The following is a 72089-nucleotide window of genomic DNA, read 5'->3' as shown; positions in this document are numbered from 1 at the left end:
TTAAAATGTAGTGTTCGGGTGATGGCCAGAAAAATTGAAACAGCATGACCACAGTGTGACCCACCTTTGGCGCAAAAGCAGCTTATGGACACCGTAACAATGATTTCACAAGATTCTGTGGCATAGTGATGTTAAAGCAAATTAGTGGTATTAAAAGAAAAATGGCAAATGGCAGCCAGTTTCTATTCAGTTCATACCCTTTGTTCCAGGTTTTCTTCCTGCAGTTCTTTCCAGAACTTATCCACTTACCTACTTCCTCATATTACATAATAAACATGCTCTCAATCACCACACACATTCTTATCTCACAGTCCAAAGATACCCTGTCAGCACATCCATGTTTTTTTTATGTTGGCTGGAGCAGGCATAGTTTTGTCTATGCAAATATGTATTTGATAAATTAAATTTTTGCTTGTATTGCCGAGGGCTGCAGGAGGCACCGTACAGCCATAACTTTGACCAGCATTTAGGTACTGAGAGCCTATGCTTCAGCTATCTGCTGGACATTTAATTTTTTCCTCCACATGTGTTTTTAACAGCCAGCCATAGAAACAGCATATTGCACAACTGCCCAAAGTTGATAGGCAGATGTTGCCTTCTTTGGATGCCTTTTCTAGGCCCAAAGGCAATAGGCCAAAAAGCAATACTCTGTGTGACACTGCAGCTGCAACTAAGATTAATAAGAGTAGTTGATACTTCTCCAGTTACTACAAATTCACTACTGATGCTTCTTAAGTCACTTCTGGTGCTTTACATCAGATAGAAGATGTAACCTGCACATTTGTGCCATGCAGCTAACAACAACAACATACATTGGTTGCAGTTCCTTTTAGTGTTATTGTTACAGTGGAGCTGTGCCTTATTACCCTCTGTCTCCTACATTCAGACTGTGAGGGCCACACATCAATGTTGTTCTTCTTTCATTTGAGATTGCACTCAAATATAGCAATAGCCTACCTATGTATATGTATATCCAATCACCATTACCTATATATCTAGACTACTGGTAATATTTAAAGATAACAGATTGCATTTCTCTGCAGAGAACATGAATGAACAATGACGGCAAATATTTCATTATTTATACGTTAACAACATATGACTTGAATATGATCATTCAACTAATAATAGTTTGTTGGTGCAGCCAAGTATCCACATCTCTTGATATCTGTTCTGGAAGAAACATGTAAGGATGCCTTGGAAGTGGGACCAGTTCTTCAGTTTGGCTCCGTTGGAGTAGGCATGGTGTCTGAGAAAAGTGTTGAAATCTGCAACCCGTCCGTGGTATGTAATTATGCCATTCTTGTTCTGTCTGTTTTGAAACTGAACCTCCCAAATAAATTAATATTGTCTAAATATCATGAGCCATGTGAACCAAGAGCCATGTGTATTTTTACTTGAGTCTTGGTGTGCTTTGTGTATTTCTTTCAGATCTATTCAGTAATCCAGAAACAAGAGCTTTTTTTTTAATAGGGACCAGTCACTGCTGCTCTCTTTCTCCTTGTACATGGTGATGAGTCATGTACCTGCCTCTCCTGTAGTTTTCTTAACACAGCCTGAAGTGGGTTGACCTACTGGATCTCTCCCACAACTCATATCTATGCACAGGTTATGTAATGCAGATTGATGATATCAATGCAGCTTTAACCGAAGAATAGGCATTGCCTTTACATAAAGTAGATTTATATCTATTTGTGGCTACTGAAAAATATAACTTAATGACATTTTTTGTGCCTGGATTTTAGCTTTGAAGTAAATCTTTTCCAAAACTGATCAACTGATAATGGCATGACGATTAAAAAAACACATGAGCAGAGCTTAACCTTGGCCATATGCACGTCATGACTTTTCCTGTGAACAGCAAGTTTAGTCCTACCCTGAGCCTCTCCATTGGTCACTGAGATTTCTAGTAGCTTTTAAGGGCCAGTAGAGATGTTTAGAAGCCTGGTAAAGTAAAGCTTAGTTTTTTACATATATGCTTTACTTTAATTATTCAAGCCCAAATGTTGGCACTTTTTTAAAATCTGTAATTGACTCCAAGCGGGTATTAAAATTAGAAAGGCTGCAATATTCACTTTCAATCCAGAGTTGTTCAATGCTGTAGTGGTTGTCATCACAAGATGTTCTCAGTCTTCTAGTTTAAAGAATATTCAATGTCAATAAACCAGAGAAACTGGAAGTGCAAGCATCAAGGGAACCTAATCTGCTGAGATGTCAACATGACTGTCTTCAGTACCAGGATGATGGTACTACTATGATGTTATTCTATTTCACACAGGTGGATGCACCTTTCCGTATTGAGCGGGAGAAAAGGCCAGCCCAAGTGGACTATAATTTTTCCTGTGGGATTTCAAGTGGTGTGGTACCAGCCCAGGGCAAGCTGAGGGTTCCTCTGCAGTTTAGTCCACGCATTGTTGGCATGGAGAGTGTGGACTACTTCCATGTTGTCCCAGCTGGGAATCTCACCAAGTCTGTGCTAAAAGTTTCGGGGACTTGTAAAGGTATGAATTTTCCTTAAAACACTTTAATTCTCACTTCTTAGCGACATGTTTAGTAACAACCACAGGTCCCATACAGGATTCCCAGAAAAGTTGGCGTGTGCTTTGCACATGAGCACTGAAGGGAATATCCCCACCTAGAAATAAAGGTTGAAAATAATTGTCATCTACTGGTTCCTATAGTGTAAATAGCTTGGTGTAAATTTAAATTTATTTACAATTCCTCTAAACATTAGTTCTGGTACAAAACATTAAAAAAAAGGTTTTCCTAAATTAAAAAAAACATTAAATTGCACATTCTTGACGTGACACTGAAAATCCAAAACAAAATTATTGAAAGCAAAAAATAATGAAAATATTACTGGCTAAAAAAATAAGGGGAGAAGGGGAAAAAAGAAGTAAATTATGGCAATTTTGGGTAAAAAATATTTTGGGTTAATAAGAGGGTTAAATAGTAGCAAGTTTTAATTAAAAAACATATTACTATTATATTACACATGTCCTATGTAGACCATACCTTTTGATATCTGGTAATTGCTGATTAGTAGCAGAGGGATTGGCGTCATCAGGAAAGGAGATTTTTTTTTTACAATACAATAAAATTCCTTGGAACTAAACTTGTGTTACTCACCAGTCCTTTTTCCTTTGTTGCGTGCCACTATCTTCCCTCTTTTCTTCCAATTGACGATCTTTGGTCACTTTGACTAGCTGTGTGGAAGTTCATTAATTCAGAGGAAGCTGGGATTGCTGGGTATCCTGACAATCAAAGCTGACACTGTGCATGATTTTTGCCAGAAACCTTGAGTGATAGGCACTTATTGCAGTAAGGTCAATGCCTGTCCCCTTCTGCAATAAGAACCAGCTTAATCATGGATTCCTAAAAGTGGAACTTTAGTTCCACTGTAGGTGGTTACACTACTTGGGTAAAAAAAATAATCAGATAAAACTGTAGCCAACTGTGGTGAAATTTATTGGGATTGTTATAAATTGTAAAAATTCAGACTTCCAAAAACCCTCGTTATTCTTTTCCAGGACCCAAAGTGTCTCTCCAGACATCTGTTCTAAATTTTGGTTTGGTGAATTTGGGGGAGAAGATCCTGCGCACCCTGGAAATGACAAATTCCTCAGATGTTCCAGCGCTCTTTCAGTTTGATATTAATATCAGTGAAAGTGTTTTTTACATTGATCGGCCATATGGAACTTTGAGCCCCGGAGAAACTCTAAGTGTGAATGTCACCTTCTCACCAATTCACCCAATTCCTCATTATAGGAGAGTCACCTGCCTTCTTCACCACCAGGTCAGACATTTTTAATTTTTTGCTTACTGGAAGCAGATCTGTGCTGGCTTAGTCAGTTTGCTTACATGAACTTGCAGATTGAAGCTCCATGTTGCCATACTGACTCTCCGTGTGCCTGCCAATCCTGCTATGATAGTCTTGATTAACATAATTTTTCCTTGCTGTTCCTAATGTCATTCTGCAGTCTGCACAGGGCCACTGGCCAGCCCTGCTTTACAACTGATTTTCCCACTTTCTTTTTTACCATTCTGCAGTCAATGTAAACACACTGTTGGCACTTGAAAACAAGAATAGGACAGGGGCAGTGGAGTAAAAGTGTTATAGAAACTGTCTTTGAATAGTATATTATCCTTAGCTTTCACTTACTTCACAAATACCATAATACATAACAAATGATTTCCTGAGAATTTTGGGATTGCTAAGGAGACAGCAGACCAGATGATGCCTGCTTTCATGATATATTTTTCTGATTGAAACTTCTGAGTTTCAGTTTAAAGTAAACCTGTTCTAAGGAAAGTGTGAAGGTTACCAATTTTTATCTAACATGTTCTTGTTTTCCAGGATCCTTTGTTTGTGGACTTGATTGGTACATGTCACTCGGACACGGATAAGCCAGCCATTGTGCTTCCTAAGCACCTGTCCTTTTACAGAACAAACATGACACAAGGGCTGACTATCTACCCTCCAGATATCCTGGATGCCATGATAGAGGAAAAAAAGCTGAATACGGACATTGAGGGGGCTCTAATTCTTCAGGAACAGGTTGTGATACTTTTGAAATTGCAGTTCAGTTTATGATTTCCCTTCTTTCCTGTCCTGTACATATACATTTTTAAAAGAACAAGACAAACTGCTCCATAAATATTTGGTCATTCCAGATATTAGGGAGCTTGTTACTTTTCATGTGGTGACACTGGCTGTCCAGTCATCCAGTGCTGTCACATGGAGATGGGCTGTGTAAGCTTCAAGTTATAAAGCTTACAATGGACTTTCATTTCTGACTGTCAGTGATAATATTATTATTAATAATAATAATATTAATTTATTAATATTAAACAGTATTTATATAGTGCCGACATATTACACAGTGCTTTATAAAGTCCATCGTCATGTCACTGGCTGTCCCTCAAAGGGGCTCACAAAAAAATGTCCCTACCTCAGTCATATGTTATGGTCTTAATAGATCAGGGAAAAGAAATATGTGATTATATGCAGCTTGGGATGCAAAGAAAACAAATCTTAACCCCAAAATAAAATATATTATATCGCATCTTATCATCACTAAGATGTAAAGCCTGCATTAGTTTTTTTTTTTCAGGCATCCAATTCTTTAATTTTACCTAGTGATCCTGCCAGTAATGCACTGTTCTAGGCTGACAAATCTCATTTGCTGTACTATATCTATGGAGGAGATGTATTGTCACTCTAGGACAGGAAGTGTGTTATAATTGCAGAACATTCCCTCCTTCACATAATGAGGAGGGGGAAGTGTTTTTGTAGTTCAGAGGTAGGCAGGGCAAGGCTGATAATACTGTGGAGTTTACACCACTGGATGTCTGGCAGGATCAAAGGGTATTTTTTGCATCTTATTGTCCAGATTTACCACAACATTTTCAGCTGTACATTTACCAGGCCAAAGGAAGCAAATAAGATTGTTTTAGTTGGAGCTTGCATACACTTCAAATAAGCCTGTTTCCTCCTAATGCAATAGAGGAAACAGGCTTATTTGAAGCGTATGCAAACTCCAACAAAGCAAAGCACAGGTTCACTTTAAAACAACATTTTAACGCAACTGATAAAAAAAAATTGATTGGTTATTTGCAGATTGGAGGCACTGCTTCAGAGAAAGGGCCACATCTGAATTCTGCATGTGAATACTTCAACGGTGACTTCAGTCATGAGGACTCTACATTGTTATCACACATTACAGCCAGCAGCAGGGACTTTGATTTTGGTCGGTGTGTAGGACGTACACAGGAAATGCTACCAGAACCTCTCCCTCTGTCCCTGACCAATCACACAAAGGGCAAAGTGACTGTCATATGGACCTACAAACCTCACAGCTCATTCCGGGTCACCCCAGAAGTTACTGACATCCCACCGCTGAAATCCACCACATTCCGAGTGGTCTTCCAACCCTCACAGATAAATACCTTGTATGAGGCAGAACTGGAAGGTTTTATCTTCTACAAGGTGAGCTGATAGACCTGAAGTATAATAACCCCACCCAATTCATATATATAGAACTGATAACAAGTGGAAAAATATTTACCTTTAAATTTGAATTATTCTTTACAATATAGGGGCACTTTGTGCTAATATATGTAATTTGTAATTTTTGAAATATATGTAATTGAAAATGCTTATTTATTCACAGGTTCTGCGGGATTATCGTAATGTGAAAGATGCCACTGTCTGTCCCCCATGGTGCATTACACTGCGCGCACGCGGCCATACATTTGAGTCAGGACAGGAGCACTTTGTACCCAACTGTGTTCTGGATTCACCTCGCATTGTAAGAGCTGTTATAACATCTATACAGTATGTTACTACTTAATACACCGGTATACATGTTATTTATACTCCACTACAGTATGTTTTATATGTTGTATGCATCTACACATGATGTTTCCTGTGCCAAACTTGGTGATAAATGGTGAGTATATATTCAGAGCTTTGCCAAGTATTACTAGGCAACCAAGGATGCAGATGTTCTATTGCAGTGCATGCCCATACAGTGGCCTTGTAAAAAGTTAAACCCTAGGTGGGAGTGGACAATAGGCATGCCTAATGTTTCTGCTGCCCTGCAATCTGGAGTCCACTGCTAGATTGCTCTGTAAGCTATTAAACAGCTGTATCTGCATTTAAGGGGAATACCTAATTTTAAAGATTCTTCAATTTTGTGATATGTGATATCAGTGGTTATGGTATTAGGTGACAGTATTATATTTAATACCTTTAAGTGAGTCTCCTATGTGGAAATACAACATCATTATGATGTCATGGGGCAAAAACTCTATGGCAGCTAAGGCATTTTAGTTAAATATTTTTTCCTTATAGCATGGTATACTAGGTTACTTTTGTTACAAATGTTGTGTAATTTGACCTTCCAGTTTTTGGAAGATGTAAAACCTGGACCCTTTATGAAAAAAGGTTGGGAAAGCCTAATACATTCATCAATACAGTAATTTTATGTGTTGTAGGTTTTTCCACCAGTGAGACAGGATGTGCACACATGTCGCAGTTTGCTGCTACAGAACAATGGCTCTACAATAATGACTTATGTCATAGACCAAAAGACCTGCACGAATGTTCAGGTGAAACCAGCCTCTGGTCACCTGGAACCTGGGTCCCATCAAATATTACTGGTGAGGACCAGCTCACAGGAAACTGGACTGATAAAGAATACTCTGCAACTGCAGCTAAATTACAGTGCTGACTTCACTCAGGTAAACATTGTTTTCTGTCCAATGGATGATCTTGTCTTTGCCTTGTCAAATATGTACGTGCATTGTACATGGATTGTTTTCCAGTTCAGCACTTGCTACTTGATGAGTGCGCTTTTAAGTTCCTATCTGCGAGAAAGTCTGTCTCATTGTTTGCTTTAGACTCCCATTTATTGATCCTATCTAGCTTACTGTACACCTATACTATACTTAGTATTTATGGAAAGTATAATTTATGGAGATAAAATAATTATTTATGTAAATAATATTTTTACTTCAAACAGTGAGCTTTTTACAGTGTACATTAGATGCTGCACAAGTCCGAACCCACCACATTTTCTGGCTGGAGGATGTCCAACATCATCTAGCCCTTTCCTCCCCAAATATTATTGCAATCACTGAGGCTCAGCATCACATGTGGGAGTTACCTAGGTCAGTCTACATTCTATTGCAGCCTGCCTAGGAACACGTATGCAACTTTGCACTGTTGATGCAAGTATTAAATATTATGTGTAATGAAAAAGAAAACGTTTTATATAAAAATTGAATTAGCATGTCAATGATAGGCTGGGTAGGTGGGTAAGTTAATTGGTAAAATATAGGTAGATTAAACTTCAGTTTGAACATTCACAATAGCAACAACAAACCACAGCCGGTGACAAAGTAATGCTACCTGTATGAGATGGTGTTGTCTGTATTAGTGCATATGGATGATTGATTTGTGATTGTATTCTTTCTGTTTGGCAGGACATTGTCCTATTTTGTAGAGCTGAAACCCCCCAACTCCACCTAGAAAATGAGGGAAGACTTTACTTTAAACCGACCTATGTAGGGACCCAGTCAGAGTGCTCCTACACCCTGAAGAACTGCTGCAGAGTCCCGCTGCACTTTGAGTGGAAGATTCAGCAGGATGACCTATCCCATATCTCGGTCAGTCCCTGCAAAGGAATTATAAGACCGAATGAGACTTTGGTAAGGAATTAAATTAAGCCTTAAATACTGTTGTACATTGGTTTAGATACTAAATATTACCTATTCATTTTTCAATGGTGTTTTCCTATTTAAATGCATCTTTGTGTCTTTGTCAGCAAGTGTCTGTAGAGATTCTTCTATAAGCTAGTTTTGGGGGATTGATGAGCTCTATGAAGTAATGTGAAACAGTTTGGTACTTGTAAAGAATAGTTGAAGTTTTAGAATGGAGATATTTGCATTATATCTGAAATAAGACAAGAAATATTTTGTCCTCGACAGTCACAGACTTGGTCATTTGTTCCACAAGATGAAAGAAATTACTTTATCAAAGCTACAGTTCTGTCTTGGCCAGCTGAGGGAGCTTCCAAGGCTATGCCAAAAAGCCGCTACACGCTGCGTATAACTGGAGAAGGCTGCAGGGGGACTTTGTCGGTAAGTAACCCCATAATGGAGTATGTGATAATTAGATCTGGATTTTATTGGTGCAAAAACCAAATAAAGAATTCATACCACAAACGGTATTCAGTGTTTTGATTTTAAGGAGCAATCTCAAATCTTAAACTAAAAATTGGAGCTACTAATTTTATATTTACCATCTCCATCTATACCAGGGGTCAGCAACCTTTTTTACACTAAAGGGTCACATTACAATCATCAGACCACAGACGTGGCAGCAAACAATAGTGTGCCATTGACCTCAGACCAGCTATCATTTTTGCACTTTCAAGAGGTGCATCATCATCTCTCAATTACTGTACGCTCAGACCAGCCCCAATTCCTGCACCTTTCCGAGCTCATATCAGCTCCACTTCTTCTGGGTGGGACCTAAAATGATATTTCATGTCACATGAACAAAGTAGCACATATCAAATTTAATTCTTCTCAATTTTATTAAAGGAAAAAGTGGAAACACTCCTCTTGCTGTCATCTCTAGTTTTCATCTTTTAAAAAAAAAACACTTTTTTTCTCTTTTTTTTTTCAGACTCCTCTGGAGCTACTGGATTTAGGCAATATTTTAGTTGGCAGTTTCCAATCACATGACCTGCTTCTGTCAAATGACGGCGACTGCACCCTGGAATATATACTGAGTGCTAAGCAGGAGATCACTGGGCCATGTGACCCAGACGAAGTTATTAATGACTCAATAGGTGAATACCTTCTTTTTAGGTGTGATTTGATTTGGTCATGCATATAACAGTCTATTTGACTTATGATGTTAGCGATTTTTAATTTAGGCATTGTAAAAAAAGTACATTTTTTACCAGTTTTCTTAAATATCTTACCATCTGATTTTGCATTTTTACTGGGGTATCTGAATTGCAATAATGACTGAACAAAATTACTGAAAATGTTTAAGTTAAAGGATATTTTTATTAAGCAGTGATTCTGAAAAACACTACAAGTAAGTCATCCTTGTGCATGTATTTTAAATGACAGTAATTAATTTACTGCTAGTGAATGTCTGGAAAATCACATTCACTGCTTAGAATAGTGGTGGTCTTCATTAATTTTCTTTGATAACAGGGACCTTTAAAGCATTAGCAAGGGGCCTCACATAATATTTAGTAAATGTATTGTAATGGAAAACAGACTGCAGACATGCAACAGCAGATGCTTCAAGACTGTGAGCATGCTTCCAGAGGTGCTTAGAGACTGCAAATATGCTATAGAAGTTTTTAGAAACTAAGGACATGTTATAGGAGACAGTTGTATAGCAGAAACAAAGTACATAAGGCTGATTACAGTCATTTTTATTACAGCCTCCTTTCAAATCAGTAACAATACATATACAGTCTCTGCTTTTTGCTCACAAGTGCTACATGATGTATTGATTCCTTCATCTACTTACAAATCTGCTGCTGAATTCATCAGATTTAAAACTCCTTCCAGAGTTTGACACGGAACACCCACACTGCTAATGAAAGACAGAAACCATGTAATTGTTTGTCCAAATGTGGGGGCATAAGAGATTTGGTAGTGTTGTCATGTGTTTTTTTTGGTTCAAGTAAAACATGAATTTTAACTATAGAGCCATTTTCATTTTTTCTCTTTTTATGTTTTAAGTTTTGGAGTTTGATCACAACAGGGGAACACTACCAGCACGTACCAGGCTGAAGGTGAGAATAACAGCCTGTCCAGCCCGCAGACTTACTTATACCTGGAAAATCGCATATAGCATTCTGTCCCCAAAAGGTAGGTTCACTAATATATCTCAGGTCTAGCCAGTCACATGAGTAGGAACTTTACACTTTATGACCTAGTAATTATTTTTTTTCCTGCTTGCTTACCTTCTCAGTACTAAATAAATGTGATGTTTTTTTGGGTTTTTTTTATAATATATATATATAAAATGTCCTATTTGTTTAGCACCATCATCTTCCATCACATTGTAAAATGTTAGAACAGTAAAAAAAAAAAACAATGCCAAATATACTAATTTGTAAAAAAAAAATGTAGGGCAATTAGGTGTCTGATGGCTCATGGAGAAACATTTTGGAGAAGATGGGTAATACAAGTGATGTCCTGGAAGCAAACTGTATCATGCAGTCAAAAGGGATCCAAGACAGTAAACAGTCAAACTCAAGGAGGGGAGATGTGTGAGCTAGTGAGAGTAGATTTTGTTCTTTAATAAATTACAGAAAAGAAGGATATTAGAAAACAGCTATGGCAAGCAAAGCAAATGAAAATGTAGTAACTAGCATATTGATTGTATAATGTATAACAGATATGAGAGATCTTCCTTAGCTGATGATAACATGAATGTGTGAAGAGACTTGGATAGAAAAGTCAACATTATTTTTTTTGTGCTCCTTTAGCTCTGGATTCTGCAAACAAAGTCTCAGAGGAGCAGTTTTTGTGCAGTGTGACAGCACAGGGAGTCTATCCTACGTTTGCTGTGGTGGATGCATGTCCAGCGGGCAGTGCCAGCGCTCTTACCAAGAGTCAACTCTGGAGACTCTTTTCACTGGAGAGACTTAATTCCTGTCTTCAAAGTGACCCCACAGCTCAAGAGCTGATATACAGAGTCCCTACTCGACACAGGTATGGATGGAAGTCTGCTACAAAGAGTAGTATTCTATAGGTGTAAAATAATAATCATCATGCATTCTGAAATTTTTTGTCATTCTGCCAATCAGCACTCACAGATGTCCCCCTGTGAACACCCCAGTTTTGTTGGACTTCAACTTTGGTGCTGCCCCTGTGGGTTCGGAGCCCTTTGTGGCCCTTCTTTTGCTGGAGAATAATGGCGTATTACCTGTGAATTGGTGAGTTCACTGGGATGATTTCCATTTTATTGTGAGCTTACAATAATAACACACTGGTGGATGTGATCGAGGAGCTTATGGGCCCTTACCTAAGTGTGAGACCCAGGGCAGACAAAATCTAAGATTCTTTTGTAGAACATGGCATACATCTGCTTGTTCAACCATATAAGTAGTAAACATGTTTCTTGTTTTAAAAGGGACTTTTTATACCCTGTGGACCAGCAGATTGAGCTGGAGTTCTGGGCTGAGACTTGGGAGTTTGACCCCAGTGAGATTCACCAGATGAGAATACAAGACAACAAGCTGTTTATAGTCAACCCAAAATCAGGAGTTCTAAGACCTGGCCAGCAACAGATGGTCCAGCTATCCTACAGGTAACTCTTACCGGCCTAATGTTTTTTTCAATATTTTAGATAATGACTGCATTTTGTGCCATAAATAGATCTTTAAAGAGCTTGCAGAAGGCCCATTCAGATGGAAGTATAGATGGCTTTGGCCTGTGCTGTAAGGAACTGCTTTTGAAATTGTATTTGCTTAGTAAGTTTTTTATTCCTACTCATTTGTAACTGGCAATTTCTTTTTTATTTATTCAATAGACATGACTTTGTTGGAACTGATCGATTGCCTGTCCTGCTAAAGGTATCACATGGGCGAGAGATACTAGTAAGTACATGAACAATGTCCTTTTTATAGTATAAGTGATGCAATTATTTATTTTGCAGTACAATTTCTTTTTATTGTCATTTTTGCAACCATAGTTAAATTTCATTGGAGTGACAGTAGAAAAGGAACAACGTTATGTGCACTTCACATCTACTAAACATCAATTCACACCAGTGGCTATCGGCAGCTCCAGTCCACCAAAACAGGTAACATGCACTAAAGGTTTGTGGTGATATACACTAGACATGGAAAGACCCTCACTGCACTTCCTAGGCAATCCTTTTACTAATAAGCTGTGTACACACTGTAAATTTTCACTGTTGTGTATGTATGTGTGTGTGTGTGTGTGTGTGTGTGTGTGTGTGTGTATATACAAGTGTTCCCAAGGTCATGCAGGCAGTTATTAGTGATCTTGCCATGTTGGATCACTAACTACCATTGGCACTATAAATTTTGTTGTCCCCACAGTGGAGCACTCCCCAAAAAGCCTATTTGTGCAGAAATTGTAAACCCAGATGATCCATACCATCATTAATAATTGATAGTGTGCACTTATGTTTAAAATGGGCCCATACTTAAATATGAACTGAAAGCTATGCTAACAGTCTTGTTGGGCTGGTTATATAAAGAATAACTGAAGCTTAAGATAAATCAAATGCTTGAAAGCTGTGCCGCAAAAAACGGCAGAAAAAAAGAAGAAAAGAGGGTGCATGCAGGACACAGGAGAGAGTCTGTATGAGCCAGTAAAAGTATAGGGGGTATATGCTTTTTAAAAATGTAGAATATGCACATGCACATGTTTAAAGATAAGGCAAAAAAGATGTCAAGAAAGTCAAAACAAACAATACCTTAATACTTAATAAAACATAATTGCACTTATAAAAGATATGGAGTATTGCCACTTTTAAAAAGCCACGATCTGAATATCAAATCCAGAAGTGGTATGTGGCAAGTGGAGATGTAAAATTTATCAGTGTCCATTCTCCTGCCTGAGGACCTGCCGAAAGACATTCGCAACATCCATGTAAGGCAGCTGAGAAATTGTTTTACATTTTTTCTCCCACCTGCCTGGTTTTGTAGTAGTAATTTTATAGCTGTTAAGCCTATCCAAATACTGTACTTCTACATGCTCAGGAATGTGTCCCCAGAACAAAGCATAGTAAGTCAGTAATAAGAAAAATATCAGCTATAGGTAGATCACAGGCAATACTGATTACTAGTTCTGTTTTACCTATGTAGCTTTACAAATATTACAACCACCATATATATTCATTTGTTTTATACATATAGTTCATAAATGTACTTTTCAATTGATTTTGCAGAGTTATGAATTGTACAATGGGGGTTCTGTAGCAGTTATCTATGAAATCCAGCTGGAGCCCTTGAGAACAGTTCAAGAGCAGAATTATCATCACCCTGTCTTCCAGTGCTTAAATCCAAGAGGGGAGATATTACCGGGTGCAACTGCCTACGTGGAATGGATCTTCTCACCACTGGAGGCCAAAACCTATTCAGTAAGCACACTCCATTTTTTATTCTCTGCCTATTGCTGTCCATATCTGCTCTCCTTACTAAGCACTGTACTTTATTCTTTCATACAGGTAACTGTCCCTGTACATATCTTAGGAGGAGACTCTGCCCTCATTACCTTTGAAGGTATTGGCTATGAGCGAAACATATTGGGGGACACAGCCATTTTTGAGGATATTTCTCCCATAGCCACCACCCCCAGACTCTTACTACCCAGACAGGTGAGAATGTTGAGTGTGTATAGAAGTAATCTAGAATATTTTTTATCTTTAACTATGTTGGGGAATATGATGAGCTGAAACTGCACAGAAATAGATATGCCAATGATATGTAAAAGGTATACAAATGACCATCATAGCTGTATGAACTAGGTTTTTCTTACTGTTATTTATGTTATCTCTAATATAATATATTGCTCTGTTATGTTTGCTATAGGCAAAATACATTGCTTCTATCATCAATAATTATACTTGCTGTTATTGGAATTCCCTACAGGTCCCTCGATTGACTCAGCAGAAATTGGCTTTTGGAGATATTCCTGTTTTGTCCAAATCCAGCCAGTTGCTTTTTTTGAATAACACCTCTGAGAATGAGGCCTTGCTTTTCACATGGTTTGCCGGTTCTCCAAATGTGGGTGAGGTGAGCATATACATTTGTTTATTATTGATGATCGTTATTGAGCTGTTCCATGTAAAAAAAAATAATGTAAATACAATTTATCTGGTGCCCTTCTAGTAAATGCTATTTGGTTGAATAAACCCTTAATGTCTGCTTGAAAGCCTTCCTCCTCCATTTTGCTTAGTGGTTTCTCCTGGAAGCCATTGTTACCAGGATCCTGCAGGTAAGGCAGCATTTCCTTTTTTATGCTGGCAGATTAAGAGTAAAAGTTATTATCTGCCATTGCATATTGTTCATTGTTTATATGGTTTTCTTAAAAATACAGTGCAATTTGTTTGCGTTACTCAAAGCAACCCATCATGTTTCAGCAGTCTGTGTAATCCAGATTTTAAAAATTGGTCTCTAATTAGTTGTTGTTGTCTGCTGAACATTTTTTACACAAAGCCTTGTTCGCTTCAGTAATTGAGGTAAATGAAGAACTGTCTGTAGTGCTCATTATTTTGTCACAAATGTCACTTTATGTAAAAGACAGACTTCCTGAAATCCAGTATGTGCAGACAGTCAGACAACTTGCTGACTTGACCGGGTCCACAGGCAGAGGCAACATAAAGTTTATTCCTGCTTGGCACATTTAAAGACAATTTGTTTTCCTGTTAAAAAGACATTCTTCTCTCAAATCTTCTATTCTCAGCAGTGGTAAAACAAAAACTGTAAGGAACTCTAATCAGCTTAAAAAAGCCACATAAGAATTTAAGGGTAATAGTGTAAATAGCGTCTAATAAGTGGTTGTGTTACCTCGGGCCACCCCACACCTCCTTCCATCCTAACAAACACAGCCTCCTGCAGCCCAGAAACATCTCCATTCCTGCCATCAATTTCATTTCACAGATTGTTCTGGTTCTGGATCTAGGAAGCAGTTGACATACCAACACAGCACACCCACAAAGCATTCAAAAAGACGGTGGGGGACATTCTCTTCTTCTGACCAATCACAGCATCCCTTCTGGAGAGGGGAAATCAAACCTGCTCACTTTTTCTATCCAATTTCAGCCCACCTCTCTGGCTGCTATCTAAACTACATGCCATCACGTCATCTGGCAGCAAGATTGTACAGACAGTAAAACCCAGTCCCAAAATACCCTATCATAAATAATGTTCAATTTGTAAACCAACATAAAACTGTAGGAAATAATGTTTAACATACCAAACATTATAAATAACAATAAATTAAACATGCTGGTGTATTATTACAGTCATTCTGCCTCTCATTGGTGCAGTGCAGGTTAACAGATTAACGGATACTTTACATCTCTCTGGATATTACATGCAGCTTTGTCTTTCTATGCTTATACATTAAACACTAACCATATCAGTGTTTGCTTTTAGGTTCTTCAGGTATCCCCCCTTTCAGGCACTGTGAAACCAGGTCAGAGCATTAGTGTAGTGGTCACCCTTCTTTCTGGAGAACAGGCATCGTTCTATGCTTTGGAGCTGGTGTGCGAGGTGAGGACTAAAGCAGTTTTGCTTATTCAGTAATGAGGTGCAATGATAATGTATACAGTGCTCTAAGCTGAAGCAATCAATCAGATTCAGCCTACTGTTCCAAGATCACTAAATAGATTAATTCTGATTGGTTGCTGTTTACTTATTATGCCTGTGAGCATAATGTTCAATTACCAAGTGAATACAAAGCTTTACCTTTATGAACTAGATCTTTATGGAGAAGGCCCTTGCGGAGTATGAACGGGCTGTCAGAGACTGGGAGGAAGAAGAGGAGCGTCAGACGGTAGAATTTACAATTAACGAACCTGCTTCTGTAAAGAGGTTTCAGACGGTAGGTTTACTTATTGTTAAGGAAGAGCAATATTGAATGTTTGTATTTTCCGAATTATTTGCACCCCCAGAGCAATATTGGTGAAATATGTTGGAATTACCATAAAGGTGAATTAACATGGTTTTTGGTGTCTTTAATTGTGCAGCAAGCTTTAAATGATCCCTAATTAATTGCAACAGCAGTATGTATACAGTTGATTATTAAAGCTGTTGGAAAAAGTACTTTTGCAGCCATAAAATAGATGATTGCAAAATGAGTTGATACTGTGGCCAGGCAGTGTGGAGGTGAGTAGAGTTCCGGGATCCATCACTAGAGGGAACAATAGAAGGAGGTCTTATTCACCCTATAGAGATTGAATAATGGGGTGTATCAATAGAAGGGATCACCAGCAGGGAGGAAGGAGGTCCTCGTTGCATTTTATAGAAAGAACTCTGGATCTCATCAGCAGGAGGAAATAGATGTTGATTCCCCTATATAGACATAAATGTGGGGTCTATCACTGGAGTGAGCACCAGCATAGGGCCCTAATTCTTCTATATGGATCAAATTATTTGATGTTCTACTGGATGAATTGCCAGTAAGCCAAAGAAAGGCCTGAGTATCTATATAGATAGAATTCTGGTGTGCATTACTAGAGGGATCATCAGCAGGAGTAAGGAGGTCCTGATTCTCCTATTACCAGTAGGAAGAATGAGATAGTAACTTCAGTATATAGATCTTTAGGTACACCTAACTTGAAATACTGTGTCCAGTTCGGGAGACCTTATTGTGTCAACATTTTGTTGTGTCCTTAGAGCTGCCTGAGTTCTGGCGGTTCTAGAAGAAACCAAGATAAACACCAGCTGACTGACATCAGAAGATACAAGGTGAGCGAGGTATTACGAGCCCAACTCGTAATCTGCACAACATCTATAACAGACATTTAATTACAAATGTTATTTATTGTTCATTTCTTATTGGCTCATTGTGAGACTTTCTTAACCGGTGGCAGTCACATGGTGAAAAACACCATGCATTTCTATTTTTATGGTTACCAACTTCAGCCTCTTCCCAGGTTATCAGTGACTGTGTACATTACATCTAGTGTGCCTGTCACAGCTTACACTCATATGTGCTTGTCAGCTTTGCTTTCCGTTTATTGGTATGTCTGCCCATGAAATCAGCACAAGGAGCCAAAAATATTGTATTGTAAGGAACATATTTAAAGGAGAAGAGAGCAGAGAGACAGAGGGATAAGCTTATCATTCAGCTGCATTTACTACACTCCAGTCACAAGCAGAGGCAGGGACAGTTTAAAGCTTTTATTCCTCCTTTAAACTTGGTTCCTCCTGCTTCCCTATTAAAAATAATAATAATATATATAAACAGAATTTATAAAGCACCAACATATTACACAGCACTGTACGTTAAATAGTGGTAGCAAATACAAACACCGACAAAGGAGGAGAAGAGAACCCTGCCCAGAAGAACTTACAATCTAAGAGAAGGGGGAAGTAGCAAACAATAGGAAGGAGAATATGGACTGGAGGCCTCCTCATCAGTATGCCCAAGAAATTAGCAAACCCTTTTTACTACAGTCTTCATTTGACACCCATTGGCCTAATCACTAGTTCTCAGTACCTGTCTATGCATTGCAGGAAAGTCATGGCCAATGGGAAGGGTTACCTGTAGCTTCCTGAATGTGATGCTTAGCCCCCATGATTGAAAAAATGAAAGTCGAAGCCAGAAAACAAAGTGTACTCTATTTGACATGTTGCAGCTTCTAATGCACATTATGAGAAGCTCACAGCATGCACTGAAGTCATAATAAACCATTTCAGTATAGAAAAGGAGCCTGCACAACTGTGTAAGACTGAAGGTAAAACTTGGAGATCACCTTTTCATGAGTATTCCCAAGTCCAGTAACATATAGCAACCAGTCAGAAATATTGTACTGAATTCAGCAAAGTCAAAGTAATGAAAAAAGATGAAAGTTGGTATTGTATACTGAAATATGTAACACTTTTTTGTCATCAGACCCTACCACCTATTAGGAATGGTGATTATGCCCGAGCACCGGTCAGCCGAGATAGGGAGAGCCGCCGGGCACAAAAGGAGGATCAAAATTTGCGGGTTCGTCCTGAGCCACCTCTACCCATCCAGCTACACCTGTCAGTGACGGGCAGATCCCACCACACACTGGATTTTCTGAACCAGTTTGAGAACGACTTTCAACGTCATTTCCAGCAGCGGTGAGTTAATTTAGTCAAACTTAATAGATAATTGTTATTTTTGCTGTGACTGGTCCTACAAAGACTTTCTGTTCCCGTCTCCAATTGGTCTTACAACTCCTATCAGACATCATCAAGCACAAGAAAAGACCAATGGCTAGCAATGATTCTGTGCTGTAAATAATGAAATTTGAGGGCCTAGAATGTGTGTGGAAACCATTTGCTGGACAAAATAAACATTATATCTCCATAGTCTTGGGGAGGGCTTTATCCTTAAAAAAAATATAAGGGGGTATTTATAAACTATTCCCCCAGTGAATTCCTCTGAAATTTGCTGACAGATGGTCCTATCTCTCTCGCAGTTCCTATTAAAACAATGAATCATTCTGCCATCTAGTGGCCAATCCTGAAATGTCCAAAGCTGTCACAGTAGGAAATTAATAGGAAATAAACAAATATAATGACAGTGACAGTGTCTTGAGCTTTAAAGCAGAACTCCGGAGTAAATATAAATATACAGATAAAATACATATATATGAGAGGTGTGTTACTTGCCACACAATTTGAACTTCTATCGATCCATTTCTGAAATTTACACAGCCTTGTGTGGCAGAGGAGAAGCCTGATTGTTTTCTTCTTCAGTTAAGGAACTAGTTTTGTCCATTCTTCCCTCCCTTTCCTAACCTGTCTTTTCTCCTTGCCGTTTCCATATATTAGCATGCTCATCTGTAATTATGGCTCTTTAAGCTGTTTATCCCTTCCCTAGCCTGAGTTCTGCTGTGCAGGGACTGCAAACAAATTGCAAAAAATTCAGGTACTGCTTACAATAAAAAAAATAAAATCCTGTACATGTAGGAATATATTAATAAATACAGAGCTGCATTGATTAGCATTGTTTTATATCTGCAAGTTGCTTAACCTTACATTTACTTATTGTAGTATTGTAAAAATTACTTTTTATTGTAGTAATTGTGCAAATTCTAGAACTTCTAGAACATTCTCCTCCTTTCCTACTATTTCCCATACATAATAATATAGTAATAACCTATTTCTCTGCAGTCTGCATTATGCAGAATAATATCAGTAATTAAACTAGCTGTTGCAGCTCCATTGTTAAACCTGAATAGGGCAATACTTAAATAAATGCTTTTATACCACTAATTGTAGTGTTTGTCAGAGTTCTGGTTACCAGCAATGTCTATGGGAAATATATTTTTCACAAGGAACTGACTAGAGTCAGACAAGCAATGCTAATAGGTCATTTCCTCCTATATCACCCGGTTTTGTTTCTCTGATGGCTATCAGTGTATTGAAGAGCTTATGATATTATGAATTTCTGTTTTGCTTGGTTACTGATGGTAATCCTTAAATACAGGTGACATGCTCAAAACTCTAATATTCTGGAGAATAGGTTTTCTTGTAAATGTATTCCTAAAGTGAACCTGTGCTTTATCCACACAGGGCACAACAAAAGGTTAATTCCTAGTTTCCCATCTCCACAGATTCTCCTTCAGTTTGCTTCCCTGCTGTTTAGCTTCAGTTTGCTTCCAATGTTTAGCTGCATGGAACTACAGCAAAACCTACATAGTCACCAAACAGACTCAAAACATTACTTTAAATGTTAACAAAATTATATTTTGTATATTTCAAATGCAGTTAATTATAGGAGCCCTTAAATGAAACTGTCAAATTCATGTTCGAAAAGGTATATAAAAACAGTCCTTTCTTTTAACCTTAATCCAATAAATTCCATAAAAAAAGCTTCATTTGCCGATATATTACTATTAATAAACAATATTTATATAGCGCCAATATATTACACTGTGCTGTACATTAAATAGGGGCTGCAAATGACAGACAGATACAAGCAATGACACAGGAGAGGACCCTACCCCAAAGAACGTACAACTTAATAGGTGGGAAAGCAGCACACAACAGTGCAGCAGAATTTAAACTTGTGGAGTACAAAAGAGCTGAGCAGATCAACTGTGTGAAAAATTATCAACTATTCGAGAAAATATAAAGCCAAAACCTAATGTTAACTACAAGGTGGCACTGCAAGGCCCCTTTTGAAATGAAAGCCCCACTGGGGTGATTTACCCTAAAGCGCCTGATTATTAAAACTCTCCAAGACTGGAGAAAATAGACTTTCATGGGTGAATCTAGATGAGCCAGCAATGGAATGGATTTCTTAAAAGTAATTTGCTATTTGTTGAAAAATTGTTTTAATCATTCATCAGACCCATTCCAGGTTTGCTGGATCACCCAGGTCCACCTATGATAGTCTTGCTTCTCCAGTCTTGGACAGCTTTAAAAAATTATGCCTTTCTTCCAGTTTACAGTTAAGTTTATAAATGCTTTTTTTAATGTATATAATGGGCGTGATTTATTAAAGCTCTCCAAGGCTGGAGAGAATACACTTTCATCAGTGAACCTGGGTGATCCACCAAACCTGGAATGTATTTCCTAAAAGCTATTTCCTATTCATCAGAAAATGTTTTTAATCCTGGACCAGATCCATTCCAGGTTTTCTGGATCACCCAGGTTCACTGATGAAAGTGTATCCTCTCCAGCCTTGGAGAGCCTTAATGAATTAGACCCAATGTCTTAAAATGTACGATGAGGGCTGGGTTGTGGTGGAAAAATGGTAACATATTTAACTGGCAAAGAGTGGGAATAGTAAAGAATTGTATAGGGACAGAATCCTAAGTGAAGAAAAAATTAAAGTAATGGGGTAAGAGTGAATAGGGACATGATTATATCCTTGTGCACACCTAAACTAGTAAACTAATGCAAGCATTTTATGCAGGTAATCTGCATCCTTGTGTTTTTGTAAATGTATAAAAATACTGATCTTGGTTTGGTTTAACTGTCTTCTAGGTTTTCACTGCTTCCTCTGTATTTTACATATGCCAAGCCTGTGACATGTAAACCAGAATGCTGTGTTTTTCTTTTATGAATTGTATAGGTTACCCAAGAAAAAAATAGAAAAGGCAATCCCTGTGGCCCTTCAACCTGAGACGGGAGAACCAGACACACACCCAGGAAAACCTACCAAGCCAATGCAAGAAATGGCTACAGACATCATGGCTGCTGTTATTAGGTGAAATGACAAAACCATTGTCCCGGTTTGGTATTAGCGGAAAATACAGCCATGGCAATTTGATTCTGGGTGCAGCCGTAGACAAAAGCTGAAATATCATCTTTCATACTTAAACTTACACAATTATGAAATGTCAAGGCTGAATTTCAAGAAAACGGCTAAATAGGGAATTTCTGTAAAACCAGTCCTGATGTTTACAAAATTCTTCTAGACAGCAGAGTAGGGCTGGTGATTAGATATTTCTATACGGTAGTCAAGCAATATGACCTGATCATTTCACAATCTAAAGCCGGTCAAAAGCAGCCCCAAAACTGTCATCTACACTACACCATTTAGATGAATGTACATTTAAAATGCAGGAAAACAACTTTTTATACAAGCCCTGAATCTGGTAGAATATCACTCCTGAAAGAAAGCTGAACTCCAGCCTCCTCTTCAGTCTTGCACAGTTCTACAATGTCCATCCTGGATTGAAATTGCTTTCTCTGATTTCACTGCACAATGTAAGCGTCTCACAATGTGCATTAGAAAATGCAGGAAGGCTGGCTTATTACCTGGCTGGGGGACATCCTGCATAATCTCTCCTAGCCCTTCTCTCACCTTTCTTTTTACTTTGAAATAGAATTCAGGCCTCTGGGAATTCCCACTGAAAAACAAATTTGGGGGATCACTTGGAAAAACATACAGTGGAGAGGATGCCCTCTTACAGTGATGGATACACTAACATCTGTATAGACCTCTTAAAACATCTTTAGAGTCATGCAGCTGGCTTTAGCAAGTGGTGTTGGCCCCAGAACTATGCTGCCATCATCAAATAGAAGGTTGATCAGCCAGAGTTTGAGGAGCCAATAGCAATCCCTGGAGGAAACCTGGGGTTTGACAGAACCCCTGATTATAAAAAACTTAAAGCGGTAACAAAAGTAAAAATAAAAAAAGCACACTTACCTTTAACCCCAGAGATCTGTTGATCCATCAGTAGATTTTTTTTATCTACTCCTGCACCCTCCCAGTATCCTCCTCCCAGTATCCTCCATGAGCAGCAGAAGCGCAGAGTGCCTCCATTTTTTTCACTATTCTCCTGGGTTCTGTACGTCGCCTGATCTCTCACTGTACAGGAGTGAGATTGGGTGACGTAGATGGGGGGAATAAGTGCTGATCTCACTGCTCATGCCTGAGATTGGCATTTTTTTCTCCCATGGGATGTGTGAGGTAGGAGGCTCTGCGCATTCATTCTGTCTTGATTACGGTGATTTAAACAAAAAAAAAAGGGTGTTGCACTTAAAAAAAATAAAATTTACTTCATATAAAAGGGTTGTCTACTCTTTAATGTAAAGTAAAAACTTTGAGTTTAGGTACGCTTTAACTAGTCCTTTCCTTATCAACCTGACTGCTCCTAGCCTACCCCTTTTATTCATTAGATTACAGGTCTTTTAATCATAAAAGCTCCGCATTATATGTGGGCATCACTTAGGGCAGTCTACACTGTTCCAAACTGACATCCACCCATCAATGCATTTTTGTATTTGCATAATTCCTCCCAAAAGGCCACCTATTTCTTGCACCAGGGCTAAGAGTTCTTGAGAGGAGAAATGAGACCCCCCCCCTCACCAGCCATGATCTGCGCTGCACAGGGAAGCACAGCGACCAAAATAAAATATGTAATAAAATAAAAAGGTTTTATTTAAAAATGTCATAACTTTAACAGACCTTTTGGATTTCCTAAAACCAAAGAAGAAATAAGGAACTGATGGTCAGTTATATGTATTGAACATAACATTTTTTATAGCAGTTATCATATAGATTATAAAATCTTCATAACCTGCTGTTTTAGGTTTATTATCAAGTATGGTGTCATCTTACTTCCATCTTTAATATTGTTCTTGCAGAAATCTCCTGGACGATAAGCAGTTCCATGAAGCACTGGAAGAGATCAAGAATGATCCTCTGCCTTACTTCAGCCAACTTCGCAGCCAGGAAGTCTCCCCTGAAAATACCAGCATCCCATTGGCTGAAGAACTGAATCCAGAACATTTGTTATCTGTTGCCATAACTGGAGAAGCAGTGGAGGAAGTATGCAAGTCATCCATGTCCCAGTTAATATTGGCACCTGAACACAGAAAAAGCGAAGCAGAACAAACTAGCTTAGGACAAGAGGAAATAAAAGAAACAATCAAAAGGTAAAATAAATCTGGGACGAGGGTGAAATCAGCCACAGAGGTTACATCTATCACTATTCTCCTCATTAATCACTAGGGGGCACTGATACATCACACCCCAAACTGCTCACAATTGTCTGTTCAGGTTGTATGGATCATCATGTTTTTTTCACCTATGTACAGAACATGGTCATATATTTATAGCACTTTCTCTCTTGCTGCTCAGTGAACACACATTGGAATAGTAAAAACTTTAATCTCTATATTCAGTGCAAAAATCTTAAGTGTCAACTACTCTGCTCACAAACACCAAATCTATGTGCTTAAAGAGACCCTGTCACAGGGGAGCTGATATGTGGCCCACTTCTAAAACATGCTAGTTGCTTGCCTGTGTTAAAGACCTTGAACAATCTCACCCACGCCCTCCATAGTTGCATATTAAGTGCTGCAAAAACTTCTATGGGACTGTTGTCAATTGCTCATCGCCTGGGAACACATTCCCATAGAAGTCAATGGGTCTGTAATGCACAGGTATGGTCAGCACCACTGGATGTAAAGAAACAGTGGAACTGCAGCAATCAAGGTAAGTATTTATCTGGGAAGTGGGGGGGGGGGATTGAAATAGGTCAAGGACGGGGGAGAATAAGCCCCATTGCCAGTCCTGAGCCAATGTTAAGGAAGGGTCTGGTGATCGCTGGCTGTACCCAGCACAAACCTGCTGCAAGCCATGGGACCTAACTACTAGGTTTTGTCATGTGACCCCCAAAGCAGAGTGCTGTGAGATCTGCTTATTCAAGCTGTAGGTTTTGGAATGTTGAAAAAAACTTTCATTTTATGTGCCTATCCTCTCATTAAAATGCTGCCTGGGGGCAAGCTATCATGTAGGGTGTGCTCATTGTATTGCAGGGCTGAGGACATTTATGAATGCAAGTCCCCCATCACTGAAGAATGAAGAGGAAGATTGGGGAGCTATGGGGGGCTGGGGGTAGGTAGTTTGGGGTTTCTGAAATGCTTGAGGTTTACTTTAAAGAGTCAAACCACAGAAATGTGATGTGTTTGGAATTCAGAGTTTTGCTAAATGCTTTTTTTGCTCAGACTTTTACTTAGTCTTATCCTCTGCATTGCTTTGAGTCAGCCAGCAGGTGCAACAATAGAGTTGTGGTAAATCTTAGCCTAAATCAGCATGTCTTGTTCTACATTCATAGATTTCTTGTTTTATTTGATTGTCATGAGCAGCAAGGTGCGGATGCAGCTTAGGTGAACCGAACCCGGGTAGACACCCCTGTTAAGACCGCACATAGCAAAAATGACATTACATTACCTCTGGGTATTTTTATTTGTATTATTCTTTTATCTCACAGTTTGTTTTTACTCTCAATGACCATGTTGGTCTAAATCCAGTTACCGTGCAGCTGAAGTTTTGGATCAGTTACCTCGCAGCTATGGAGAATGTAAGGCCTGATGCTGTAAAGTCAAAATGCTGACCACTGATCAAAATAATATGACTCATAATATCAGAATTTTTTTTATTTACTCTGGATGAGTTGTGGAGGATCATACAGGAGATACTTTATATCTGTTTTTTAACAGGATTTCATTGTGTCTTTCAGGGCTCCACTGTTCAGCCAGCTTGTAGAGTCCATTCTGGAGAACACTTTACAGAACATTATGGCTGAAGCTAACCGAGGGGAAGTAGTGCTCACAACACGTCCTCGTGTCATTGCTTTGCCACCTGCAACCCCCAGGTATGTCACATGACTGTGTAGCATCAGATTGGCTTATAGGAGTTGCCACATCCTAGATCTCATCCGTCCACCAATTAGCCTGAGGTCCCCAGCTTCTGCCAGCTCAAGAACAAAACTCAAATACAGCTGGTCACAAAGAATACCCAGAGCACTAGGCAGTTTCTAAAGAAACAGCTCAGAAAGCTTTTCTACTGTCCTGCCTCTCTTTGTCTTAAAAAACTTTGAATAGAGCACCCCAATTAGTGTTCTGTTATAGGACTATCATCTCCTAGCAATTTTCAAGCCCCCATGACATTTATAAATGACTCAGCATGTCAATATTTAGAAAGAGTTATAATTATTGGTGTTGCTGAGGGGCTACATCAGCCATTCTCAACCTGCGTCTCGTTGAACCTCAGGACACAAATGGCACTGCTGTTAATCTCACGCTGCCTATATTGGTGGTCAGCATAGTTTTACCCAAGTCATTGTTTAAATACCAGATCACACGCCCATTTACATTAAGCTGGGGCTATATTTCTACTGTCTGGTGAAGATCACACTTGCTGCTGATACTGGCCTAATTTCAGTGCTTGGTGCAGGAACACGGAGTGTCCTAGCTCTAGGCATTTCTCTGCCACTCGGTAAAGTGCCAAACAGGTGGTCAACTCTGCTCAGAGTGGTGTGGAATGCCTATAGAGAAGGTCCATGTGTTCGGCACCAGGCATCTAAAAAGTCTTTTTCATGTCACCCCAATATCCCCCCTTCCCCCTTTGTTACACCACTAGTTTTATTCTACTTTTAGTGCTTAGTAACACTAATCATCAACACTCCTGAGAAAATATGGCCCTCTGGGTATACCTGAGCGCAGCAGAGACCACTCTCCATTTGTTTCTGTTTACAGCAGACAATCTACCTGTCCCAGGTGACAAAGGCTTAGCACAATTTCCAGCTGTGTCAACACCAGAGCTCTATGGGAACAAATATTAAGAGTTTGCCCTCTCTTTACCAGGGGGATCACGCCGACCTCCTCGTTCAGAACACCATCAGTGGCACACAATGTACCAGCTAATTCAATGTCTCCTGAAGATCCAGGACCTGCTCCACCTACAGATATTTAATAGGAACGTCCAGCACACAGTGTAATATGACAAGGTTACCTGGCAAGGTTCTCAATGGTTCAACAAATTCATTGCAAATTATTTTATTAATAAAAAAGTTCTATTAATATACCTGTGTTTTTAACACTTAAGGTCCAAATCCATACCATGCTTCATTTTCAAAGTAAGAGTCAAAACATAACCTATGCTCACAGGTAAGATTTCCTCTCACTTCCTATCCCAGTGACGATGGGACAAAAATACGAGGATGTAGTTGTCAATGGAACAGGAGAACACAGAAAGCAATAAAAACCTGTTAATCTGTTCCTCTGTCCCCATCAGTATCAAATATTACATTACTGCCTTACATTGAGACAACTTGTCACTGGGGCAGGAAGTAAGTAAGTAAGTAAACCATACAAATCTGACCGGTTCTAACAATTTCCCCCTCTGCACAAATCTAAAATAAAAGTTTAGCTGGGCTTTAAGGGGAGAACCACCCATAAAGTAATATTTTATACAAAGAATAAATGAAAGCATTTTTAGAGGTAACCATAGAGGTAACCTGCATGCTGACATAACTAGAAGAGAACCCCAGGAGCTCCAAAATGCTTAGACTCACCCTTACTACTATTATTATTAAACAGTATTTATATAGCACCAACATATTACGCAGGGCTGTACATTAACTAAAGGTGGCAGACAATGACACACGAGAAGAAGAGGACCCTGCCAAGAAGAGCTTACAGTCTAAGAGGTGGGGAAAGTAGCACACACTATTGACCAGTAATGCGACTTAGAATAGTTATGTACCACTGGCTGCTGGCTTCCAATTTCTCCAGGCTGCAAAGTGTGTTCAAGTTTCCCCTAAAGGGAAAATTCATCACCAAAACTAATATTTTAAATTTTGATTGTCATTGTTGGTTTGCTTTGGGCAGAAAATAGGTGTCACTTTGAAACAGTAGTGCCTCCCTGGCTATCTATTTATTTTGTAGAGAATCTATTGTAGTGGCTGTGGTTTTCTGTGAAATAGATTTCTGGAGTGGTCCATAGGAAATAAATATCCAAAATGTGATTGGAACATTTCAACAGCTTGGGGATGTTTTTTTCTGTTCCATCAGTACTATACCCATGAACACAAAACCAGCTTCATAAAGACACAGGGCTCGATTTATTAAAGCTCTCCAAGACTCAAGAAGATAGACTATCATGGGCCAGCAAACCTGGAATGGTTCTGGACATTTGCTAACAAATAGAAAATTACTCCAGGTTTACTGGATCACCCAGCTACACAGAAGTGTATCCTCTCCAGCCGTGGAAAATTTTAATAAATTGGGCCCATTTATTTAAGGGGTTTGATGTGGATCTTGAGTGGCCTGCACAGAGCCCTGACCATACTGAACACCTTTGGGATTAATTGGGGTCCCACTTGGCCTACAAGGGGGTGAGAGAACAAGCAGACTTCTGATGTTCAATTGCAGTTCCCAAGTTTTTTAGACCTGTTTGATTGATGGTGTTTCCTACAGGATAGTTGACTGAGGTTGTCTGTAAGGACTGGTCACCCAATTGGATCAGGAGATCTTGATTATTGGCCTTAGCCATTTTGATTTCATGCCGGTTGCCTCGTCAAAAGGTTTTGAATAAAGCAGTTACACAGTCATACTTTTAAAGCTGAAGATGCTTATATATTTTATTGATTTATATATGCATGCAGACCACGCTAGGTAACACTGTGGCGTTAACCTTTCACGTCGGAAAGAACTGAAATCGAATGACAAAACTTTGGACTGGCTAGTCAGGCTGGTGAGGAAGGCTAGATCAGTGCTTCTCAAACTTTTTAACATTGGGGATCCCTTAAATAACTTTCAGATCTTCGGGGATCCCCTTCTGTAATTACTATATCCACTGCTCACAGTATATTAGTGTGGTGGTTAGTGAAAGAATTCCTCTTACATTGCTGGCCATTGGGAATAATGTCATCCTTACAGATAGCCAAAATGATCATTGGTGTCACTTTAACTGACCTGAGAGGTACAAACTGCTCATTTCTCAAGGACCCCATAGCACCATCTGGAGGAACCCTGGTTTAGAAACACTGAGCTAGATGGTACTTGATGGCCTGACGTCAGTAAATGAGATGGGCTCTATCTGACTTGCTATAGCTTGTAATGCACAATGGGAGAAGCCCACAGTGTGCAGTGAAGCTACAATAGAAAATTTCAGTGCAGGAGATGAGCCTGTACAACTATGCAGGACTTAGAGGTAGGTGGAAATGCAACTTCAACAGAAAATATTCATGCATTGGGATTTTAGAAACAGCCATTTTGGAAGCTAACACCAGTTGGTTCAACAGGGATGTGATATCTCAATAATGCACAAATGCCCCCTGCCTCTATGATGTCATATATTCTTAGAAAATCCTCAGCATGATTATTGCTGTAGAATCCTGTAAGGTTAGACGTCCTGTCCATATTATACACCAACAGGCTATAGTTTTAAGACTTAAACATCAATTGTCTTCATAGCAACCATTGATGATGCCAGCACTGGATCTTGCTGTCCAGGAGATTCAAAATCATGCCAGTATTGTGTTGTATTTGTTTAAAAGTTAATAAATTAATTTGTGACCAAACTGACTTAGCCCGTAACGCTGTGACCTCCAAAAAGGACAAGGATCAGCAATTTCTGCACTTCAAGGGACAAACCTGAAAAGATTGCTTTATGAAGGAACATCAAAACGTGATTCTAAAGATACAATGGATAAAAGTTTCATATCATACCGCTCAGATCCTGGTGTAAATGATATTTTACTTCCTTGCTCATATCCGTATGGCAGCACTTCACCCTTCTTGGGACAGAGCCAGGGCATTGTCTAATGAAAGATCCTTCTGAAATTTTGCAACCTAGTGCAATCAATCATTACTTAGCTTTTCCTATAGTATCCTACATGCCCCACACTGTGAAGGAGTTGTCACTCTTCTCTGAATTTATTTACCCCTTGCAAAGGGGTGATTAAAGTGTACCAAAGCCATTAAGTCAAAACTTACCTTGGAAAGCTTTATCTTGCCAAAAGAGTAGATGTTGCTTGGAACAGATTTCTGGCACAAACCCAGATCCATTATTCTCTATATATTTACTATATAGTAATGCAAAAAAAAAAAAAAAAGAACAAACTAGCACTGTGAGCGTTGTCACCTGAGGAAGAAAGTGAGTTGCTCACCAGGTGAAAAGAAGGCTTGATGGTCCAATTAATTATTTGAAGTTTGGCACTCTTTAACAGGTGTTGCATTAAGGCAGAACTAAACCACTGCAACTTACCTATCCGTGTTCCTTCTCTTCTTCCTCCTACAGACGATCTTCGGCCATCTTTATTGGCCGAGCTCCGATAATGTAAATCCAGCGTGGGCATTCATTCTTCCCTGGGAAACTGGAATTGCTGGATTTCCCAGGCATCCAAAGCTGAAGCTGCGCATGCACGGCTTAGCTTTGACGGCAGAAACCCAGAGCAATCAGGCAGGTGAGAATAAATATTACAGAAAGGGCATGGACTATATTTTCTGTAATATTGACCAGTCTGAGCATGGAAACTTAAAAGTGTAACTTTAGTTACAGTTTAAGACAGCTCATTCATTTGAATCTGCAGCCTAACGCACCACAATGCATGCAGTTTGGCATGTCTATTGGCAAGGCATTGCAATGCCATTTGAAATTACAAGCACCGCATTGCACTTGGATAATGTGTATTACTGCAATATAACAGTGTGAATGGGCCCTCAAAAAGGATAACTATGCATCCAACATATATAGGGACTAATAAACTGGGATATATGATATTTTTGTGATTTCTTTTGTGTGTTTAGATACACTTATTTTTTTTTTCCTTTATACATTTTTTAGTTTTTGCTTTCAGAGAAAATATACTCTTTACTTCCTACCCTGTAGAAATAAAATAGATGGAAATTCAATCTTGGTGGTCACCAGATTTCCCTTTTATTTTGTTGCTGTAACAATGATAAAATGTTGAATTTCCTGTACCAAAAACGGCAAGGACTTTAGACTTTCTCACCGTATTTAATACAAGAATTAAAACATTTTCAGCTTTGCATATAATTTAAGGGGATCCTCAAGAATGGATTAACACATTTTGCTATTGCTGGTCTCCTGAAAATGTTTGTTTGCTGGCTCAGGCTTTGATATTCCTTTTTTTAATATTTATTGTACAGCGCTGCATAATACATTGGCGCTATATAAATACTGTTTAACAATAGTATTAATTTTCAGAGTTTGTGGCCTGGAGTGAGGAAAGTCTGATGGGGTCAGAATTGATCTACAAGCAAGCTCCAGGACTCAGGAAGTACCAGAGGCATTGTATACGTGTGAAAGCCAGGCAACCAGTACTTTTATAGGAGAAATTACAACCCACATACACCCATGGGGGAGGAGGGCTATCATCACCTGTTATAAGTATTTAAATATACAATGGGAAAAAAAAAACAGCTGTCTGTCAAAGATAATCTTTAAATATTCAACTGACGTTCTTTGTGTTTGAAAGAAACCTAGAAGGTGATACTTTTAGTATGATACCAATCTGGTGATCTTAAGGAGCAAGGGGCCCGGGTATTTATGGCTTTCTGGGTACAAATGTGCTTTTAGGTGAGGTGAGGATTAGCATCCTTTAAAAGAATGGCTTATAGTAAAATGTGTGCCTTTAAACACATAGGTTTAAATGGGACATCAAAGTTTAAACTTTTTTTAATGGACTGTTCACACTACTGCAGTGCACGAATGCACTTTACACATGACAATGCTTGGGACGTCTCAATGCACCAACCCAACATTCTTGCGTCACAACACACTAATGCATACTGGGTTCGTGAAAAAGTGTCTGGCAGTTTTTGCCATGAATAGAAACAACGTGACACGTGCATCGACACACTAATGTAAATCCGGCCTGAAACAGGATCATTAATATGGAAAAGATGACTTATTGGTGATAAAGCAAAGACCATCTTTTCTGCAGCTGCATTCATGTTCCCATTTCAAAAGGCTAAACTACCTGGTAATTGCTTGTAAGGTTTAACTCTTCAATGACAATGGCCTCCTTTGCAACAAATGATTTTAGCTGAGGCATTAGCCACGCAGAGAGGTTAATCTTCATGCTCGCAAGTGATTAAAATCTCAGGTGTAACTGAGCTGTAAGCACAGTTGGTGTGTATTAGGGCAAAACCATCCAGCTGCAAAACAGGAAGAGAGTCTCTTATCTGGACACGTGTGGCTGCTTAGTCCTTAGAATACACTAATCTATTAACAGCCAGTTTAAAGGGACCTTCCTATGCTTCCTTTAGATGAGAGAGATTAACTGGTCCGGTTGCAACAGGAAAAAAAAAGTGGAACTCCTACTTCTTTCCCAGGACCCTAATAGTGGAATTTCTACTAAACAAAGTAGAAGTTTACTAGTTAGTTTAAGTTAGGTTAGGTGAAGTTTTTTGTGGTTGCCTGTGTCCCTCTTGGGAGATTTACCCTCAATTTCTGTTCTCATACAGCCATAGAAAAGGATTTTAAATTTTCAGTAAAACCCTTAAAGTTAATTGAGGTTCATAGAAATCTTTTATCTACAGGAAGATTGGACACCAAAAAAATTGGGCTACTTCCAGATAACCCTCCTACTAGCATGGCACAAATTGTAGGAAGTAGTACCAAGCCCATGATCATAAACACAGAAGGGAGGGACCTGTGTCCTTCCATAGACTCAAATCAAACACATTGATTTTACAGAAATTCTTTTCTGTTTCTCAACCATTGAAAGACACAGGGACTTTAGTACATCAGGGCATCCAAAAGCATGTCAGAGAGTGGGCACAGAAATACATTAAACAGGTCCAAGAACTGCCTGCAGGTGGCTAACAGAAGGATTCAAAGCCAAAACAGGGAGGAAAACCACCCCAAGATATAATGGCATCTCTACGGGCATCTCAATTAGATGTGAAAATCCAGAAGCCAACAAAGAGAACTGATAACCACATGGACTTAGACAGGGCTTAGGAAGGTCTGGGAGAATGTCACTCAAGAACAATGCCAGTGTTCAACCCAGAATTTTTGTTTAACCTGGGTGGGTAGAAATTGTAGGCGAGTGGCAGCTCCTGTAATACAACCCAACTCCTCAGTAACCACCAAAAACAATCAGGTGGTTACCAAAACGTGTCGGGGTGGTGCCCCCCCCCCTTAAAAGGGATTGAGACCAAGTCCCACTACTAGGCTGGCCCAAGGTTGTTAAAATGGAAAAATCATAACTTTAAGAACAAGAACAACCACACAATCCCACAGTCACAGGAAACAGAAAGAGCCTAAGATCCCTGAGCATGATTCAGTCACAAAGAGTGGGGACCTTTACAATACCATTGATAGGGGACCCAAAGGATAACACTGATTGGGTGAGCAACCCAGCCCAGTATAAAAAAAAAACGCAGACCAGGACCAACTAATGGAAGCAGGAAACAGCTACAACCAAAGAAGGTTCAAAACTGTGACCTAAAACAGGACAAGGAGAATTGTACCGAGGAAATGTCCAAATCAGCCTTAGGAAGAACCAGGGAAGCAGAAGATCTACTCTTAACCAACCTCCGTCTCCACCAGAGAATTAGGAATACAAGCTGGTGTAGAGTACCAAGTATCTGGTAACTGAAAATGGAAAAGAGACCTCATTGTCTTATAGATCACAGTCAGTAGAGAACCAGCGAGTTATCTCTGTATAGCTGTCTGTATAGCAGAGTGCATAATATGAAGTGAAATTCTTGGGTTCCTGTTTCTGTTACGGAAAGAAGACCATCCACCAAAATGCCTATAGTCCTCCAAGGATAACACTTCTGGAGAGAATCCAGTGAAAAAGCATAAACCAAGCCACATGACTTTCTTTCCTGATTAGGGAAACCTTCTAGAATGGTAAACTCCTGAGACCCCAGGATCTCTCTGTCTTGTAAATAGGACTGGGAACGTATATATTTCACGCACAGATTCCAGGAATGGTACGGAGTGGCTTCAAAGTTTTACGAGCATGTTACCAACCCAAGAGATTTAGCACTGCCCCGGTGATTGGCAAGTCAGACCAGTCAGAAGAACCACCAACTTGATCTACCATACTGGAAGGTGAATGATGGACCTGAGGAGACACAAGATGGGTAGAGCTGCCTACAAGACAGGGTATGGTAACTAAAAGATTGATCCACCAATTCACAATTCCTCTGTGGACACTGTGAGGGAGATGTATCCACTTCAAACTTATACCATCAAATTTAAACCCATGCTTTTTACAAAGATCTAAAATGCCAATCCAGGAAGATTTAATTGTCCTCCAAGCAATAGAGCATTTCCGGGGACTGGGACCCATGCAAGTTTGATTTTGTTTTTGATAATTCTATTGTTCCCCAAAAAGTTTTATATTCACGGCGCAATACATACTTTGATAGTGATGTGGCCAGATCATGCAGACCACACCATGGGCCAATCAACCTTGTTTGACAATTCTGCTCCTGCATAGATACAAAAACATTAAAGGTTGTCACCCCAAAACAGGAGGTTACTCTACTATCACAGCATAATAAACGTAAACCCGCCAGAACTTAAAAGGTCAACAAACCATATATTACATGTTTATTTCTGGATTTTCATACACTTTACATGAAAGCAAGAACACATCCATGCGATTCATTGATTGACGGTAAAATTCAGCAGCTCAACCATGTTTTTAGAATGGTTCAGGTGTGCAAGTCTTTGTTTCATAAACTAGCACTAAGTATACCTCCCAGGCACTGGTATATAGCACGTGAGGGGTTAATGTTCCCATCCTAGCTTATCAACTGTTATGGCCCTAGGCTTTTCTCTATCCCAGCATCAGACACAGCTCCTCTTGTATTGGGGAGGGGCGGCCAGGTTTGGTTATTCTATGCTGCTTGCAGATTATCTTTGACATTTTCTGCTTTAAATCTTGATGAAACCAAATAGTCAGCATTTAGTCCACACCCTGCCAACACTTGTACAAGATATTCCTAAAAATCTAAGGATTTTGTTGATTACACTCGCCATGAAGTCAGGTTTTTGACAGCAAGAACCCAATTTAGGCCTTTCAACCCAACAACTAGTTTGAATTAGGGGAATTGGCCACAAACGTGTCTGACCCATTTTTAATCTTTACTTTGTATTTAAAGGAAAGGTTAATAAATGTTTGTGATTACAGTAGGAAATGTTTTTGTTTTTTTTGCCATGTCCTCCATTGGGGAGACATAACTGGACATGGGAACATGTTCTTTCCCAGTTGTCTTTGGAACAGGTGTTCCAAATGCAAGATTTCCCCTGTATTTTCATTTCATAGTGTGAAAATAGTAGTGATTCTAATTCAGTTTTAAAATGTTGGATTTTCCTATTACCATTTACAGTGGTCACCAATATACACACAAAAAAACAGAAAAACAAAAATAAAATGGAGTTAAATACACTATAAATACAATATAATAACCTAAGAGTAACATCCAACTTTTACCTTTACCCTTGAAGCAAACTTTTCATGGACAAGTTATTTTACCAAGACCCCTCTTTATCCCAGCTAGTACTTACCTTTGCTGCACATGTCCACTACTCCATATGCTTGGCACAGCACTTAAAAAATGTTCTGAATTTCAGAGTATGGGAAAGGCATGTGACCTTCTCTTCTATGGTCAATGTCCCATGGCATCTTAGCAGCGAACTGCCAGGTGAAAACATTGTCCCATGATGTTAAGGAGTCATCAGCCCTACAAAACATCCATTAGAAGGTCTAGTTTTATCTTCCAACAATGCTAATAGTTGTGTTTTCAAAAATGCAGAAACATATTGATAACTGCCAGGAAAAGCAGTTTGGAATTAGTGTTACAGATACGGGGTTGTTTCCCAAAGTAAAAATTATTGCTAACTTCCCTGCCCCAGCAATCAAACAATTTTGGCCCTTTTCTCATTTTTCTTTAAATTACAGACATGCAAAATATCCATTTACATCTTGGAAGACATTTATGTCTCTGTGAATGCAAATTGTGTGGTCCCTGAAGGACAAAACATGACACCACATCATTATAACCTCTCCTCCATGCTTCACAGTTGAGTGTTAGGTGGGTGTATGCATTGTCTCGTTATTTAGAGGTGTTTGCCACAGTGCTGTGTGTAGAGCAATAGTTAATTTTAGGAAAGTGACATTAATCTAATGTCTGTACACATGTAGGATTTTTGTTGCTGGAAACAATCTTTTATGATCGCGTCCACTGACAGATGGTGACAGATAAACAAGCAAAATACACAAAAGTAACATTCTGTTCCATAGAGGGAGGAATAGTGAGGATGAGTGAACGGCACCACACTATGCTCTTCTCTATTGACATGCACAGCAGTTGTTTCCCAACATCGTTCATTGATCAGCCAAGGTGATCGGGCGATCTCTGTACACATGTCGGATTCTCCTTTCATCTCGGGCGACCACCATTTGATTTGTACATCTTGCCTATATTCTCTTGAAAAGCCTAATTATCCCCCCTTAGTTCATATTTCAGATTAATTAGTTTAGAGAGCAGTTCAGCAAAAGACAGCTGGGCAGGGTAGACACAAATCAGTCCACAAAAACGCTGTGTGTTGTCAGCCCAAACCAGGATTTGGGAGCTGGTTGCAGCCCAACAGGTAATTTTCTGTACTTGCATAGTCATTAAAAGGGATAAGACATAAAAAATGCACTTGTTTGGCAGAGATGTACTATTCTTTTTCCTGACATTCAAGCTTTATTATTTGCAGGGCTTTACAACAGCTCCAGTATCAAGAATACTGATTGCAGAGCCCTAATGTAACAGTTAGGAAACACAGATTAAGACTAAGAATTGCTACAAATAAAAACAAACAAATTGAAATCTATTTTAAAGCAAATGTTGTCAGGGTATGAAATATATGCATTAAACCAGCTTTATATTGAGCCTTCACTGACCTCAGTAGCTGCATGCACTGTGGAGATATTTAGCCATATAATACACATGAAATGCAGTCTTTTTTCTCTGCTCTATATTAGAGAGAGAATGCCGTCTGCTCAGTCACCCCGTTTTAAAGCTTATTTACTGCTTGTTATGTATATAAAAATTTTAGAATGTCCATAGTCTGGGTACTGTAGGACTTTAAGCAGATCCCACATATGCTGTGTTTTATTAGCAGCCACTGCTGCAAATCCGAGAATTGGATTTATAGACCATGGTGTAACTTATATTAGCCTGTCTGATTTTTATTTCCAGAAAAATGGTGATGCTCTTTACATTGCTCCCAAGCACGCACAGTGTCACAGTAAGCCAGGATCTGCAGTCATGGCAGTTGGTTTTATAAAGCCGGGTATTATATCCTCTTCTTCTATCACCTGCTTTATAGCAATGTGGAAGAGGGCCGGGGAATTTTATTCAAATCTGCCTCGATTACTTATGCATCACTTCCCCAAAAACCCCACAATGACTGTTCTGTCCTTCCTCCTCCTTCTCCATTCAGAGAAATTGGAAGAAAGCCTGAAGAGCCAATCAGAGCACACCCTGACCTGTAACTTTTATATTTCATTGTTGTGTGACACCAAAACTCTTCAAATACGGAACTTGGCTAGACGTATGGCAGCTTGGCTTCAGCATCTTCCCGCTCACTGTTTTATATTGTAACATTTAGCATTGTTATAACATGTGGCTGTGCCTTGTATTTGCAGCACTCTAGATTTTCAGGGGCATCTAGATTTTCATGCACGTTTTGAGCTGCAGAATATAAGTTCACATAGATGCTGACTTTCTTGCTGCTGCCCATGAAGAAGCAAGGCCAGCAGCGAATTTGTGCAGCTACAAAAGAGCCCTCTAGGTTTTCAGGGGCCATTTGGATGTGAGTGAATCCCACTGTTACATACATCTGGGAACTGTTGATGCCCAGCTCAGATGTGGGGGGTGTTCTACAAAACACTTCAAATATGATTTATAATATACAGGTGCTGTTGAGCAAAGAGCACCCCCCTACCTGACTGGTACTGATATTTAGAGGCTCTATTTCTGCTGAATGTCTATTAGGATGGCCGTGAGGGGCTATTCGCCTTCTGACCCCAATGGCATCCCAAATGCCACAATTTATATCTATCGACTTTAGAGATTAAAAGCTAGTACCCCAAGGGGAACCATTTGCCGAATACATGTGTCATTATGAGTAGGTGCAAGACAGGGCTCTTTAGGGTGCTGTCCGTCTTGGGGTAATACAATATTGATGGTCCAGGCAAATCCATCTTGGTTGATCAGCGGCCGTGCATGAATATGTGTTCAACAAGGCAACCCATCAATTGCTATTAATTATTGATCCTCAATAAAAGCCACCACGGCCAGCTTGGCACCACTTGATAAGTAGGGGTGTTTTAGGGTGGTGGACAAAATATGCAACTGAGCAGGACCCCATGCTTTCCAAGGTCCCAGTTGTCAGGGGGCGCAGGAAGCTGGAATGCATTTGGGGCCCCACTTCATGATTGCCCAGGGCCCCATTTTTTCTAAAACTGTCTTTGGCCACCTGCACAAGTTGTGTGCCAGGGAACAGAACATATAAAGACTGCATTAACGTAGACCTGTCCCTGTGCCATACTCTAGAATCTCTTGCAAGCCTACCAAGTTGCAAGAAGTCGTGTGGCCATTAATCACCTGCACTTGTTTGATAAAAAGAACAGTCATTCCTAATCAATATTCAATACATTTTTTCATTAAAATTGATCAGAACCGGTCCAATAATTTATGGAGTTGATTGGGTGATTTTTAAAAAAACTTTATGTACATTTAAATCTTTTTATCTTGACTGATCTGCTCCAGTACAAACCACACAGCAGTGAGGATGGTGTGTTGTCGGTGGCGGCCGTACCTGTCACTGGAATGATCGTATTCTATGCAAAACCTGTTTTTTTCTGATGACAGCAGCTGTGCAGAGAGAAATGACTGGAGAGAATTTTCATATGGAAGTCATAATCACCTTCTCCACGATTTGAATGAGACAGGCTGGTTCCTTATTATTCAAAACCAACAGAAAGGAAGCTGTTGATAGGAAAGAGGAAGAGAATAAACATGGGGCCATAGCAGATGGCAGAGGGAGCGGGAGAGAGGCGAGCAGAGCAATCACTTAAAAGCAACTGACGTCTCCAGCTCCATTGTGCTGGGCAGACGCTTTCGTTACACCTGCCAGAGAACGGTGACAGGTCGGAGCTGAATGGGCCACAAATAGCTGAATGCAGTTAGGTTGCTGAAGCTATGAGTATAAAAAAAATGCTGTTTGTAAAATAAAATCCCTAATTTCACCTTTTTAAATCCTTTTTTTTTTGGTGTAGCTCCAGCAGCTTCTTTACAGCCACTTCCTGACTACATTCAGTCTGGCAATGGCATGTCACATGCACAGCTAGTTGAGACTCCAAGTAGCCTTCCCAGCAGACACACTGTGCAAGAATAATTCACCATCAGAAAGATGGTGCAGGGCAATGATGTGCTAAAGACAATGCTGGTGCAAGTGCATGCTGGCAGGAAATGACTGAAAAAGGATGTATGAGCTCTTAAAGAATTATACAAGGAATGAAATAAAGCAAAACAGCAATGGTGGCTCAGTGGATAAGCACACTGGGTAAATAATCCCAATGCTGAACTTTGGGCCCAGTAATGATTAGGAAGAGGTAATGCCATGCATTCATTATTTTTAAAGGCTTTAGTAAGTCATTAGATTTCTCTTGTTGCATGCTGCAAAGGAGCATGGGTCATCTACTGTCCTTCAGAAAACGTTCATCTGCAAATGCTTGTTAATTGAAAAATGTTCCCATTCAAGTCTATGGAAGCGGGTCAGCAGCAGACTGACCTGAGAATCTGCAAGGCAACAATGCTGCTTTCAATTACTCGCCACGGGTGAACAATACCCAGGACTCTGGAGCTACATGGGCTTCTACAGGAGTTGCATTGTTCCAGCCTAGCCTATCACTATGACTGAAGATTGGGAACCTGGAAGAAGACCTGGTGAGGATGGCGGCACCTGCAATAGAGCAAGGAAAGGTGAGTGTATTTATATAATTGCAATCAGGCAAGTGTGGGTAATATATGCAGAAGGATTAGCGCCTGTTTCTTCTGCAATAAAAGAACTGCCTGGTTGCAATTTTCTTTATTTTCGAATATTCAGCTTTCTTTGAAAGTGTGAGCCACCCAAATGTGCAGATCGGCCCCATACACACAACACAGATCATCTACATTGTAAGGAGTAAAGCATAGCGCCCCTCAGGGGGTTCTTCATGGCATGCAGCTGCAGGTGCTCATCGCAGATTAGTCTTCTCTAATTTAATTTGTGGATGGAAGGATTTGCATTCTGGGTTGTCTTATACAGCCGCCTTCTTTGGATGTGTTACATGGTAGACAACCAGTGTTGACACCAGAAGCAGCGCATTGATTTGTAACAAAGGAGCATTTCAAAACTTGTCCCATTAAGATAAGCCAAAGCCCAGAATGCCTAATTTCCCATCCTAAAATCAATAAGATGTGACTGACTTTATGTGCTGGACAGAGCCGCAGCATTACCGCCAAGAAAAGCAAATATGCTGTTTGCATGAAAAGGAAAATCACATTTTATGTTCTCTATTCACTGTCCAGTCCCAGCCTGGAATGACCTGGGCACAGAGGAAATGGGTTAAATGTTACTGGCAGTAAGACTGGGGAGATCTAGTGGCAGAAGAAGGTAGTGCAGGGAAATCACTGGATTAAAAAAAATTGTATTAGGGATTTACACCACTTGTGTTGCGCTTTGCACACATTGACGTATGTTATTTGTAGCACGTTAATATGCCTTTACGGAAGCGTTGACATGCATTTTTAACTTGGCATTCCATGCAAATGCAAAGTCTGCTGCCCCACCAGCCAAAAAGAAAATCAAAAAGTTTGCAAAAAATAGTGTGAACAAGTTTGCGTCTTCAGTGTTCTGAGAGGTGATATCATCACTGCATCCTGGGCAAGCAAAATGATGTTATGGCCACCAAAATTCCTGCTTGATATCCCCAATGGGGTTGGTGGCCCCCAGGAGCTACTACCCCATTTCTAAGTTTTGTAAAATCAGATCTGTTAAAAAGTAAACCAACCTAGTAGACTAGTAACACCGCGTATTAGCTGGTCAGAAACTTCTGATTAGTTGGTGGTTGCAATTTCAAGGTATTTCTTTCCTCGTATAGAGGTCACAGTACTCTCTCTGCATTCATCTGCTTTCCTCTCAGCACCATCCTTACTCAGGCATCATTCACAGTCACCATCTACTTCTTCAAACAGGAATGCAGACAGAAAGTGGCTGAAAGTGCCTACAAGAGATCAGCAGCACCAAAATGGAAAAAAAAAAACAGTTCAAAATACATAAACAGTCACTAAAATACGTGGCAACTGTTTATTATATGCAAAACTTGGCAAACAAAATCCATTTATGCTTTAGATCTATTTATTTTTTAGACTTTTATTGACTTCTTTTTTCTAATTTTCATCATTTTATTAAATTGAAACATCCAACAAGCTGGACCCGGTGCTCTCTTCAGTGCTATCTGCGTGTAAGGTGTACAACACTCCAGTACATATGGCACTATATAAAGGCCAATTAAAAAAAAGCGACCGCCAATAAAAGCCTTTAATAAACCCGATACAAAAAAAAAAAACACCAATCTGCTTCACCTCGCCTGGTGTCTAGTAACGAATTGGTTAATCTAGGTGATTCAATCGCTGCGCAGATGGCGGCCAGCAATAATGCGAACACTAAAAAAAAAAAGCCCATTGGCGATGTCTGTTTATGGTGGTGCGGGGCAGCCTGGTGCTGTTGTAATTCCCTTAAAATACCCCATCAGTTGCTGCCTTGCCTAGCAACCTCCATCTTTTCCATTCACCTCTGCCCCCCCCCAAAGAAATGTGTGCAAATGAGCAATTTCAGGTGGGTGGAAAGCAGCAGCTGGTGTTGATTCAATACAGGTTAATAAATCCATGATTTACCTCCCCCATCACTTTTTTTTTTTTTGCGTCCCATCAGGTTTCCATTAACAAAAGGCCACGGCTACTTTGAATAAAAAAAATTGAATTTGCCAGATAGGAACGCTCGCCCAATGTGGGCTCCACCTTCGCCCGCCCCCGACACCCCCCCCCCCCCCCCTTTCAACCAGTCCAGGTAAATAATAATAATGAAAATGCATATGTATTTATATGCATTTAATCGTGTTGTGTCAATATTTGCTCTGGAACGACGCACCTAAGTGACAGGTGTGCTTAGAAGGGCCCTTCTCCATTTACACCAAAAAAAAAAGCAATATCCTCTTTGCGGACATGCGTCGCTGCTGCGGTGCATGTATGTATGTATATACCTGAGCGTCCATATGGATGCTTTCTTGTCCTCTGATAAATTAGGAAGCTCCGACTGGTTGGGGGAGGGATATATAAAGCATGGGGTGCCTGGCTTCACTCCACCACTTTCCAGAAGCTGCCAGACAGCTGCTTGCACCGGACGCGCTCCTGCCAACGTGTCACCGCAGCCGGGTTGCACAGAGTGGGGCACAGGTGCTTTTCTGCAAGAAGCTTCTCACCTGTGGCCACATTTGAAGAAGAGTCACCAGCCTGCAACAGCTACCTGCACTTCAGGTGTTACTTACCTGTCTGCTGAAGACACTGGTTGTGTGTACCTGGAGCTCAATGTTACAGGTGGTTCTTAACCCATCCTGAAAGGGGCTGCCAGGTGATCCCAAACCACCAGGTGACCTGGGTACAGGTGACCCTGAACCACTATCCATGTTATAGAGGTGTAAATATCTTTTAATACTTGGCTTTCAGGTGTCCTCACTTAATTTGAATGCAGCAACGTTTTATTTTTTTTTTTTAATTTTTAATTTTTTTTTTAATTTTAACTTGGCACCCAAGTCATTCTTACTAAAATAAATGTTGGCATTTTATATAAGATAATACTCGCGTGTGCTGTGGGCAAATGGGGGGCACTTATCTGACATAACTTACCTACATGCAAGTAATTGTTGTTTTTTTTTTTTTTTTTTTTTTTTTTGCAACAGTGGCACAGGTTTTAAGTATTTGGGCAGGTGAGAAGTTATGAATCCTTATGGGGGGGACTGATGTAAAGGTAAGTTACCTGGGCATTTTTCTGGGTACTAATGTACATTTTACACCAATGTAGATGCCACTTACCTGGGCACTTTTTGGGGAACTCCTATTAGGATGTGCTGATGTGACTACATGCTGGGCGGACGGGGCTTTTATCTGGGTACTTAAGCTATTCTTATGGGGGCAAACATAGGTAGATGCCACTGAACTGGGTACTTTTTTAGGGAAAGCTGATGCATGTGTAACTTGGCTGGGAACTTTTTTGAGGACTCATGGGGCCAGCATTGGGGAAGGTTACTTACCTGGGCACTTACCTGTCACAGCAAGGCTGAATACACACATGCATTTAATTCTTTATGCATTTAGTTTCCTGGCCATGGCTGCTCTGTAGTCGGTTGCAGCATGTCAGCACTGATATAAAGGCTCCCTATCAGTGCTCACAATATGTTCTGTGTTTAATATCTCTTCCTGATCGCTGCAGATTTCTCAGCTTCTACATATGTGACACAATTCTCTCACTTATCTTTGGGGTTTGCAGCTTCCTTCCTCTTCCAACAGCAACCTGTGGCAGCTGGGACTTGTGGTTCCACAGACCAGGGAAGTTGTGCATTGTGTGCTGTGTTGTGTGTAGCTTTTCACCACTCCTGTTTTATTGGGGGTTTCACCATTTGTGTTGTTTGCAGGCGCCGACCCGGGGAGATTCGTCCTTCTGTACTTGTGTGACGTCGAGCCCGACGCGCAATGCTGATACGACGTTTTGTTCGTTCGGCTCGCGTTATGCAGGTGCAGCCAGACGGCGGAGACCGGAGCCGGGACAGTGCAAGCTTGTCAGCGCCCAGCCTACAGAGCCGGGATCGGGTCCGGTATTCACTGACTGCATGGTATATGGAGGGCGGAGGTTGTAATAGGACTGAGTTCTGGTCGGACCATGGCTGCAGAAGATATGTGTCCCTGGAAATGATTTATGGGGATACTCAGCACCCCTCTGCAAATCAAATGTTCTTTTCTTATTCTTCCCTGCACTTCTGATCACTCCCTACCGTTTCCTAATTGTTCAACAGCCACGTGGTGTCATTCCTCTGTAGCAGTCTCCTGGACCCCACCAGTTACTGCCTAAGCTCTACTAGTACCCAACACCCCTTATATCTAGAACTCATCTATTACCCCTGTACCCCCTTCCTATTTCTCTATTCATGTAACATAATTTGTTTCTCATTGCCTCAGACACTCCAGTATACAACTGCTCCATTCTGCTCTCACCATATACCTCTGTTTTCCAGGGACTTAAACACAATTCTCCCCCCCCCCCAAAAAAAAAGTGCCCAGATACCCCCTCTTCACAGTTCCACTCCACAATGTCAAGCTACTGCCCAACCTACTGGCACTTTGTTGTCTGCTGTGTTCTATCATCACATTTTCTTGTCCTCTACTATTCTGGTACTCATTTTCTGATCCAAGCTCCCACAGCATTCATATATTGCCCATCTAGTGTTTCCAGCTCAAGATCACTCTACTGGACCTGGCTTTTTCAGCATTAATGTTTGTACTGTCTCTATCCCCATGCCTACTGGTCTCTCATGTATTGCCCCCAGCTCTTTCAGAATGCATTAACTGTCTGTAATGTCCCAATCATATCTACTGGCACCAGCTTCCCTATCACTCATCCATTGGCCCCAGCACCCATCCATTGCCCCAGCTCACAGATTACCTATCTATTGTTTCCAGCTCAAGAGCACTTTTACTGGTCCAGGCTTTTCAGCATTAAGGTTTGTAGTGCCCTAAATAGATTTACTGCCCCAAGCTTACTAAGCTCTCATCTATTGCACCCAGCTCTTTTAGAGTTGATGTACTTTTTATGGTGTCCAAACCACATCTACTGCCACCAGCTCCCCCAGCACCCATCTATTGCCACTTGCACCTATCAGCTACACCTAGGTCCCCAATGCACACTGTCTCCATTCCCTGACTTCCCTAATATTTACCTACTGTTCTTAGCTCCCATCCATTGTGTCCGGCACCCTTCTCCCAACCTTTTGCTCCCTCACCATCCATCTACACTTCTCAGTTTTCCACAGTATATGTCTGCTATCACTTATCTACTGTCCTCAGTCACCTCAGGAGTCATTTTCTGACCTCTTCTATCTTAGCAATCATCCACAGCCCCCAGCTTTCTTACTCCCCAACCAATGCTCTACGCTCACAAATTTGCTCATTTGCTGGTCCAAATACTGGTCCAAATCTATTGCCCCCAGTTCCCCTGGCCACCTAATTTTCCTATGGTCCTTTACTACCCCAGCACTCATTACTGACTTCCACTCCCCAAGCACCTGCTATGGTCCTCTATTCTAGTATTGCCGGGACAATATTGTGGGATATAATATTATTCTGAAGACCGGTGGTGGTCAGTATGGTCTTTGTGTATTGACAATGGTTCTACTTCTCCTTTATCCACAACATACAATTCCTGGGATTTACTACTCAGTTCAATGTTCACGCTACAGCTTCCTCATACCACACCCCTAATACTTTGTACTATAATTCCAGTGCTAATTATTACTCCTAACTCTGAATTTATCTTTCACTACCTACTCCTAATACTCCTTACACGGTCACCATAATCCTAACAGTCCTTACGACTTTTCCACTTTTGATTCTTTTTATTCCCGAGTAATTTGTTAATACTCACAACTAAATTCTCAGTTTCACCATACTCCTATATCCATTCTTTCATTCTTTAATGCCTGAATATTTCTGATAACTAATGAATTATATTTGGACACCTAAATAATGGTTTCTTATTCTGTCTATACTACTAGTCCTTATACTCCACATCAACTACAGCTTATCACTCACTATATATTTTACTGTTCATGCTACAACTTTTCCATTTGTCCCAGCTGTCCAATGCTTTACTGTTTTTTTTAACGAATACATATTACTGAAACACTTTTCTATACCATCCTCTAATCTTGGCATTTTAATGATTGTACACTAGTATCCCATACATTTATATATCTCAGTCTTGTTTGAACCTTTTGATGGTTATTTATATGTTCATGAAGCTTCTTCTCTTTTGAAGGAAAGTCTGAGACAAATATATACATTTATAGCTTATTCTAAAATTTTTAGTTAACTGGCTATCTCTGGTCCTGGCACTTCCGTAGTCGCTGACCCAGGACAGACCTTCATATTAGCTACCATAAGGGGCTTCTGACCATTGGTTTAAGTTGATTTACAGTGCCTGATCCAGATGCTGATAACTGGTACTGCTTCCTTCTGTTGAATGTGGCATAGAAAACATTGGTGGGTTGCAGAAATACAATCACTCTTCATTCTTGCAGATGGATCTTTTTGTCCATGTACAACCTGTCCAATATGGAGGCTGCCTTTGGTGGTCTTTTCATTGTTTGGCTGTCATGCTAATATTGTGGCTTTGAAAATTCAGAACAGGTATGCAATTAAGAACCTATGACTTTTTTCTGGCTTTCTTAGACTGCAGATTAGTTCCTTTCAGTGATTTAGCAAGTACTAAAACCAGACCATCACCATAACAAACTGGCAATGGGCAATTTTAGGAAAGGTTATCAATGGCAACCCATACCAGGTTTGCTTTACTTGAGTCAGAGTACAGGGGAAAGGATAGGCTAGGGGTTTTTCTAATTGGTACTTAATAGAAAGGCTTCTGGGCAGGCTGACAACTTGTCAGCCACCAATTTACTGCGGCCCACTGAGGAGTTGTGATGGGTCTTGGCCAAATGCTCTCAACCACCACTATGGCTTCTTAATGGGGTCCCACACTGCATGCCGCAGCATCATTCACAGAAGCCAAGGGACTAGCAGTGTGAACAATCCGCAACAGACATAGGGAGATTATGTCCGTATACTGTGAAATCCCATTGTTCAGCCCAACAAAATAAAAATTTTGCCACAATTTGGGAAACATTGAAGTGATTGTGTGGTTTCATTAGATTTTTTCCCTGAAATCACTGGGGATGTACAATCGCTGATCATTTTCAGGGATGTGTGGCATAACCAAGAATCTTTTTTTTTTCTATGTAATCCTATATAATCACTAGTTTTTCCTTTGATAGTGTTAATAGCCAATATGAGTTCACCATTACCAACTAAATTCTGTTAATCAAATCTGACTTTCACCTTTCTAGTAGACTCAATAAACACTGAGAATTGCCTGCAAGGCCAATGACAATAAAGTGATCCCAAACACAATGGAATATCTGTAACATTGTATTCAATTATAATGTATTCATCAATTAATGTGTGTCCATTGCATGAGAAAGGAAATATTATGTCCGGGATAAAATGATGAGTTGTGTGGGGTTTCATTCACATATCCTGCTTATTCAACCCTGCCTGTTTGCACTGTGTGTTTGCTGTGTGTGTTTGTGCTGTACAGTATGGTGCTCTGTTTATGGAGAATGTGTATTTACCTATTTAGTAACAAGCAAATGTGAAGCTCTGAGGCGATCCTCCCAACCATCAGTATTAATGCTCCCAAAATCCAGCCCTGTACAGGCTGCCTGTCCTAGAGACTGAGACTGTGGTCATGCTGCAAAAGATGGTTAAAGATTGCAGACATAAAACCTGTTGGTAGAATAGGGATCTGCTACAAAAGTCAGAACCTGAGAACACATTACAAGAAACTGCTGGAGATCACAGTAGCGCCCCCCACTGCCCCTTTTACAAATACTGGCACCGCAATATATATATATATATTGTGATAACTATACAAGTAAAAATAAAAATAAAATAAGTAAAAGAAATCATAAAGGTTAAATAATATTCTCCTTCACAGTCGGTAAATAAGCACCTAGGCTAGGAAAATTTTCACCACGGACACATTAGGTACCGGAGGGCCAGAATTAGGGCAGGGCAAACGGGGAAATTGCCTAGGGTCCCAATAGTATTTAAAATTCCAATTAAGAGAATGGTAGGGGGTACAAAGAGCTGGAATTCTGTGCATCTGGGGCCCCTGCTTCATATTTGCCCATTCAAAATATTCCCTGGCCACATGTACAGGTTGGGTACAAATGCATTTGGTGTGCATTAAAGAGGACCTGCCCCTGTGTCGTACTCTAAGAGTCCTTGCAATTCTGCAACCTGTACTAATATTTCAGATTACTAATTGGATCGTAAATTTTCTTGTAACCCATGACAAATGCGTGGGTTGGCTAATATTCCGGGTAACATGCTTAAGAATGTTTATTTAAAGCAACCTTTTCCGTTGCCAATGTTTAGAGAAACCATTGCCAAATATAAAGTATTCAAGTTATAAACTTTTAAATAGCTGACAAATACTCTGTTCCTGTCTGACCCCCAAAATCCATTTATTTCCCCCAAAGGTTCCGCTATATTGGATGCAGCAAACAGAAGGTCCATGTTATCAATCACAACACAAATGTCAAAAACACCTTTGCCCTTCCAGTGACAATCTCATGTCACTGCTGTCTGCAGACATCAGCTGCCAGGAAGTTGGAGATGACCTTAGATGTCGACTTTTAAGAAAAAGTCAATATTTGAATATTGATAGCAGTGCCGTTTGATTAGCTTAGGTTTTTTTTTTAAAGTGCTTTTAAGGGTCCAATAAGACTTTTGCACATGTTAACACACACACATTAACATTAAAGTGCAGTACCTGTATTCAACGTGCTTCAAAAATCCATATATTATTTTTGACAGCACAACACTCCAAGGTGTTCACATCTGTGCCCTATGGCGCACTTTAAACCACACATGTCAAGATGTCCTGTGCCTGTTAGAACACTTATACACCCTTGATAGACTGTTTTGTCAGTGGTTGACTAAAGCTACGTACACACTTCCAATTATTATCGTCGGAAAACGAACGACGAACGTTCCTGCACGATATATATGAACGATCGTATAGCACCGATACTGCACATAGAGGTAACGACACGATCGTTCGTAGATATTGTACACACAATAGATACGATCGTTTAAGCGATAGAGGAACTATGTGCACGACAGGAAAGTGAACGGACGTTCGTTCATCACGCATGCTCTGAACATGGACGATCAACGAACGACCGTACACACGAACGATGTTCAACGATCGTCGCCCAATCCGATCCGCCGGTCCGGTCGTTCGTTTCCAGCGACTTTCCTCGTTCGTCGGCGTCGTTGGTTACTTTTTTACGAACGATTTTTTGCCCAATCGATCGTTCGTCGTTCGATTGGAACGATAAAAATTGGAAGTGTGTACGCACCTTTACCATTTTATTTTTGTGCTGGTTATTCACAAGAAAACCTAGGCAGGAGCCCAGGGCCCGATGGATGTCCAGGGGGCCCATATACAAGACATGCAACACATACAACACATACAAACTCCTGCAGTAAACCAAAGGGATAGCACTATTGGTCAATGCTGGACACCTGGCTTACATCTCACAAGTGAGGATGGACTTTTAGGCATTTATTGATGGAGCTATACAAGTAATACAGATAGGGTGACCATGTGCCTGGTGGAATCCTTATAGAAGAGATGGGAGGCTGGCTAGGGCTTCTTCTACTTTGATCCCTGTTTAGTTTTATAGGAAAATACCAGTATGTGTATGAGACTCCTACAAAGTGCAAAACAGAATCCAACACATCAGCCAGCTTTATAACTCGGGCTAAAATCTTCAGGGTGGGTTGACTATTTTCTCAACCTCAACTTAGACTAACGATTATTCAACAGACTTTTTTTTCATCGTGGTAAACCAGCTGCAGCTTTTTCTACATCCATATACAAATGTTATTGGATTTTCAAGAAGCAGTGTAGTCGCCTCTTCCTGTAGTCCAGTTCTACTATGCAAATATTAGAGACAGCTTGCACAATAAAATATTGTTATAAGGTTGTGGCATGAACACCCAACCTGCACTAATTTGCCTGACTATACTATATAAAAGTAATCTCATGCTGCTCTCAGTACCAACAACCTATAAGTAAAATCATATTTATCATGATATAAATATATATATATATATATATATATATATTATTCAAATATTTTTATCAGACAATTTCTCCCAAATCATCCGAAAGATTTCACGTATGCCACATCCTTAGTTTCAACATAAAATTGTCATACTGGGTAGGTCATTCACCCCAGGACTTTAACCGCATATAACATTTTTTTAAACAAAGTTTTTTTAAACAAACAACAGTTTAACAATTTATTCAAACAAGCACATAAAATATTAAGAATAACATTAAGAATGGTTTTCAACAAATTTGGTCTGTTATTTTTGTAGGTAGGTCTATGAATTCAAGTTCGACGCGTTTCTCAGAACTAGATCCGCTTCATCAGGATCAATTCATGCCTACAATAATAGATACAGTTCAACAGCTTGGTTTTATATTTATGATTTTTTGCTGACTTACTTATATCTCCACACCTCTCTTTTCTCTCCGCTAGAGCATACAGACCAAAGAAACCAATCCCTTTTAGATATCAAATGCAGCACAGAGTCACCGAGACTGGTCTGTAAAACCATCATTAATCTCTGGACCAAATACCATATGTAAATGTTTAATACATGGTGGTGCACTATACCCATGAGTTTCAAAATGTCCAGAGCATATTCACAGAAGAACACTTATGCACCCTCTACAGATCAGTTGTCAGTAATTGACCTACATGTAGTTGGTTGTCCTGTCAAATTAATTTTGTTCTGGTTATTCACAAGCCTGGAGCCCAACGGATGTCCAGGGGACCCAGATACAAAATGCACTATCTTGCAGGTCGATAGGGCTATTGGTAAAAGCCAGGCACCTGGCGGACAATTCCCTAAAAGTGAGGGTGGTTTTGTAGGCATTTGATGTCTGAAGAGGCCATACCAGCAAAGATTTACAGAATTGGGTGGGCCATGGGCACAGAGGGTCTGGGTAACCTCTGCAATTGAGCTGGCAGCACTGTAAATGTAGGTTAGGGACCCACCAGTTGATTCTTGCATACTCTGATGGGCCAGTTCAGAATGGAGTGAACTGAGCTGATGACTTTTGATGGCATTATTGTCCAATCAACAAGCAGCAGTTGCAGGGTTGACACCAATTCCTTGACTTGAAAGTGGTGTCATTGTCTTGGCTCTGCTGCCTAGTATTGAGCATTGTGTTGTCAGCCCATACGGGAAGTTAGTAGCTCCCTGGATTTCTGGGTATTTTTCTATACTGGCGGCATTTTTAGGCATAAAACATGGGCAAAAGTACATGTTTTGCAAAAATGCACTAAAAATATATATTTTTTGTCCTGACATACATAAACGCTGCAATCATTAACAATCAATGCTAAATGACTGCTAACATCACTTGTGTACTAAATCTCAGTACAGTATATTGGTTCCTATATGCCCACTCCCAGTGGTGGGATGACACGTCCATGACCCTGCGGCTTCTTTGCTGCTCAGGGCTAATTGCTGCTCCAATAGAAGATAATGATTTAGAGGGAATGGCCACGTTGCTGGAAAACAGAGAACGGAAACAGATGGTGACATCTCTTATCTCCTCTCCTATCACCTGCTCCAATCCAGCTCATCCTAAGTTTTATTATTTGTTTGCTGTTTGTCGAGCGACTCCAGGACGCAGATCCTGTATATGAAACAAGTGCATGATGTTTGGTGTGTGATGCTGCCCTTCACATGCTCTACCAGCTCATTAATAGTGATGATTTTAGTGCCGTCACTTGTGATCATTGTATCAGCTGTTCAACATCACTGTTTGTGGTGCCATGATTGGATCCCAAGCTGGGGTTTTGGTAGGTTCTACAAAACCCCCATACTGTATTCAAATGTTGGTGTGCTTAAAATACACTATAACAAACTGAGTAAGGCCATTCCTTTTCCACCATATTGTCTCTTTGTTTGTTTTCTTTCCTCTCCTTATCTCCCCATTGAACCCAGTAGAACGATACCACAATAGAACCATTACTATTCCAGCCTATTGCTGAAATAGCAACATTCTGGGATGGAAAAGACAAACGCCATTTATCACAAAGATCCTATACTTCACAAACTTGCAATTATATTGACTATGAAGAATAAAAGAGCAAAAAATAATCTGGGCTTGTTCCAACTAAAGTGGTGCAATAATGCATAGATTTCAATAAGGAAATGCATAGCACAACATGCATGATTGTCGGTGCAGTATTGAACAGGCCATTACATGAATAGGTTGCACTAAAGCAGTGCACACCAATGTTAATGGAAAAATCCTAAGTTTTTGAAAATGCAGTGTATTGCCAAAGTGGGAACAGGCCCTAAACCCAATGGGCCTGATTTATTAAAGCTCGCAAAGTCAGACCCCAAGGAATGAGCTCAGATTCAAGATAATTTCTTGTTTTTTTTTGGGTGGGGAGTGCTAAAGTTTATACTGAAGGGGGGGGGGGGGGGGGTCATTGCTGAGGGTAAGAAGTGTTTACTACACCAGAAGGGGTGGTGAACTCCCTTGTGTGGTCCTAGTTCTTGTAAATGTCCTGTGTGGTCCCAGTATATCCATTCTAGTGGACCACTGAGGAAGGGAGGGCACTGGGGGTGTCTTACATATTCTCTATGTTCAATCTAACTAATCTAAATAAAAACTAATAGGAAAAGAAAGGTTGTGAGGTGCAGTTACACTCATTTCTGTGGAGTTTTGCATTTACTATCTGCTACATTGTCATATATTATTATTATTATAGTTTATAGCACCAACATATTACACAGCGCTGTACAATAAATAGGGTTTGCAAATGACTGACAGAGAGTGATAAAGGAAGAAGAAAAGACCCTGCCCCAAAGAGCTTACAATCTAGGAGGTAGAGGAAGTATCACACAATAGGATGGGAGATATGCAACAGGACAGGGAAAATGGAAATTAATACAAAAGCTGGCTTTGGCTCAATGTATACTTTATTATCTATACCACTGAAAGGAATCTAATCATTCATTTTGATCCAGGTTAATCAGGAACAATATTTCAGGTTACTGTAAGTCAATTGTTGACTAGGATTATTGCCTTGCAGAGTTGCAGGTTCGATCCCTGGCATTGCATAAAGTTTGCATGTTCCCAGTTTTCCTATAGAGCCTCCGGTTTCCTTTCTATAATCATACTGATATGTTAAGCGGCATACATAAGCGACAGTATGTATGAACATTAGATTGTGAGCTCCTCTGAAGGGTCAATAAATGACATGAACTTTTCAGTTTATTTTGTACGGTGCTACAGATGTCAGTGCTATGTAAATGAATAAAACAAAATTTTAATAAAGTTACCTACATATTGCTAGATAACTGTCATCCAAAATCAGCAATTACATATTACACATTAAAAAGCAGCATCAAAAGCTGACATTTTTTCTGATCCATTCTGAATTGTTCTGACAATCATTTGTCATCCTGTGTATGATTGCCATTAGAAATCAAACATTCAGACAACTGCGCCAGTGAGCATGTGATCCTAAAATGATCTCATCTTTAGTAAGTACAGCGATCTGCTGAGCTCTGCGATCGGTTGCGTCGTTTTTTGACCATTCTTTATTTTTAGTGATAAATATCACATTAGATTCTCTGTGGGTTTTCTGTTTTTCCTGTTGGTATCTGGGAAGAAATGACACAATGTGATTTGCATGCTGCTTAATGTTATCTCCGGCAGGTTTATAGGTGGATAATATACATTATTTATGGAGAACTGAAATACGGAACTGATAAAGGCACTATGTAAAAACAAGGCGAACACTAAATCTTTGTTCCTGCAAAGCGACAATAACTGCAGGTGACCTTACCACTTGCAGGAGATCAGGATGGGCGTGGTCTCTCTCTGTACGTCACCAGAGGTTTGTTTCCTATTCACACTTTTATTCACACAATTCATTTTCCTTTACTCAAAATGGATACATCTAAGATTGGGCAGGGTCATCTAATTTTTCTCTGCCGTTGTTTGTATCTGTCTCTTATTTGCAAACCCTATTTAATGTACAGCACTACGTAATATGTTGGCGCTATATAAATAAAGTTTAATAATATTAATATTCTATTGTATAAAAATAAATCTTGATTACAAATTCCATGAAATTTTTGTAGCTAGTACTTATTTTTAGTATTTTCACTTGTGTTCCCTTCCACTTCTAGGTTTTCATTGTGGTAGGAAAGACTCCCGCGGCCTCCTGGGATAGGTATGTCACTATCCCTGACTGCTGAATTCTGCTGCTGAATTCTACACAGTATAATGGCAGGGCCTAATCTTGTTCTGCTCATGTGCAAGATTAGATGCTACATGATCAGTGAGTATTACACAAATTTAAATCACCCAGCATGCTGACTGCTCACTGACAGAGCAGCTGGAAACTAATAAGGACTTCCTTCTGCTCACTCTGCTCTTTCCTTTTCTCACTTTGTTCTTTGTCAGCAAATCTTCATACAGCGAACTTCTTTGGCTCCCTGCCTTTACCTCTCCCAGTGCTGCTGTACAAGGTATTGTAAGAGACTGATACCAGGTCCATAATCTCTATCTGCAATCATGAATACTACAAACCTTGCAGGGAATAAAATGAAAGAATACCTTTCTGTATAGATTATTTGGCCAGGCAAGTAGCTGATCAATGCCAAATATCATCCTGGACCGCGGTACACACACATTTTCTGTGCATTCTGTTGCACTGGGCAGCCCATTCAAATGACTTACCTTCCTATTTATATTATTAAACCTCCAGAGGTTGTAGGGCTTCCTTGAGAAATGAGCAATTTGTGCTTCTTGGTAAGTTGAGGTGACCCCAATGATCTTTTTGGCTATCTGTAAGGGTGACATTCTACCCAATGGCCAGCAATGTAAGAAGAAATATTCCCACTGACCACCATGCTAATGTACTGTGAGCTGTGGATATAGTAACAATATTTTGAAGGCCTGAAAGTTATTTCAAGAGTCCCCTCTCATGTTAAAAAGGTCAGAAAAGGCTGTAAGATTGTAAGCTCTGTTGGCCAGTGTCCTTTTCTCTTTGTGCATTATTGTTTGTACTTATCAAGTATGCAGGTTTATCATCCGCAACCCCTATTATTTAAATAGTGCTGTGTGATATGTTGGTTCTAAATGTTAAAAAAAGGATGAGAAACACTGGCCCAGTGTGCACAGGCTCTTAAAAATGAACTTTCACTCTTGCCAATTATTCTTTTTTAGGATAGAATATCTTCAATTATAGTAAATCCCAATACAAAATGCTTTGTTTTGTAGTTATGTGTATAGGGGCACTCCGCTCTCTTCTGACCTAGAAGCCTTTGGTGTATCACTAACTATAACCTGGAACAGCTGATAAGCGGCCATATGTATGCCCTGTAGATACGCCTGTATCAAATCCTAGATAAATAAGATGTTATGAACACCCATATTGTGGCACAGTTCATTAGGACTGGCGCCTGTGTGCTTCTCCATGACACACAACCCTTCCCTGTCACTATTGTATGTCTGCTGATTACCAAACACCTTCCACATGTGACATTCCTCTTATCTGCACTGTAAATGAAATCCTAATTTGCCATAACACAGCTTAATGTCATTATAAAACATGCCTGGTGCTCTGTCATTGACCGACTTCCTTCCACATAGTGAGGACAGCACATGTTAGATAAGCAGGACACATTATAAGGGACAGATTTGCCCTAATTCCAAGAAGTGTCAGTGGCAGGCAGTGTCCTGGCCAAGATCTGAACAGGGACACCCTTCTATGTCAGAGAAAATGTAATGATGTGTGATGTTTTATTTCTTCTTCCAGAAAAGAAAATAGCAATGATGCATTAAGTCCAAAAAAATATCTGAATCAGCTTTTATATTGGCTTCCTGTAACCCCCTGCACAGCAAAGACAGAGAGCAGCACCATAAACCAGCTGTATATTGCAATTTGCAATTGATTTTGACATTGATAGCGAATGAAACAAGCAATTTGTCATGGATTAAAACATCAGGGACGCAACATACGCCACAATATTCTACATTTTATGATGAAAAATATAAAAGAAAAAAAAGATAAGAAAGGGAAAAATTTTGGACTATTTCGAAGAGTGGAGTGTTCACTAAAGCCCTGTACACACATCAGATGATTGCCACTGGAAATGATCTTTTGTGATGAATGAAGGAGCACTGTACACACAGCTCCATTCTGTTTATTGAAGAGGGGAGGGGGAGGATGAGCGAGCTGCACCCTACTGTGTTCTTCTCCATAGAAATGAACAGAATTTATTCCTGATCAGTCATCCATCAATCCACCATGGCAACATTGGGGGTCAGATTATCCCAGGAATAATTATCTGATAAGTGTACAGAGTTCAGTGAGGTTTAGTTCATTCAATTTAATGAATTTAGTATTTAATTTAATCATATCGATAGGTGTGTGGCCACCTATTAGCTTACTGAATGTCCTAATATCTTTGGGGACAGGTCAGTGACCAACCTGTCTTTCCTGAACTGCAGTGGAGAAAAGCAGTGTAAGTGGCTATGTTGTCTTTTGGTTTCCAATTCTATAATTGTATATTGAGATTGATCAGTCTTGTGAGGTTTCTTCTGACTTTGACCATGCATGTCGGTCTTTGTTTCAATTAATATCCTGGGGTATAGTAATGGGGTTTATTGTTATATAAGCATTACAGCCTTTACTTTATGGTGCAATTATGGTTATACAGTTGTTATTGTTGAAACCCAGGGATAGGGCAGTCATTGGGAAAGGGGGCAAGAGGTACCTCTATACCAGGCCCAGATCAAAAGAGCTTGACTTTTGCATAACTGGAACTTTTAAACAATGGGGAGGTTTGCCCAGGAAGGTTACCTAGTATGGGGCCCAAAAATTCCTGGTGTCAGTTTATAAGCCCCGTATAAATGTCAGATAGACGCCAGATCACTGTCGCTCGAAATTACCTTTTGTGATTGTTTCAAGTGACAGATTAATAACAAGCTCTGTACACACGTTCCCATTGTGTTATATGGAGAGGGGAGGACAAGCGAGCAGCACCCCGCTGTATCCATTTCTATCAGAAAGTACAGCAGTCATTCCCACTCGGTCATTCATTGATCCTCCAGAATTGGGACCGCCATCAGAAATTTCTATACATTCCATACAAGATAAACTTATTTCGCCACCTTTTCATGTATAAAAGTTCCAGCTATGCAAAGGAGAGCTCTTTTGATCAGGCCCTGGTACAGAAGTACCCCCTCCCCCATGGCAGCCCTGTCCAGGACCACCTATACATGCCAGATTTTTACCAAACCTATCTCTTGTTTTATGTTGCCCTGGTGTACACTTTAATATTATTATCATCCAGTATTTATATAGCACCCACATATTAGGCAGCACTTTACAAAGCCCAAAGTCAGATCAGTAGCTGCTCGTCAAAAGAGCTTATCTAATGTCCCTACCATAATCATATGTCACTAACACAGTCTAATTAAAATTTTGGGGAAAGCCAATTAACCTAACTGCATGTTTTTGGAATGTGGGAGAAAACCAGAGTACCTCCAAACCTGAGTACCTCCACACAAGCACTGGGAGAACCTGCAAACCATTTTATCAATCTCAATTATGATTGGTTCTTCCACATACAATTGGATGTTTGATTGATCAGAAGCGATCAGCAGAATTCTGCCATGGCCCACAAATTGGGAAAGTCAAAAATGAAAACTCTCAAAATTGAGTTCCTGATTTTTTTTGATCAGCTTAAATCAGACCTATCATCATTTTTTTAACATTACAAAAGGGTAGCTGTCAATTTATATAATAGAAATAAATGTGTTTTTTAATATTTTTTTTTTTTAATTTTTTGAGGAGGTCCTCTTCTCTTCGGTCTTTACCACCACGGCAGTAAAGACAGCTTGCGTCATATATCCCAGAAAGCTGCGGGCTGCTTTTTCTGCGCAAGCCAGAGATTGGCCATGCATCATCAAGGAGCTTTCCTGTAATGTAAAAGAAAAAGCGCTCTTATCTTTTTGGAGGAAGACACATTACCTGATCTCATGCCTGCGCAGTTTGTGTGCAGTAAAGAAGTACCCTGGAGAAAAAAGATGGTGGTGCTGGATGGGTCAGTGAGTGCCAAAAAGAGGAGGGAAGCCAAGACAGCACAGGACTTGCTCAGCACAGTAGACAGCATGAGGGTTTTTCATCGTTAAAGGTAAGTGACATTTTTTTGTAATTGCATTTGGTGATCATATCAATATGTGTGCCCATCGCTGGTATCATAAAGATCCACTAAAAGTCTCCCATGTGGTTCTAACTTACAAAAAGTTTCTAATGGCACCAATAAAATGACTCTTCTTGCAGCACTTAGTGGTAAGTGAAATGTGACCGGTTCTCTTTGCTGCGTGGCAGAGAAGACTGCGTGACGCGGGCGTTGCTTCCACCACACCCCCCCCCCCCGTCACTGAATCTGTTTTCTGCTCTGCGGCAGGTGCCTGGTTACATGCAAAGCCCATTTCTCGGAAAATTGAAATGTCATTTATGGCTGACCAATTTAATTGCCCGCGGCCCCAGAAAGAGCCAGCTGTTACCTGATCTATATTCATAAAGACAGACGGGATTATCGAGGCGAGCACCTCTAGTGTTAGGTATCGCTGTGTTTAACCAGAGGATTAGTGAGTTTAACACGCTGGAGGAGCGGCGATTGGCACATCTGGATGCTGACTTTAGTTGGAGCCAATATGTGCTTTACCCATACAGGTTCTCTTTATGGTTGACCACCTTAACCGCCCTCTGGTGCCAATCTATTTGCCAGGGGCTGGGTCACACTCAAGGCTGGGTCGCATGGAGTAAGTCACATGGCCCCCTTCATACCCAGAAGTAGCAGGCCTTTCTCTTGGCTCCTGGGGCCATAACGAACAATAAGAGGGCAAAAATTGGAATGTGGGCAAAAAGAAAACCCATAGCTTTCTTGTAAATGGGCAATGGGTTTGTCTTCAAGCAAAGGGACAGGAATATGGCATTACATGAATGTTCTTGGTGCAATTAGGCAACAGTCAACGCGTGGTAAGTGTATGCAGGCCCGGTCCGAGGGGTAGGCAGAGAGGGCAGATACATTAGGAACTTCAGCAGGATGGGTGCAAGAAAGGGCAGAAATGGAATAGGTGTGGTGTTGATGTAGTTCACATATCATGGTGGATAGGGGGCATACATTGGCATATTTGCTTTGAGTGCTAAAAGACCTTGGCCCATTATGCTAAGAAGCCACCCACAGAGAGAACAGCGCTAGCTGCAGGGGAGTGTGGGAAAGGGGGGTAAGACTTGGATCACATGGGCATTTGAGAGGCAAAAGGCTACTGCTTCCTAACTGCCAGGAACTGCAACTTCTGAGCTAATGCATCAAACAGATTCCAATAGACAAAGAATGGGTGGGGTTGATGACAAACCACTGAACACTCATCAATGCCAACTGGACGCTTGCTCATTTTTCACTAAGCATGGTGGCTGCTGACCTCCTGCAGTCTTTTTTGCAGCCATTTTCAGCCTACATATACCCCAGCAATGGCTGCATCCAGCAAACCTGGGATAGATTAAAAATATTTGCCAACCAATAGTCAATGATGTTTAATAAATCCATTTCAGGTTTGCTGGATCTCCCAGGTTCTCCCATGATAGTGTATCTTCTCCAGTCTTAAAGAACTTTAAAAAATCAGCCCAATGTATCAAAAATCCAAAGGTCTGCCTTGGGGACGCACAGGTGCTCTTTATCAAGAGGAAATTAATTACCTGGACCAACTGTTGGACTTTTAAATTTTTGGCATCATTTATAATGGTACGGGCTCCTCCATGCATTTGTAGCAAATCACGTATTAGAGTTCAGCACATGTGACCAGCATGAACAACCCATGCGGTGCACATATAACTTTAAAATTAAAATTTTAGCAACTCAATCTCTTAGAAAAAGTTCCTTTTCACCTGCAGGTAACAGGTCGGTGAACCCTGCTTTGGGTCGATGAATCAAATATTGCCGGTCCGGCAACTTGGTCAGTGTGCGGGTTTCACACCCTCCCTTCCCCCCACCCCACCCCCCTCCGCTAACATAGAGCTGCACCTGCTGTTTATCTGGGCTGTTTGTTCAGTGTAATCACAATAACATAGAACCTTCCTGCATCCTGGTAACCGGCCCCCTGCAAGAGGATGTTCATATCACCGTGATTATATCAGACACAGGCTGTTCTTTTCCTCCTGCCTGGACACCGGGCTATTTCCAGGGACAGTTTGCTGCTGAAAGGGTCACATACCTTACCCCCCATGGACTCTAATGCGGTTCAATGTTAGGGACTCTCCATCTTCTTACTATCAGCATTCAAGCACAGCAAATACCTGTTGATCCTTCCAGAAATTCAGTGCCCTTGTCACTTCCTGTGAACTAAAATCTCCAGTGGTGTTTTCAGCTTTCTTGGTCATTTTTGGGGAACTACAAAGCACCTCCTCTCTATCCAATGAAAGACAAAGTATATGACTTGTGGTTCAGTCAGGTGACAATGCTGCAGTGAGCGTTGTCACATTAGAACAGAAGTGTGTTGGTGGCAGGATCACCAGGTGAACATAAAGGACACAAGGACATTATTTTGGTTGCACACTTTTTTTAAAGCACAATCGTACTAAAAGAATAAGACACATTTATATAATTCATCCCGTTGGTGGCGGACGTAGCTAGCAGGGGGCCCCTGTACAGTACTGATTTGGTGCCCTTGCGAGGGGCAGGGCCTGGGCCCTTGTGCAGTGGCACACTTTGCACCTCCCTATGTCTGCCCCTGCGCCCCGTACATTTCCATTGCTAAACCAACCTACCAAATGTTTGCCAAAATTCCAAGTAGGAATTTGTTTCGCAATGTTTCACCCATTTCTGTATCATTTTTCAGATTGGTTGCAGCCTGCGGTGAAAGGGTTAACCAGGTGAATGTTCTCTTTCCAGGATACGCGGGATACATATGTCGCCTGTCACCTCTCCCCTCCCATTCGCCAGTCAGGTGCTGTGTCAGTTTTACCTACAGCTAAAATCGTCTCCATGAATTATTCACTTGGAGACAAAAGTACACAATTGTCTGTTTTCACTTATCCCCTGAAAGCCTGCGGGGTGGAGGATCTGAGCAGCTTGTGTCCCCAGAGGAGGAACATCCTGTACGGGGGGGGGGGGGCCCAGAGATTGTTCCATATGGATCCATCCATGGAAAGATTGGATCAAAGTGGGGTGGATAGAAAACTCAGAGAGAAATTATGGATTTTGGTCCGTGCAGAACAGACTTGGGGCCCCTCTGTCAAGCTGACTTGGGGCCCTTTTTGGGGCCCTTGTTGGCTGAGGAGGGTCCGGGATCCTCACGCACTTTGCACCTCCCTATATCCATACATAGATGCATACTACTTTACCTGACATCAGATTTAGATCCCGCTCTGATCCAATTTTTCCATACGGCAATGTTTGGGGATCCTGTCCACGGGGTCATCCTCGGGGACACAAACTGCGCCCTGCATTCTGTTTACAACATCAATACATTTTCATGAGTACTCTTGCAGTGGCCTCTCTGCAGAGGTCAACAAGCTCAGCCATGCCCATTGCTGACCAGTTAGCAGGGAGCATCAATGTTGCTGATTGGAGAACTATGGCAGGGGGCGTGTCTGAGCTCAGCAGAGAGATTGCTGATTCCACACACAAAGCAATAAATCCTTTGCAGCATGCTGGCACAGGATAGGCGATTCTACTCTCTGTAACTTACCTCTTGCTCTGCTGCATCTCAGAGGTATTTGGGGAATTTTTTATTTCACTAATTAAGCTGCCTATCTCAAAATTGTATCAAGTATTTTCTGTTTTTAGAAGGTGGTATCTATTATGGGTTGCAGGCACTCGCATTATAAGTGAGGACACCAAGGGCTCGCCCACAACCCAAAGCATCGGAGAGGAGAGCGCCACCTGTTGGGAGGGCAAAAGATGAAGCAAGATGACTCCCCATATTTTGTCACAATGGCAAAATCTCTTTCTAGTTTGTGCCATAATTCCAGAGGAATTAAAATCCTGATCCTAAAGAACCAGTTTAAAATGTCAGCACTGATGCCAATAGATTTCACATTGCTGGAAGGGAATCCACCTTCTACCCCAATCACAGTACAGCTAGGCACCCCCTCATCCATGGCTCTCCTAGCTCACTTGAGACACTATTATCTACCTCTCACAGAAGTCACAGCACTCTCCCTTTACAGTGCCCACATTACATTTCTCTCCAGAAGAATGGTGCCATCTCTGTTCAGGCATCATTCAGGGTCACCATCAACTCCCTGGACTGGGGTTTTGGCTCAGAGATTACACAATCTTGGTGCCTATGGAGTACTTAGCTGTGTTCACAAATCATGGACACAGATCAGCCACTGTCACATCCTTTCCGCTTGCAATTTGCTACAAAATTACAATGTTTGAAGGGCGGGAGACTGAGGAAATGCTTTAATTTTCCTGTAGCACACTGGTGACCCTATCAGTATGGACTGGAGCTCAAAGGAAGCTTTTTAATGATAATGGGTAGGGGGATAGGTAGTGCTGCAGCCTATTTGCAGCCACTTCCTGTCTATATGCAGTTAAATTACAGCTGCATTGATTTTTTTTAGAGCAGATGTCCTGCTGGGGACAACAGTGGACCATGCTGTATAATGTGTGCTGAGATGGTCCCCATTGCAGCCCATGTAACAGGGTGACAACGCAGGAGCACAATTTAGAAAAATGGACAGGGCGTTGTCACCCTGTACCCACTGACATCATTCAGTGATTGGGTTACATCTGCTTTTTTTTTCCTTCAAACCTAAAATAAAACTCCAGATTTATCACAAGAAGTGGTCATGGTGTGCTGGGGAAATAATCTGTAATTCGGTCTCCAGGAAGACTCTGTGTTTGAAGGCCATGTTACAGCAAAGTGGGCGAGAAGCCCCGGCCTATTAAATCCATGGTGACCTTTGTATAATTTATTGGAGTCACCCAGAGTCAGTCTCCCCATCTGTCTGGGTTATAGGTTAAAGTGACGTGTGTGCGCCCCCTAGTGGTCATTTTGTATATTGTAGCTTGGACAATTTTTTTATGGTCTATGTCCCCTATGAACATGTGACTTTATTCTTCCTTTATCATGTTTCTGGGGGTCAGAGACTGTCAGGTAGGAGAGGAAAAGGCTAGCTGATGTTGGATGTCCTACACCCGAGAAAAAAGGCTAGCCGAATTTGATTTGCTGCAGCTTCAAATGCTCATTGTGAGAAGCAGGAAAGAAGAAGGAAAGATTTGTTCTACAGGTCAGTACATATGTTATGATGGTGGCTCACAGTAAGGATCCTTTACCATTCAGACATTGATCGGTGTGACCAGTGATGTAGCTGGAAATCCTGGGCCCTACAGTAAAAATTGATGGGCTCCACCTCTATTATAGTCATATATAGCAGGGGTCCCCAACCCCCAGTCTGTCTGACAGCTGGGCCGCGAGAGCAGGGAGACTGCGGTTCCGGCCTGTGCACCCCCCAGCGGGGTCAGAGAAGAGAAAGGGGGATGATGGACCTTGCTTGGAGGGGGGGCACCGGCCAGAGTCGTGGACCATGTCTCCCGTATGCACCGCAGGCTCAGGGCAGTGGGCGGGCTGTGTCTCTGGACACAGCTCACCCACTCTCCCATCGCAGACTCAGACCTACGATGGGAGAGTGGGCAAGTTCTGGCAACACTCTAAAGGAAATTCTTCCCCTTTGAGTAATGCACGGCTCCCCGCACATGCACAGTCCTGAGTCTGTAGATTTAGTGGTCCGTGAGCTCCAAAAGGTTGGGGACCACTGATTTATAGCATTTTAATGCCCCCGGAAATTCTTCCCCTTTGAGTAATGCACGGCTCCCCGCACATGCACAGTCCTGAGTCTGTAGATTTAGTGGTCCGTGAGCTCCAAAAGGTTGGGGACCACTGATTTATAGCATTTTAATGCCCCCCTACTGGTGTTCCTGGCACCGGCATTCAGCATATAATATACCCCCCCAAACACACACACCCCATTCCTGCTTTCAGCTGCCTCCTGTGTCTTATCCACACATGACCATTAGGGGGTGGCTGAAGACATTCATTGGTGGCCCCAGAGGAGGGTGCACTGTGGTTCCAAATCATGTGCAGGAAGATGTAAATTATTATAAAATGTACCAGCATGCCACACTGCCAGTTCTGGGACTGAAATGGATATTTGGCCAATCACCAAATGGACTTTTCTGCCGCAGGCAATTCAGAATTCTCCCCTGCAATACCTCATTCTGCCTTTAGATGTCCTCAGTCTTTTGGCCATCATCATTTACCCAAACCCTATAAACCCAGAACCTCCTGGACCCGCCCCTAGCCTGTGATTGGACAATAAAAAGTGATGCACTCAGTTCTCTGTCACTTTGTTTACTCCTTCTAACAGCATATAAACTGATTCATTCTATGTAATGCTTTTTTTTCTTTCCCATCTCAGCCCTGCTGTACTGCTAGAAGCTGATAGCAGGTCATAGGTACTTTCCCCGCTATATCTTTTATGATATGTAAAAATGATTAAACAGCTGCTTTATTTTTTTCTTTTGGCAGAGGAACAAATAACACAGGAAATGTTTGTATTTTTAAAGATGTATTTATTGCATTCAGCTTGGCTCCTAGTCACTGTATGGCAGGGATGGGGCAATAAGGTGGCTGTGAGGTCCCAGACTCTCTCCTTAGTGCTGGATGCGGCGGATGGATTGAATCTGGTTAGTGTGGGCCTGAGTGCTATATTCATTGTAGTTCCTGTATTCTCCGTTGTGCCTGTCCCTTTCCAGCACATACTGGTAGCCTCTGTATCCAGGGAACTGGTATGCCACCCAGCTGCAAAAAGAGAAAATAGGAGAGGTGAGCAAGCTGATGAACTTCAAGTGCCTTCATTGGCCCCCGCAAGCGTAAAGGGACACTGCATTATTTTCATTCTTTCCATACACATGTAATGCCAAGGCCCCGCCTATTGGCATAATTATGGAATAGTTCCACCTGCCTGGAAAATCAGGGGAGGAACCTAGATGTGGACTGGGGAGGGGCAACCAAGAAAGGGGTGGCTCTAGACTTTCTAAAAAAGTCAGAATCTGCATATGTATTGAAAAGCCTTTTCTACAGACCCCAGGCTGAAACATGAATTTTAAGCATGGCCATGACACAGGTCCAATTTTTAAATAAAGAGGAGACAAATTCAGGTACTTACGCTCCAGAGTTGACCTTAATGGAGGCCACTTCCTTGTTGCACCATCCCATGGCCTGCAGGGAAGGGTAGTCATCGCACAGCTCAAACTTGCGGCCCTGGAAGTTCTCTCCTTCGTACAGGGTCACTTTGCTATCGCTGTGGTTCTGTGGGGGTGGGAAGACATTTTCATATCAGAGGTGAGGGCAATGTGGGAGCGGCCATGTGTCAGTGCAGCCAACAATTAGTTTAAATTCACTTCCTTTCCCTTTGACCCCGATATGTGAGATGAAGCAGGTGTGGTTGTCAGCAGGGCAGAACAGACATGAAATCTCCGAAAACAAAAGAAACTACCTTGAACTCAACATTTCACCCTCCTATGAGGTGCCATTGAATTTAAAGTGCTTCACCACAACCTCGAGGGAATGATGGGAACCTGAGATACCACAAGGATCGATTCCTGTGGCTGGAGAGCATTTGTGGGGTTTAGAATGGCCAACCTTCCTGAGAAATATTAGTGGGATACTGTGACATCTCCTGCACCTCTAGGGAGGGTCCAAAGCTGGGGCCAAGCTAAGTATTTTTTGGCACTGGTAGCTGGGAGCACATTGGCCCTTGTGTTTACAGAACAGAGATAAAACATTTTATCTTACAGCGCATTTCACAGGTCGGAAGGACAGAAGGTGCTCAGTTCTGTAGCCGGTGTTTCCACTCCATGCTTCCCAGCGAGGATAGTCTCCTTTCTCCAGGATGAACTGTTGTCCTTGGAATTCTGGGTACTCAAAGCCGACCCATCTAAAATAAAGGAGGCAGAGACAATGTGAAGAATTTTGCGGAACTTTGTGGGAGGACATAGTATGTAGGGTATAGGTATTCAGATACCTTATCACTTGTGACAAAGGAGCCCCCTTTACAGATTGGGCCCAACTATAGAAAAGTAAGTTTCTTCATTTATCAATTGGTTCTACTGGGGTAAAGCTGCGTACACACTTGCAATTTTTGTCGTTGGAAAGGATCTTTCACGATCCTTTCCAACGACAAGGGGCTGCAAGATGCATGAACGATGCTGTACATACAGCACCGTTCTTGCTCTATGGAGAGGGGAGGGGGGAGAGCGACGGAGCGGCACACTGCTGCGCGCTCTCCCCTTCCCTTTCATTACGATCGGCTGTCGTCCATCGTCCGTGGATCCGGCAGGATAATTGGCCGATGCCGATTATCGGGCGATAAAAATCTGCCGTGTGTACGTAGCTTTAGTCACCCTGGACATTCTTACAAAGGTCTGCCAATCTCTTTACTCTGCACAGCGCAGTTACAGGAAATTGTTCAATGTGGAACTCCAGGTAAAACTTTTCTTTAGGAAAGCAGCAAAAAATTTTTCTTACAATAAAACAAGGTTTTAACCCTCCACATTGGATCGAAAAGTTTTTTTTTTTTGCTGGAATTCTACTTTAATGGTAATGGGAAGGTCTGGGTTACATATAAGAAGAGTGTCCCCCCAAAAATCTGTCTCTGTTGGGAGATTACCCCTTGATTCTTTTCAAGTGACAACTACACATGAAAATTGATGCCAGAAGGGTGAATCCCCTAAAAGAGGCCACAGAAATGAGAACCTAAAACCAAAAACAATGTTTTGCCTGGATTTCCACTTTAGTTTCTTCATGATCTCCTATAAACTACAATATTAGTTACTGCTATTGAAACACATGGACCTGTAAAATTCCCCTTATGGAATGCCGGATTCTCTGTTTTGTCCTAAGAGATACTCACGGTCCATTTTCCACCTTGATGGAACGGATTTTGCGGAACCCTCGTTCCATAATGTTGGGGCATTCCATGAGGAATTCACATCTTTTGCCTTGGAAGTTCTCCTCCTCCCAGACAGTGACTTTCCACTGACCCAGAGTCTCCATTGGCTGGCTGGTCATTCTGCTTGCTGTGTGTGGGGGGGGGGGGGGGAGAAACATTTAATATTTACATGGATGAAAGAATTTACAAGAAGCACAGCATTCAGGTCTATTGCAGAACCATCAGTTATATTTTGGGTTTCTGCATCCTGCTCTATTGAAATTGTTTAAGAAGCTTACAAAAGTTTACTCATCAAACTACCGTGATAACAACAAAATAAATAAACATTAACAAAAAAAATGTCAGGAGCCATTGGTGTTAACAAGAGGAATATTGTCAGATTATTAGTGTCAGTGGAAGAAACCGTGTTCTATTGTTGGTGTCAGTAGAAGTATTAGTGCTCCTTTTTAGACATCAATGGGGAAGATTTTGCTCCAAATTGACAATAGGGGGATAAAAAGTGTCCTGTCATTGGTGTTTGTAGAGGGAATAGTGCTTCATCATTGGTACCAGTAGGAGAAATATGCCTGGAAGGTTGGTTAAAGGCAGACAAGAGGCTGCAGTTTGCAGTTTAGAAAGTGACCAGCTTACCTGTCCATACAGCCACCCTTCCACTGCCATGGCTTTGGTCACATGTGACCTCATAAAAAAACCCAATTTTTGCCCTTATTGGCCAGATTTATCTTGTTACTGATCATTGTTACTGAGAAATTAAGTGATATGAAAACCAAAACTGTCTCCTGTCTAACAAGGGGAATTCTCCCTTTCTGTTGCCTTTTATTAGACAAAAAGGGAAGTACACAGACAGCAAAAAATAATCTGATAGGGATTTAAACCTTTCCCCGCTATATTTCTTCCTGCTATACCACATCTTCTGGAACCCTCACCATGTCCCATAAATTGTATAAAAGTTCCTTGTACAAGTCACCCTGCAGCTACAATGAACTGAATGTCCTGGTCTCTGGCAGTTCACTGTCACACTTGAACGACATCTGTTTGCGGACCTGCATTGTGTGTTTTCCTGTCCGTTGTCAGAAAAAAAACATATTTTTCAACTGTGAATACACAACCAGGCCTCACAAAATAACCATCAACTGCTTGGTACTTCAATGGCCAAGAATGTTTTAATACAATACTACCTATTGCTGCTTTCCTCTATATCCATAATAATATTTTGTATATCTGAGGTTATATAGCTGATCCTTTAATATATTTGGAAATATAAATATAAGGCCTATTAGAGGGTTGTAAAAGGAATAAATATTGCCAGCTAATATTTTATATTTAAAGGATGGTAAGTCATTTTTGGATAGAATATAATGGAAATCGTTGACATTTTGGTACTCCAAACAGGAGGAACCTGGCAACCCCTAGCAAGCAAGACACCACCTGGTTGCCACACATCACTATATGTTTCAAGGAGAATCTATTTGCAAAATGTAACCCCATCAGTAGTCACCTTTCCTGGAGCACAGAAGATATGTACCTTCCCATTCCCCTATGGTACACTGTGGATCTGTCCTGACCTGACCTTATGCAATTGGTCTCTGCATTATGCCATCTTTTCCTCCCTGGGTATGTCACTTGCTTTATGTGCTAAGGAGGGCAGAGCAGCCATATCTGACTGTGCCCATGGTGGTGGCACCAGTGCAACACAAGCCATGTCCCAACAAGGTGCTATCACCGGCTGGCGCTGGCATAAAGAGACTAGGAATGGAACAACTGGTGGAAGAAGAATTAGGGATGCCATGTGGCACAACAAAGACCCTGGGATAGAGATTGGTTAAAATCCCTCTGTGCTTATTTCTGTAGGGGTTGCCATTGCAGGGGCTTTTCTTTTTTCCCAGATAACATAAACTATATTTCTTTATACACATTATTCAGCTGTTGCTTATTAGTCAGCAGTGAAGAATCATTGTCTTTGGTGAAGTGTTCTAAAAGATCCAAAGACATTTTCAATAGTAGAAGTCAGCAAAAGTTGCCTTTGTATTTCTTTTCAGAAATGGTGGAACTGAATGTTGCCAGGCTGTACTTTTTTTTTTTTACAAGCTCTTTTGTGCAATTATTTTAGGAAGAACAAACACTGGAGATTCACATTTACAGCCACAAATAACTCTGCATGCTGCAAACAAGAGAAAAGAAATATTTGTTTTATGAATAAAAGAATGTCTAATGACTACACTCCTTCTGCCCTTCTCCCACTACAGTTCTCTTGCTGAATTTAGTAACAAATTTCCAGGGATGGGTAGAAAAGGAAAACAAAACAAGGAATTAAATGATCACAGTTTGTAAATTCAATTTTTTTCTACTGCCCCCCCTTACCTAGCTGCCCTAGAGATGGGCCTGTTGCAGGTCCAAGTACTTTAAAGACTGTTTTCAGCCAATTGAGGACTTTAAATAAAGCATATACACCCCAAAAATGTCTTTATATTCTACATTATGCTTCTTTCTTCCCCTCTCCACCCCTCCTCCTAATAACAATAACCGGCTGTCAAAATGTCAGCTGATAATCCCTTTGTAATACATAGCAGAAGCAGCTGTCAAATGCAGAGGCTCCTGTGTAAAATGGCATTTGATGGCAGTCGGAAAGAAACAATGTTTTGCTACATTGTGTTTAATATTTTATTGATATAACCATCAAAGATATGACCCGTAATATCAATATAGCAAAGGTTACAGAAACCTTACAAGTAAATACTAAAATGAATTCCTTTTTGAAAGATTACACTGACAAAAAATAGCTTTGCCCCCTAACACAAAATATGTATTATATTTCCATTTGCAGTAATAAGAAATTTATCGCCAAATAAACAGACTGATAGAAGAAATGTAAAAATTGCTCCGATCCATATTGGCTTTAAAAAGCAAAAATCACTAAGGCCGAATCTCAAGAAATAGTTGTCTTTCTCCATAGATTATCTAAACCCAGCAATGAATATTCATCATTTTACTTTTTGGAGATGTCACAAGCAACAAACCCAATTTCAGGGTCAGGACGATTCTGTGCTACAAGTCTGGGCTGACACTTCAAAGCACGCCTCTTACCTGAGTGTACAAGGGGCTGGATGCAATGGGTCTGCAATTCAGATGCCCCCTACACCCTTATATATGCCCACCCACAAACCGCATAGTGCCGAATCTGCAGAATGGATCTGCACACTCAGCATGACAGGCGGAGGGAGGGGGTATGAGAATGGGGGCACAGAGAGCTGGGGGATAGATGGCCCTTGCTGTAGGCCAGACTTTGCTGTGCGATCCAGTCGGCTTTATTGTAATAGAGGATCAGTGGGAACAATGGAAAGTGCTGCTTTGTGTTTGTACGGGATCAGACACAATGAGGCGAATGACTGATGCCATCAATGTCCATTTTATTTGCTTTATTGTCAGTCCTGCTGCCCTGGCACCTTCAATGAGTGTTGCTGGAACGCGGCTCGCTTGGCAAAGTGGGGGAAGCCGGGTTAGGGCAGTTTAAGTGGAAATTCCAATAAAATGCATTTCATGGAAATCTCTGCTATTAAACTTCATTCATATCATTTGCTGCCATTCCAGCTTTCCCTTTATAAGTCCTTATATATTTGTTTTTTTTTTTTTTTTTTACTTTTTAGGATGTTTCAATCAATCAATTTAATTAAAAAATAGAGAATCTGATTTATTAAGGGGCTATCATGCTAGAAATCCTGATTCTGATAGCAAATTATCAGCAACAGGATTGCCAAAAAAGACTCCTCATCTGCTTCTATGTTGTCAGCCCCCAGTTGGCTAAAATGCTGCAGAATCTCTCTTACCAACAGTAGTGAGCGGAACTGAAAAAAAGTTGTATTGAATCTGATCGGATCAATTAAAAAATCAGTCTAAATTTGGAAATTCCAAGCCAGATTTCATGTTCATAAGGTTTTAAATCGCCCAGTTTTGGACCTCAATATTATTTGCTGGTGGATGTTGACAGCTGTTCATGTCTGCTGTCTTGGCCATTGGGCTGCACTGGCAATATTCCCGATGTGAGCCACAACCCTCTATAAAAGCAAAGAAAGGGAATCCAATGCGGCAGAGTTTAAATTCTGAGTTTCTGCCAGTGTCGGAATCACTGCTATAACATAGAAAAAACCTTACTCATGTATAGCAGTTCATTGATTGTGTAACTGTAACTTCATCGTATTTACTTAGTATCTGTGATGCTGCAGCATATGTACAGCGAATTTATGAAATCTAGATTGGTGTTTCTCAATCAGAGTTCCTCCAGAGGTTGCTGGGGATTCCTTGAGCAATGAGCAATTTTTGCCTCTCAGGTCAATTTAGGTGACCCCAATGATTTATTTGTCTATGTGTAAGGGTGGCATTTTTCCCACTGGCCAGCAATATAAGAAGAATTCTTTCATAGGACCACCCCATATTATACTGTGAGCTGTAGATAAAGTAATTATAGAAGAGGTTTCCTGAAGACCTGAAAGTTATTTCGGGTTCCCCTGTGTTAAAAAGTTTTAGGGGATTCCTGGTCCCCTTCTCTTGCCTGACATTTACATGGAGCTCCTGCTGGGGGCTTTGCTGTTGCTTGCACCATGCTCACCACAATGTTGCTTGTTTCTGCTTCCTGAATGTATTGATTAGGCAGCGGAGAGGAGGAGCAGATTGGACCCATCTGGTCTAAGCCCCGGCGATGCCAAGGTAGAGGAAATGTGTGACACAGGAAAGGAGAAGGAACCCTGATATTAGAGAGAGGTAGTAAGTACAGCTGATGGAAGGATTGCCAGGAGCAGTAGGGCAGGGGTATTTAGGGCAATAATAATGACTGTATGCTATTGCAGGGGCTTGGGGATTATCATTTATTAAATCCTATTTAATAATAATTAGTGCTGGCCCCAATACTTAGTGAAGGTTATCATTGCTGGTCCCGATACATGGTGTGGATTTTCAATGCTGGCCCCCATACTTGGTGGAAATGATCGTTGCTGGCCCCAATACTTGGTGGAGGTTATCATTGCTGGTCCCAGTACATGGTGGAGGTTATCATTACTGGTCCTGACCCCAGCCACAGTCTCTCAAGTGCACCCAAGGCCCTATTTTAAATAAATCATAGCACAGTAAGGGTGAAAGGTGGCCCACTAAAAGCAATATGTGTTTGCCCTAACAAAAAAAAGTTGCAAAGTGGTGGTGGGAGTGTATTATGGTGCGCAGATTTGCCCGCTGCAGCTGCAAAAGTTTTGCAATAATAATCACAGGCCGGAAAAGGAAAAAAGGTTTTTAGGGGAAAGACATATAATGAAAATTTTTCCAAGTAAGTGCAAAAATACCTGGTGATCCTGCCAATCCTTACAGCTAATATTTCCTGTGCTGTGCTAATCTGTTACATTATTCCCAGCTATCCCTGAGGACACCCTTTTTCCCATGTTGTTCCCCATATATGTATGTTCCTTTCAAATAAGAGGCAGTTGTTTAGTTCTGTCCTTGGCTAACAACAGTTACTCTTTGGATACAGAACAGAGGAAAAAAAGACTTATAAAGGTAAAATATATATTTT

General features: G+C 40.8%; 2 protein-coding genes across 2 annotated transcripts in view; one reads left to right on the top strand and one right to left on the bottom strand.

The window, feature by feature from the left end:
* The window catches only part of CFAP65 (cilia and flagella associated protein 65), a 31036-nt gene extending 4490 nt beyond the window's left edge, over nucleotides 1–26546 (top strand). Inside the window, exons 7-33 of the mRNA XM_072418016.1 lie at nucleotides 1145–1284; nucleotides 2279–2501; nucleotides 3531–3796; nucleotides 4358–4558; nucleotides 5621–5989; nucleotides 6174–6311; nucleotides 7000–7245; nucleotides 7990–8214; nucleotides 8494–8646; nucleotides 9197–9362; nucleotides 10279–10407; nucleotides 11031–11256; nucleotides 11352–11480; nucleotides 11678–11854; nucleotides 12077–12143; nucleotides 12239–12349; nucleotides 13466–13657; nucleotides 13745–13894; nucleotides 14169–14312; nucleotides 15678–15794; nucleotides 16003–16125; nucleotides 16920–16991; nucleotides 18142–18356; nucleotides 21304–21438; nucleotides 23325–23615; nucleotides 25205–25339; nucleotides 26331–26546. Of these exons, the coding sequence (XP_072274117.1) occupies nucleotides 1145–1284; nucleotides 2279–2501; nucleotides 3531–3796; nucleotides 4358–4558; nucleotides 5621–5989; nucleotides 6174–6311; nucleotides 7000–7245; nucleotides 7990–8214; nucleotides 8494–8646; nucleotides 9197–9362; nucleotides 10279–10407; nucleotides 11031–11256; nucleotides 11352–11480; nucleotides 11678–11854; nucleotides 12077–12143; nucleotides 12239–12349; nucleotides 13466–13657; nucleotides 13745–13894; nucleotides 14169–14312; nucleotides 15678–15794; nucleotides 16003–16125; nucleotides 16920–16991; nucleotides 18142–18356; nucleotides 21304–21438; nucleotides 23325–23615; nucleotides 25205–25339; nucleotides 26331–26439 (4649 nt within the window). The 3' untranslated portion in view covers nucleotides 26440–26546. The remainder of the gene's footprint in view (nucleotides 1–1144; nucleotides 1285–2278; nucleotides 2502–3530; nucleotides 3797–4357; nucleotides 4559–5620; nucleotides 5990–6173; nucleotides 6312–6999; nucleotides 7246–7989; nucleotides 8215–8493; nucleotides 8647–9196; nucleotides 9363–10278; nucleotides 10408–11030; nucleotides 11257–11351; nucleotides 11481–11677; nucleotides 11855–12076; nucleotides 12144–12238; nucleotides 12350–13465; nucleotides 13658–13744; nucleotides 13895–14168; nucleotides 14313–15677; nucleotides 15795–16002; nucleotides 16126–16919; nucleotides 16992–18141; nucleotides 18357–21303; nucleotides 21439–23324; nucleotides 23616–25204; nucleotides 25340–26330) is intronic.
* A 37587-nt stretch (nucleotides 26547–64133) lies between these two features.
* On the bottom strand, nucleotides 64134–69635 carry CRYBA2 (crystallin beta A2). The gene is made up of 5 exons (XM_072418015.1): nucleotides 69620–69635; nucleotides 66497–66662; nucleotides 65380–65521; nucleotides 64751–64893; nucleotides 64134–64383 (listed from the first exon to the last, which is right to left on the bottom strand). Exons 2-5 carry the CDS (start codon nucleotides 66652–66654, stop codon nucleotides 64236–64238), a joined length of 591 nt encoding a protein of 196 aa, XP_072274116.1. The 5' UTR covers nucleotides 66655–66662; nucleotides 69620–69635; the 3' UTR covers nucleotides 64134–64235.
* Between the last annotated feature and the right edge of the window lie 2454 nt (nucleotides 69636–72089).

This window comes from Pyxicephalus adspersus, chromosome 7 (genome assembly GCF_032062135.1).
Source record: "Pyxicephalus adspersus chromosome 7, UCB_Pads_2.0, whole genome shotgun sequence".
In the NCBI taxonomy this organism is placed as follows: Eukaryota; Metazoa; Chordata; class Amphibia; order Anura; family Pyxicephalidae; genus Pyxicephalus; species Pyxicephalus adspersus.
This window is presented reverse-complemented; position numbering and strand designations above follow the sequence as displayed.

Bases quoted from the DNA above. Each gene is read 5' to 3' on its own strand.
- CRYBA2 (XM_072418015.1), bottom strand. From the start codon at position 66,654: ATGACCAGCCAGCCAATGGAGACTCTGGGTCAGTGGAAAGTCACTGTC. The intron at 65,522-66,496 runs GTGAGTATCTCT...CCTTTATTTTAG, and splicing joins ATCAAGGTGGAAAATGGACC to ATGGGTCGGCTTTGAGTACC. The intron at 64,384-64,750 runs GTAAGTACCTGA...CTCTTTTTGCAG, and splicing joins ATTAAGGTCAACTCTGGAGC to CTGGGTGGCATACCAGTTCC.